The sequence below is a fragment of the Diabrotica virgifera genome, chromosome 2 (assembly GCF_917563875.1).
Source record: "Diabrotica virgifera virgifera chromosome 2, PGI_DIABVI_V3a".
Classification (NCBI taxonomy): Eukaryota; Metazoa; Arthropoda; class Insecta; order Coleoptera; family Chrysomelidae; genus Diabrotica; species Diabrotica virgifera.
In genome coordinates, this window is record NC_065444.1 from 65778363 (window position 1) to 65850451 (window position 72089).

General features: G+C 33.8%; 2 protein-coding genes across 2 annotated transcripts in view; both read right to left on the reverse strand.

Moving 5' to 3' along the window:
* Positions 1–3468: 3468 nt before the first annotated feature.
* Positions 3469–33882, reverse strand: LOC114340296 (G-protein coupled receptor 143). Its single transcript, XM_028291031.2, has 6 exons — positions 33542–33882; positions 24976–25087; positions 10473–10567; positions 10150–10328; positions 6249–6576; positions 3469–3728 (listed from the first exon to the last, which is right to left on the reverse strand). The coding sequence occupies exons 1-6, from the start codon at positions 33689–33691 to the stop codon at positions 3507–3509; spliced, it is 1086 nt and encodes a 361-aa protein (XP_028146832.1). The 5' UTR covers positions 33692–33882; the 3' UTR covers positions 3469–3506.
* A 22649-nt stretch (positions 33883–56531) lies between these two features.
* Positions 56532–72089, reverse strand: part of LOC114340295 (sugar transporter SWEET1) — a 36740-nt gene continuing 21182 nt past the window's right edge. The window contains exons 3-4 of the mRNA XM_050642631.1: positions 62762–62881; positions 56532–56851 (exon numbers count right to left, since the gene is read on the reverse strand). Coding sequence (XP_050498588.1) covers positions 56726–56851; positions 62762–62881 — 246 coding nt within the window. The 3' untranslated portion in view covers positions 56532–56725. The remainder of the gene's footprint in view (positions 56852–62761; positions 62882–72089) is intronic.

Consider the following 72089-nt stretch of genomic DNA (forward strand, 5'->3'; position numbering starts at 1 on the left):
AGTCACCATTGGCGTGCATACAGGATGTATCTAAAATGTTTATACCCGTATGCACACCAATGGTGTGTATAAAATTCTTAGTTGTAAGTATGTCAAAAAATGCGCAACAATTACCTCTTAAAACCTACCAAATTTCATTTGCATATCTCAACCAGTTTTAGAGGAATAAATAAATCGTTAGTTTGTCAGAAAAGATTCAACATCCCGTATCTCGGAAACAAAGCATTTGCGGACATATGTTTATAAAGCAAACGGTGATTATTTTTCATGCAGAATTACCCCTTAAAGTTTGTCGGACTTATTTAGAAACACCCTGTACTGATGAATAACATTGCTAGTTGTTAAAGTACCTAACTTTTCTATTATCCAACGTAAGCGAATGAATGAAAAAGCAAAATGTTAAGAAATCCTAACGCTACAGTTAAGTTTTAATTTCAATATTTTATACGCTAGAATATTCCACAGGGTGTTCCAAACTTTGAGGAAAAAACACACTATCATTGTTACACCCAGTATACAATAAAACTCACCTGTTTAGCAATAATATTATTACATCGATATTCTTGAAGAATAAAGCTATAATATACTAAAAAAATCACTCAAATCGGACAAAAAATTTAGGAAATACGAGACATCAAAAATGTCCCATTTTAAAGTTGGTGCGTTAATTTTGATGCTTAGTGTATAATAATATAGAAGAACTACATGCCTAGCAAGTCCATGGCTTGATGTACTATTCTCTTCCATTCTCGCCTATCGTTAGCTTTCCTTTTCCAGTTGTTTATGTTAGGCTTTCTCATGTTTTCTTTGACCTCATTGCTCCATCCTGACTTCGGTCTTCCCGTTCTGCTTTTGTTTTGTTTTGCTTGTCTTTCTGCCAACGCACTAGATATCATCACTTTGGATCTCTCCCTGAACTCATTCACTGGCAGTGCCGCACCAGCACGTGGTAGCGCTTGTGCAAAACATTTAATGGCGCCCAAAATGAACAATTATTTACTAAAAGGGAAGTTCCCTAGGTTGGCTGTATACCATATAGTTAAAAAACTCTAACAAGAAGTAAAACCACTTCTATGTAAATTGGTATATTTATTAAAACTTAAAAAATCCCAATGGATTGAATAAAATATGTCCAATTCAGAACGTTTTCAGACCTATCGGTCCATCATCAGTGAATGTGCATACTTGCTAAATAGCCCCAGAACCAAACAATGGTTGAATTTAAAATTCAATTTACATTATTTAAAAATAATATGAAACAGGCTAAACGCCGATGTTAAAGGATATCGCCTATGGGAACATGGTGAAACCCTACCAAAACCTCAATCAACCATCTTAGGCCAACTTTGACTATAAAGTCTATGAACAATTATTTATTGCAACCAAAAAAAAATAGCTAAAAATTCTTACACATGCAACAGGAAAATAAAGTAAGTTAAAATAATTAAGTAAAAATATATCTTTGGCGTAACAGCATAAAAAAACTAAAGATATAGGTAGGTAGGAAACATGAAATACTTAGCTATTTTATAAAAAATTAACTTTTCGCGTTTTCAGTTTGAAAAATCTGTTTATAATATGGTGAATATCAAGTTGACGACTCTATAAAGATGGAAGATAAATTTATCAGCCGCCCTTGACTGATGATCGATCTCAAATATTTTTTAAGTTTCAGTTTCAGTTTATAAAATGATCACTCAGCAGTGGCATCAGATATGGGCAGAGTGAACTGAATGCGAAGAGCTATTGCTAAATTTGTGTAAACTGCAGTAAATTCGTTTAAAAATATATTTTAAAATTTTACAAACATTATTTAATTCTTTTAATAAAGACTGAAGCTGTATAATTTCTTCAATTAAATCGTCTCCCCTATTATCTTATTTTTTTACAAATTTATACACAAAAATTTTAATTTTGAGTTTTCTGTACTGTCGTTTAAACTATATAAAAATTTGAAAGAATTAACACGATTTTCCAATATGGAAAATCTATCTTTCATTGACTGAAATTAATGATTGGTTGAGAACACAATAAAAAAAATAAACTTTGTATGACATTTTAGGATACAAAATCGGTTCGTCTTTGTGTTTATAATCGAACTGTTTGCTTTTTTTCCGACGCCGAACTGTGTGTCTGGTTGAGAACTGGACTCCACATCTAGTTTCTCTGCAGGTTCATTTGCTGTAGTAATAACATCATTAAATTTGCTATCTATCCCACATTGGCGCTAAATTTTGAGCCTACGTCCTTAACTCTTGTAAAGCATTTAAGGTAGGCTGCATATTCATTGTTTTTTATTGTAAAACTTTGCTAACGAAGTTAACTTTCATCAGAACTTCACACCATACCTACATGTGGACTAAGCTTATGAATGTAAATGTTGATATTTTATCTCCTATCCTAAATATCTAGGTTGATATTTTAAATTAAGATCAAATTTATCCGGATGTGTTATATCACATAAAGCATCTTACATTTCTATCAAATTTTTGTGCAATGGCTTTAAAGCATAAATGCTGCTGGACCGGATTTTCCTTGTTTATGCAGATTGTATAAATCAATACGTAATATACCTGCCTTTGAAGTTGAGATATGCAAGGTCGTTAAATGTGTAAGTGTTGTTTTGACCTGCGTAAAATTTTTGTAACAACTCTAGTGACGCTCCTTAATTGCTGGCGCCTGTGTGCGCCGCACACATTGCACACGTGGACGGCGCGGTCCTGTTCACTGGAAGTTACCCAGTCCTCTAATTCTTTGAGCTCTTGTTACTGCTAGTATATTAGGTTCTTGATAAAGCGCTGATTGCTCCTTCTTTGTTCTTCACATCCATTGTCCATTTACGTTCTTCCCCCCAAACTAATAGCATTTCTTGCTGTTTTTTTTTATGTGATCTCTGTCTCAGATGCATGTTACGATTGACCTTATTACGGTTTTGTAGGTTCTTAATTTTGCTCCTCGGGATATATTTTTGCTTCTCAACAGCCTGTTAAGAGCATATACGGCACGGTTACCTGAAATAATTCTACTACATATTTCTTCTTGGATATTAGAGTCACTTATGTGAAAATACTTGCAAGTATTCAAACCTTTCCACTTCTTCGGATTTGTATTGGATTTCTTTTGTTGTTTTCATCGTTATGTATTGACCCTGAGTAAATTGTTTGTTTGAGCATTCCATATATTTAGTTTTTTCTTCGTTGATATGTAATCGTTTGGTAACCATTTTCTCCTAGAGCCCCTTGGCTGTTTCAATCAGTTCCGCTTTGCATCTAGCCAATATTAACAGGTTGTCGGCAAATGCTAAGCACTGGTGCTTCTTATGATATATAAGACCTGTCCTATTAATATTTGCTTCAGAGATCAATATAACAACGTTATAAGTAAGGAAGTCGCAGATGACTCTCCCTAGAAACCTTGCACTTTAAGAAGAATAAGTATCTATGAATAATTAAAAAAAAATCACACAACTATAAAACAAAAACTAACTTTAATAAATAAAAAACATTTTAAGATATACTTTTGTACAAATTAACACTATTTGTAGGAGTATTTTTTAACAGCGGGTAAATCTCCTCCTTATCTTCAGATGATTTTGAGCTACTGCTATTTTTGACATCTTCCTCTTCTTCTTCGATCTGGCGCCAGGGCAAGATTACCCGCTCAGTACCACTACTCCATCTCCTATAGACGATACAGTTGAACAAGGCTTGTAGGGGGTTCACCAATGCCTAAAACAAGATTTATATAATATAGAGATAAAAATGACTTTAGTCAAGTATTAAGTAGATGTCTATACACTGGAAGCGCCAATCTCGGGTCAAAGGTCTTTGTGAATAGCATTATCGCTTATCTCTTATCCATTAAAATTCTTGGTGTATATGTAGAAACGATAATGGCATAATAGTTCTTTATTGAATCCGTAACGTTCATAACCTTAGAGAAAGTTGGAAGACTGTATACAGGTAGTTAGAAAATTCACATTTAGCTATTATTATTCTTCTTGTTAATTACAGGGATTGGACATTTTTTGTATTTTCCCGCATTAATTTAAGGTCTAAAATCAGTGCCGGATTTACCACTAGGCCGACTAGGCCGCGGCCTAGGGCCGCAAGCAAAAGGGGGCCGCAGCGTGTTGTAAAAAAACTTTTGGTAAAAAATTGAATTTTTGTTTTCCAAAATTAATTAATAATTACCGCTACTGTAAATCGACTACCTAAATTACTTTTGTATATAAACAATACAATCTAATTAATATAACCAACGTTCATATCAAAAATAAATAATAATTCTTGCCAGGGTATAGAAGGCTACAGATTGCAGGTGGATTGTGGAAAGTTCTAGGAATGTATCTGAAAATCATTCGTGAAAAACAATTAACAACAATATTTCCGAATATGGACACGGCTTTACGCGTTCTACTATGCATGATGACATCTAATGCATCTGGAGAAAGATCATTCAGCATGTTGAAAAGAATCAAAAACTACTTGAGGAATTCGACCTCTGACGAAGATTTTAGATTGTCTATTTTGGCTAGTTTTGTTTCAAATGCTGTTTTTTCAAGCCTTAGACTTTAACAGTTTGATTAAAGATTTTACACCCAAAAAAGCTATAAAAGTGAGTGTTTAGAGTTTAGTTATGAGATTTATTATGAGTATAGAGTTGAGTGAGTGTCAACGCTAATCACTATGGCGCTACAGCCCAAGTTGGGCTGTAGCGCCAATTTTATTATATTTAATTTTAAGTTTGAATCAAGTTTTAATTATTTATTAAAAAATTTACAAAAAAGATAAGCAAAAGCCGTGTTCGAACTAGGGAACTCTCGATCTGCAGTCTAATGCCACTGACCCACCATAAATTTGTAGATATCGATTTATTAACGTACTTTAAACTATCATTGCATTAGTCACATTTTTAAAATAAGTAGTTTGAAATAAAAAAAATCGATTTATCCATACGGGGTGATTGATTAGTGGGGTAAAGCGCCGTCGATCCGTTATAGTACTAGATAGCAATAAAAGTTAATAACAAAAATTGTAGACAACTTTGATTAGAGATTGATAATCAGTAATCGTAAATTGTCAGTTTTAGACAATTCAGTCATGGCTTGCCTAAAATTTGGATATATTTAGACCCGTAATTAATAATTTGCTCTGAAAAATGAAAATATCTCGAAAACTAATAAATTTAGACATAGGGAATGTTATATAAAAATGTAAATGTACGGTAATGGTACTTTTCGATAGTAATATAAAATACAGGGTCTTTCATTTAAAATTACTGAGAAAATAATGTACTTGCGTTTTGACTCACCCTGTATTCAATATAAAGAAAATCGATCATTTATGAAAATTTTGACAATAAATAAAAAAATATGGCATCAATAAACCATTCCCGTTGTGCTTATTATTATTTATAAAGGGAGCTAACTCGTTACGATTTTCATATAAAATTGGTTATAACTTTGTAAATACCCTGAATAACATACTAAACCTTTATATTTTTCTAATGGAGAAGTTAAGAAGATTTCGAATATAAAATAAAATACAAGGTGTTCCATTTAAAAAAACATAACTTTGATCTGTCACTATGTTATCGAACACCCTGTAACATTCTAACTAATTTTGTAATATGAAGTTCAAAGTTGGGTACAATTTTTGTTATTAACTTTTATCGCTATCCATTACTATAACGGATCTACGGAGCTTTACCCCACTAATCAATCACCCTGTATAATAGCAGTTCTTTATTGCATTGTTAACTAGTTCTAAGCTATTCTGAAAATTTCAGGTACCTGGGTAGCCTACAACTATTTTTAAAATGGATTACAAAATTTGCGGAGACCGTGACAACAACCAAGCCAAGTAAATAAAAACGTTTTAAAAAGATTGGAAATATATAACCAACGCTGCAGAGACATATAGAGATCTATAAGAAATAAACCAAACAGGAATAATCCACTTGGAAAAAAGGATACTTCACTTGGAACAAGGATAGGGTGATTTATCCTACGATAGGGCGTAAGACAAGGCTGTCTTACGCGGCACGTTGAAGAATCATTTGGTGTGAAAAGTATTGGTTAGTTTATGGTATAACGGAAAGGTACGATAACGGGGGAGTGCACCGTCTATGTCACGTCGTAAGATAAATCAGCTTATATGCCCCGACAGTGCCCTAATCCACTAGGATTGATCGGATGTGATAATGATGGTGATGTATAACCAGCGATTATTATTAAATATACTAACCATTATGTACCATATTGATATAACAATTCTAATAGGCAAATGAAACCATAACGCCCATAGCAAAATACCATTCACCAAGTTAGGTAACCAACAAACATAGAATACAATATTTATCACAGAAAACTTTATTTTTATGGCTCTGATAATGTCTCTTTCTTTGGCTGTAAATTGACCGAAGGAGCTGGTGATTATCCTCTCCATGTCGTTCGTTGATGATTTATATAGACATGGATTTGCGATCATCACTGTTAGTATCGGGACGTAAGTCGCAATGTAGTTGGGAAGAATTCTCAGGATGGTTGTTCCCATAGTCGATGGCATATGACAGCTGAAAAAAAAGAGATAACCATATAATCACAAATAAGAAAGAGTTGTACGTATTCGTATAGCTTTAATAATTTCTATAATATAACGGGCATTTGCACTCTAAGAATTACCTTGGAACAATCTAACGAATGGCAACGAAATTTAAATATAATGTTTACTGACTTCAGCAAGGCATTCGATGGTATAAACAGAGAGCAAATATGGAAGATTCTGAAACTATGTGGACTAACGATGAAATAAATCAACCTGGTCAGATTAGTCTAGAAGGGATAAAGAAGCAGACTGGAACATGCAGGAGAAATGATATGTAGAAGATATGGCTATACAAAGCGGAGTTAAACAAGAATGAGTACTATCCCCGACATTATTCCTAGTCATAACGGATTGGATCATTGACAGCTAGTTCAAGCTCGCAGACGACATTTGACTTCTAAGCGAACACAGCAACTATATGCAAAAGAAGACCAACAAGCTTGCAAAATAATTCAATGTAATGAGCTTTAAAATAAATATAGAAAAAACGAAACTCTTGAAAAACAACAGCTAAGAAACTTAAATTAAAATAAATGAAAGACAAATAGAAGAAGTAGATTTACATTTCTTTACATACCTAAAAAGAGGCTGTGGTAGATCAGATATGAAGGCATAACACGCATATAACTCCTAAAGAAAATCTGGAACACACGTGATATAATATCAGAACTAACCAAAATCAAAACATTTAACAGTTGTATTAGGAGTGTAGTATTCTAGACGCAGAAGCTTAGAGACAAAGAAATAACCACCAAAAAAATACAAACATTTGTAAATAAATCGTTCAGAAAAATCTATACTGGCCCAATAAAAATATAAAAATTAAAGGCACCCGTGGGAGCGCCGACAGAAGTGAAAACTTCTTATAGTATATAAATTACGAGCTCAATGCTTTTACCCCATCCTAAAAGAAGTGCTATAGCTATATCATATACGATATACGCGATGCGTATGCCCTATGCTATTTATGTATACATACACATAATTTATATATGTACAAAATTTATTTCAGCGTAGTGATGACGGTCGCAAATTCAATACTTTTTCCCCATCCAAGAAGTGCACAACGTCCCTAAAGAAATTTTCAATTCAAAAATTTATTTCGTCGAAGCGATAACGGTCGCTAATTTACTCCTTTTCCCCATCCAAAAAGTGCACAACGTCCCTCAAACAGTTTTCACTTCAAATATTTATTTCGTCGAAGCGATGATGGTCGCTAATTTAATACTTTATTCGAATACATCTAGCTAATTACATCGAAAAAGTACACAACGTCCCTAAATAAGTTTCACTTCAAATATTTATTTCTTCGAAGCGATTACGGCCCCAATTCAATACTATTTCTCCATACAAAAAGTGCACAACGTCCCTATAAAAGTTTTCACTTAAAAAATTTATTTCGTCGAAGCGATGACGCTCGCTAATTTATTAATTTTTCCCCATCCAAAAAGTGCACAACGTCCCTCAAGAAGTTTCCACTTCAAAAATTGATTTCATCGAAGCGATGACGGTCGCTAATTTAATACTTTTTTACATCGAAAAAGTGCACAACGTCCATAAATAAGTTTCACTTCAAATATTTATTTCATCGAAGCGATGACGGTCCCTAATTCAATACTTTTCCCCATCCAAAAGTGCACAACGTTCCTAAAGAAGTTTTCACTTCAAAAATGTATTTCGTCGAAGCGATGACGGTCGCTAATTTAATAATTTTTCCCCATCCAAAAAGTGCACAACGTCCCTAAAGAAGTTTTCACTTCAAAAATTTATTTCGTCGAAGCGATAAAGGTCGCTAATTTATATTTTTCCCCATCCAAAAAGTACACAACGTCCTTCAAGAAGTTTCCACTTCAAAAATTGATTTCATCGAAGCGATGACGGTCGTTAATTTAATGTTTTTTTCCATCGAAAATGTGCACAACGTCCCTAAAGAAGTTTCACTTCAAATATTTATTTCGTCGAAGCGATGACGGTCCATAATTCAATACTTTTCCCCTATCCAAAAAGTGCACAACGTCCCTCAAGAAGTTTTCACTTCACGAATTTATTTCATCGAAGCGATGACGGTCGCGATGACGGTCGATAATTTAATACTTTTTTCCATCCAAAAAGAGCACAACGACCCAAGTTTTAACTTCAAATGTTTATTTCGTCGAAGCGATGACGGTCGCTTATTTATTACTTTCTCCCCATCCCAATTTAATAACTTTTCCCCATCCAAAATGTGCACAACGTCCCTAAAGAAGTTTTCACTTCAAAAATTTATTTCGCCGAAGCGATGACGGTCGCTAATTCAATACTTCTTCCCCATCTAAAAAGTGCACAACGTCCCCAAAAGCAGTTTTCACTTTAAAAATTTATTTTGCCAAACGGTGACCGTCGTGATGACGTTCGCTAATTCAATACTTTTCCCTATCTAAAAAGTGCACAACGTCCCTAAAGAAATTTTCGCTTCAAAAATTTATTTCGTCGAAACGATGACGGTCGCTAATTTAATACTTTTTCCCTATCCAAAAAGTGCACAACGACCCTCAAGAAGTTTTCACTTCAAAAATGTATTTCTTCAAAGCGATGACGGTCGCAATGACGGTTGCCAATTTAATACTTTTTCCCATCCAAAAAGTGCACAACGTCCCTAAAGAAGTTTTCACTTCAATACATACACGTACAAAATTTATTTCGCCGAAGAGATGACGGTCGCGAAATAAATCCTTTTTCCCTATCGAAAAATAGGTTTTACATTTATTTTAAATTTAAATACTTCTATACAATTTATGTATAGATACACATAATATAGATACATACATTTATTTTGTCGAAGAGATGACGGTCGCTATGACGGTTGCGAAATAAATATTTTTCCCCATCCTAAAATAGGTTTTACATTTATTTTAAATTTAAATACTTCTATACAATTTATATATACATACAAATAATATATAGCATAAGCGATGACGGTCGCGATGACGGTCGAAATGACGGTCGCGAATTCAATGCTTTTTCCCCTATCCAAAATCGCAAAACGTCCCTAAAGAAGTTTTCACTTCAAAAAATAAGAAACTTGAACTATGAAGAAGAACAAAACAAGAGAAAATAACAGTAACTATTAACAAAAGCAAATGCTTGAGACACACACTAAGGAAATACCAAAATAATATATCCAGACAGGCACTCGAATACCAAACAAACAGAACAAGAAGAGGAGGAAGACCGGATAATAATAAGTGGAAAAGAACTGCGTAACAGAAGATCATGAAGAAGGCCTGAGATGGAGAGAGGTAAAACAGAGAGCGAGAAATAGAGAGGAATGAAAACGACTTGTAGAGGAAGTTTCGAAGGAATAATATAGAAGAGGATATAGATGCACTGATTATTAGCTATATCATAAAAACTGTACAATCAGTAGTTTTTAAACAGAGTATAAACCGATTTCGTTGGTGACCAAATTTGAAAAAGAGGTAAAAAGCAATAGAAGATTGATCACAAATTATAAGAATGTCCGTTTTTTTGCCCTGAATGATATGATACAAAAATACATTACTTGGCATCTGGTGTGTACAGCAGGACCAATCCAACAATTGTAGTAAAGGCAGGAATTAGCCAAGCAGTCAGATGGTACAACTTCGTATGGCTATCTTTTTGTGTTAGGATCAACCGCATGTCTATGGCGTAGCATAATGTCCATACCCACGTTGCCGTATAGAAATACTGAGTGAGTGCCTAAAATAAGTAATATTTGTTCAAAATAAAAGTTACTTCTAGTTTAAATCTATTAGATGTAGTTCAATCTCTTTCACTGACATGAAATATGAAAAAAAGGCGAGAGTATGACAGATACGATATTGTAAGAAGAAGAATACTTACCGACGATACTGCGCAAAATACCACGCTGGAATCATCATGTGAAGAGGGCATAATATTTTTATAATTCAGCCATATCATAGATCGTGTAAAAACACCTGAAACAAGAGTCAATCCATGAAATAACATTAATTTGACATGTTAAAATTAATAAATTTGAAATTTAACATTGTTAAAGTTCTTTTAAGCCTCTTCCTCACTGGTAAATTTTTCGTGCGTATTGAACTATTGGTTCGTCGCAAATTTTTACCAGTGAGGACGCGGAGCTCGAACAGCGAAATTGTAAAACATACCGACGACCAATGGAGCATATTATGTGTGTTGTGTGCGTCGAAAATTTTTGAGTCCGATTTATGCAACGAACACGTCCATATTAGCACAATTTACCCCGAGCACGCAAATATTTGCGACGAACAGCTGGTTCGACGCAAATTTTTACCAGTGAGGACGCGACATTAATACCTTACAATGTAAATGTTGATATTTTAACTTCTATAATGACTTCATTTCTGCACTAAGGTTTTAGAATAGTCCTCTATAGATTTAAGTAAATATTATAGAGGGTAGTGCAATTAGAACGAAAATATGCATTGTTTCAGAAAAATTCAAACAAGCTTATATTTTTCTAAAACTTTTTTTGTTAGTTTATATACTTGTTAAAGTAAAAAGTTCTACTCGCAGATTTGGCCGCTAATTGTTTATTAATTGTTTAAACAATAACAATTGTTTTGTATAAATAATTTTAAAAATATCGTTAAATTCATCATTTTACTTTGATCAAATATGTATCTATTTTGTTTTTGATTATGCTGAATCCGAATATGGCATTGCAATTTGAAAATTCGTATACAGAAGCTCTTGTACAGTATGTCTGCGTAGCTAGGAACCACATGGAAAACTTTTTTATTATCAATTTTACGAAAAAAAGTTATTCTTCATAAAATGCTCTGGATAGTCAAAAATCTAAAACTCAACCATCAGATATCAAATTTTATCAATTTTATACGAGTTATGTCAAAAATATGAATTTCGTTAAAGAGTAAAGTACCTTTATATTCCAGAATATCAAAAAATGATTTTATGAAAAGTTGTTTGAAATTAAAAACTATGTTGAAATATACAATTACATCATTCTAATCGAAAAAAAATTTTAAATTTTTTCTGAAATTACAGATACTCTTCATCATTTTCTTACAATTATGATAACTATTTTATTATCACTTTAACGAAAAAAAGTTATTCTTCATAAAATGCTCTCCCTGGTCTAAAATCTAAGACAAAACCATCAGATATCAAACTTTTTTAATTTTATACGAGGTATGTAAAAAATATGAATTTTTCTTAAGAGTTAAGTGCCTTTATTATTTACAATATTTTAATTAGAATGATATAATTGAACATTAAATCAAATTTTTTAATTCCAAACAACTTGTCTTAATAACAATTTTCGATATTGTGAAATGTAAAGGTACTTTACTCTTTAGTGAAATTCAAATTTTTTGACATACCTCGTAAAAAATTATTTAATTTGATATTTGATGATTGCATCTTAGATTATATACGATGCAGAGTATTTTATAAAGAATAACTTTTTTTCGTAAAACTGATAATAAAAAAGTTATCAATAGGTTCCAAGTTACGCAGACATACTGTATAAGAATTAAAAAAAAAAAATTTTTGCTGCACGTTTATTATTGTTGAAACTTATTATTAAATGTATTTTAGGTAAGTTTTACAGAAAAAAGTTTTGATCACTTTGTATAAACATTTTTTTAGCTGGTAATTTTCGGTTTTTGTATTACATTTTTGTTATCTTTCTTAATTTTCTCAAAAAGAAATAGTTTATTTAATTTCTAAAGTAAAATAATTAAGTGCATTTTAAAGACTACATCCTAAACTTTAAAACGACGCTTATAAAACTGTAATAGATCTGTTCAAACTTGAGTAATACCGTCTTAAAGTGGTGGTAACTCTATAAAACTACGAAGATTTCAAAAATTACATTTTTTGAGACGTCGTATCATTTGAATTAAATTTTTGAGATTTTCTTTTAATGGAACATCATTTATCAAGATGCTTTAAAGGTAAGTTGTGCAAAATTGAGAGTTTTATAAGAAAAATTGTATTAGTTACACATTTTTAAATCATTTTTAAACAAAATTCATGTAAGGCTCAATTTCCGCCCACACCGTACTTATGCCCATACATTTTATTTCTTTCTATTATAACCATAAGATAGCTTAATTATTCTTCTTTTATGCTCAATTTATAAAATTTGATTTGATCCATTAGTTAAAGAATTACATTAAAATAAATCAACCGTGCATTTCGCCGTACGCTAGTTTACAGTGCGCCAATGTTTGTGAGAAGGGTGACTTTGGCGTTATAAATAAACAATTATAGAAGATACAGATTAAATTTTAGAAAATTCTTTATATAGGGTTTTTTTGTAAAATTTTCTGAATTTTTCAATGGTTAAGTCAGTTTTTTCTAAAATTTATATTTTCGGAGTTATTTAAAAAAAACATCTAATTTCGTAGTTCATTTGTTTAATAAAAAATGAAGCACCCACTTCTCGAGTAGAACTTTTTGATATGTTGTTTATTAAACATTTCTTAATGAAATTACCAAAAGTTCTATCTTGTTTGATTTTTTCCAAAGTGAAAATCTATATGCACTCCCCTAATATATTAATTAATTGCTTAAAAAAATATTATAAACAAAAACGCGTATGTCGGATTTAAGGTCGTCTTCCACGTTATCCAACCATCTCATTCTGGGCCTTCCTCTTTTGCGTCTTCGTATCGGCTTCCTGCTTCCATTGTAATATTTTCTTTGCTGTTTTTTATCTTCTTGTCTCTGGAGATGTCCCAGCCATGACAGTATCTAACTTTTCACAAATCTTACAATATCATACCCTTCATTCAATTTATTTACCTCGTCGTTTCTCATGATTCTTCATGTGTCGTCTTCCTCTTGCACTGGGCCATATACTTATTTCATTATCTTTCTCTCGAACCCTGAGTTGGGCTTCATCTTTTTTTGTCATTACCTGGTTTCACAACCATAGGTTACTACGGATCTAACCAATGTTCTGTAGCTAGTCATTTTGCTTCTTTGTCTAATAATTTCGATGTCATCAATCTTTTTTTAGAATTTCGCTACTTACAGAACTAATCCGATTGATTTCTATGCCCAGATATGTGAAGGCATCCACACGTTCAATAGTATATAGTTGTCTCTTACGATATTATTTTCCTTGTCAAGTGTTCTTTTGACAGTCACGTACTTCGTTTTTTTAGGGCGCACCTATCGGAATATTATGGTAGGGGAGCCCAAGCGGGAATAGTTGCAGTTACTCGAGAGCGTCAGAAAATCACATGGGGAGAAACCTTGTACCATGTTAATGTACTCCTACCATAATTGGCTCTTAATACAGAGGAGTTCGAAGGGACTCCGAAAAAAAGTCTATCCTTAGAAAAACTCGAAATCGTCAGATTAAGATAAGGTATGTTAAGGACATACAGAACAGTGTATATTCTAAAATTCTGACGATTTGAGCGAAGAGTAAGGAAATGGGCGAGTCACAGTTTCACAAAAAAGTGAATATTTCTCGAAATGGACGTCAGATCGAAAAACTAAAAAATACGTGTTCAATATTTTTCAAAAATCTATCGCATGATACCAAACACGGTCGGGGTAAATTTAAAATGTTATATAGACAAACCCGCGATATTTCGCGGAAATAAACATTAGATCGAAAAACTGAAAAATACACGTATTCAATATTTTTGATCTATCGAATGACACCAAACACTACCCCCACGGGGTTGGGGTGGGTGTTACCTCAAAATCTTAAAGAGCAGCCCCATTTTTTATTGAAGATTTGGATTCCTTACGTAAAGATAACTAACTGTTATTGGAGACATTTTTTCGAATTACGGATAGATGACGCTAAAATCGAAAAAAAAACGATTGTTGGAAATGGAAAAATTAAATTGAAAAATGGAAAGTTCCCACTAAAATGGAAATCTTTTTTTTTGGTTTTAGGACCTAATCTTCACAACCCAATAGGTCCTTATAACTCTAGAGTAACTGCAAATTTAGCATACTTGCCTCCTCTACTATAACTTAAAAATGACTCTTTGTTCGATGGCCTATAAGAAATCTAACCCATTCTCGTGATTTGTGAAAGTTTATCTTTTTTCTAATTTTAGGTAGCAAATATGCGCTCTTTTCTGATTCCAACAGAGAATAGACCTATTTCGAGGATTTATTTCCCCTCTTTACGCGAGCTCCTAGTTTTTTTCACTCCCTATTTGAAAAAAGTCAGGCTTTAATACTAATATTATTCTGTCCTCAAAGCCTTTCAACTTCTCTTCAACTCTAGCATTCGCCAACTTCCTTAACAAACGTGGCGTTATGAAAAAAAAAGAAGAAGGATAAAAGAAGGCTGTGAGTGTACGGTGATGTGTCAATCCCCAAATAACGATAGAAGCGCTACAATAAAAAATGAACGGATGATTATACAGATTTTCATGAAAAAAAAATTGAAGGTACTCGTGGGAGTGCCGACAGAAGTGAAAAGTTCTTAGTATATAAATTACGAGGTGAATGCTTTTTCCCCATCCAAAAAGAAGTGCTATACCTATCATCATATACGCGATGCGTATGCTCTATGCTATTTATGTATACATACACATAATTTATATACGTACAAAATTTATTTCAGCGAAGTGATGACGGTCGCAAATTCAATACTTTTTCCCCATCCAAGAATTGCACAACGTCCCTAAAGAAGTTTTCAATTCAAAAATTTATTTCGTCGAAGCGATGACGGTCGCTAATTTAATACTTTTTTTCTATCCAAAAAGTGTACAACATCCCTCAAGAAGTTTTCACTTCAAATATTTATTTCGTCGAAGCGATGATGGTCGCGATCACGGTTGCTAATTTAATAATTTCTCCCATTCAAAAAGTGCACAACGTTCCTAAAGAAGTTTTCACTTCAAAAGCTTATTTCTTCGAAGCGATGACGGTCCCTAATTCAATACTTTTTCCCAATCTAAGAAGAGCCCAACGTCCCTAAAGAAATTTTCACTTTAAAAATTTATTTCGTCGAAGTTATGACAGTCGCTAATTTAATATTTTTCCCCATCCAAAAAGTGCACAACATCCCTCAAGAAGTTTTCATTTCAAATATTTATTTCGTCGAAGCGATGACGGTCGCTAATTTAATACTTTTTGCCATCCAAAAAGTGTACAACGTCTCTAAAGAAGTTTTCAATCCAAATATTTATTTCGTCGAAGCGATGACGGTCGCTTATTCAATACTTTTCACCCATCCAAAAAGTGCGCAACGTCCCTAAAGAAATTTTTACTTCAAAAGTTTATTTCATCGAAGCGATGACGGTCGCTAATTTAATACTTTTTACCATCGATAAAGTGCACAACGTCCCTAAAGAAGTTTCACTTCAAATATTTATTTCGTCGAAGAGATGACAGTCGCTAATTTATTACTTTTTCTCAGCCAAAATGCACAACGTCCCTAAAAAAGTTTTCACCTCAAAAATTGATTTGGTCGAAGCGATGACGGTCGCTAATTTAATAATTTTTCCCCATCCAAAAAGTGCACAAGGTCACTCAAGAAGTTTTCACTTCCAAAATTTATTTCATCGAGACGATGACGGTCGCGAAGACGGTCGCTAATTTAATACTTTTTTCCGTCCAAAAAGAGCACAACGTCCCTAAAGAAGTTTTCACTTCAAATATTTATTTCGTCGAAGCGATGACGGTCGCCAATTTATTACTTTTTCCCATCCAAAAAGTGCACAACGTCCCTAAAGAAGTTTTCACCTCAAAAATTTATTTCGCCGAAGCGATGACGGTCGCTAATTCAATACTTTTCCCCATCTAAAAAGTGCACAACGTCCCCAAAAGAAGTTTTCACTTTAAAAATTTATTTTGCCGAAGCGATGACGGTCGCTAATTCAATACTTTTTCCCCATCTAAAAAGTGCACAACGACCCTCAAGAAGTTTTCACTTCAAAAATTTATTTCCTCGAAGCGATAGCGGTCGCGATGACGGTCGCCAATTTAATACTTTTTTCCATCCAAGAAGTACACAACGTCCCTAAAGAAGTTTTCACTACAATACTTACACGTACAAAATTTATTTCGCCGAAGAGATGACGGTCGCGATGATGGTCGCGAAATAAATCCTTTTTACCCATCCAAAAATAGGTTTTACATTTATTTTAAATTTAAATACAGTACAACCTGCCATCTCCGGACCTGTCATATCCGGACCTCCCCATATCCGGACGGTTCTGCGCCGTCCGGATCTACCGAAATCTACTGAGAAAGGCAGTCCTACTGTTGGACAACGCACTAAAAGACTAACTAAAAGATGGCGAAATAGTGTATTATAGAATCTATAAAACGTGTCTATCGATGAAAGTTATTGACGGCGTTGATTACTGGAATGTATGAAGGAGAAAACGTTTCAGAGACTGCAAAAGAAGTAGTGGTCTTGATATCCGGATTTTTTCATATCCGGATCGGTCTGTCGCCACATTGATCCGGATATGGCAGGTTTGACTGTACTTCTATACAATTTATGTACAGATACACATAATATAGATACGTACAAAATTTATTTTGCCGAAGAGATGACGGTCGCGATGACGGTCGCGAAATAAATCCTTTTTCCCCATCCTAAAATAGGTTTTACATTTGTTTTAAATTTAAATACTTCTATACAATTTATATATACATACAACTAATATATAGCATAAGCGATGACGGTCGCAATGACGGTCGCGAATTCAATGCTTTTTCCCCTATCCAAAAATCTCACAACGTCCCTAAAGAAGTTTTCACTTCAAAAACAACTATTTTCTTAAACAATATCACGCCAATGGTTCATGTTACTCATTGCTTAAATATCCAGACCAAATTCTTCCAGCGCAAATACATCTTTCAGCCATGGTATTCATAAACTAAGGTATATAAATACCCACATCTCCAAAGTATAATAATGGCAATCTTGCATATTTAACATATCTTCCAAATTTCATATAATTAACAATTGCTGTTTATCAATCCTCCAACTTTTTAACAAATCATCTAAACATTCACTAATTAGATAACAGATATGAAAATAAACAATTTTGTGTTCAAAATTAAAAATTGCTAATAAGTGCAGAGTAAAAATAAATTTATATAACTGAACCTATATTTATTCTAGATCGAATAAACTAAAGATCAGGCTGAAAAGAAGTAGCAATACCATGGTAGGCTAGTTTTTTTAAGGTTTCTTTGAGTGATGCCATCTAATTGGGATAAGTAAAAATTTTGTTTGTTTGCAATTTCATATAAACTTCCTAGGTGCAAACTGTTAAGTTGGTAGATTGCCATGATAGGTTGCAGGGTTGGTATGTCGAGTTGAAACCTTGACTCTAACTTATAACTTTATTTATGATTCACAACATCCATCAACATAAGGTTACTAAGATGTTGTTTCGCGGGGTAGTCCTTCAGGACACCCTTCTCGCATGACTGCTAACTAGCATAGTAACGATCTTAATCTTAATATGAATAATAACAATACTATAATGCTAATATTAATCCCTCTGTGGGCTATTTATATCTTCTTACAATTCAAACTTTGAAAAGTAAACGATACGTGAGTCTCTGCGAGGTTACACAAAGCAAACTCCGTCAATCAACCTTCGTTTTGTTTGCGTATGTAGAAACAACATTTTTGTAACAACCTTATTACTTAAATTATATACATTTTTTAGATACATATTATATTATACAGTAAGGGTTTTTCCCTTACTGTACAAAACTAACTAAACATAGCAGAATAACGATTTATTATCTAGGTACATTGAAACCATTTAAGTTCAATTATTCTGCAACAAATCCTCAAATTGGTTTCCCTTTGATATTGATTGTGGATAATCCTACCCCTAATTATCCACAGGGGTAGGATTTCAAAATCTAACTGAATAACTTGTGTGACGTTGGAAGCTAGTATGGAGATACTAGATGCAGGAATGCTGATGATTCTTCGATTACTTCTAAATATTGGAGTAAATTTAACATATTTAAAAGAATAAAAAGGCAAAGCTGTTATTGAACATTTGATGATTATTGAACACTTTGTGGGTTTTAGTAACCTACATATATTTGGTCTTTTCTTTGTTTACAAAAAGTCTTAGCTCATTTGCCGCATTCGTAAATTTTGTGAAACATCTGCTGGAACGAAATTATGTCTGTTTTGGCTTTATGTATTTCTTGTATGAGCAGAACTATAACTTCATATTGTTAAAGGTTTCTTACCTTCCACGTCCAAATTTTCATATCATTGTCCTTATTTCATTTGTGAGTTCGTTGTAGGTTTTACAACAGTTCGGGTTCTCTCTTTCTACGTCTCTTAACATGACATTTTTAAGGAGTTGGATAGTTAGCCCAACTCCAACCTCCCTTTTCGGGGAACCATTTCCTCCGTTCTCGTCAGTTTCGACCCAGATTTCAACGCGGATTTTCAGTTTTGTTGCTTGGTTTCACAGGGGGCATCAGCTTGAAGGTGAGAATCGGATTTGAGTAGAAAAGGCTAAGTGGGATAAAGTGGAACGAACTTCATGTTTTCGCATTCTATTCCTTTATCTCCCTCTTGAATTATAAACCTGTTTATAAATACACATTTTCTATAAGTTATACCTATAAAAAATATCAAAGCGAAATGCTACAGATATCACGATTTGGAAAATGTTTTAGACATATTATGTACACATTTTAATGTCAAAATAATGTTATACGAAAAACAGAAATATTGCACCCATGTACTCCAATTTGTAGGGAATTTTGATAGTTGTATCCTAAGGTACGCATTTAAATGTTTGTGAGTATTTTCTAAAGCTCCTATTGTTTCGTGGTGATATGCTGTTGAGTTTAGTTTCTCTATTTGCAATAATGAGCATGTTTCCTTAAATGTTCTTGCCATAAACTCTGAGCCTTGGTCTGTGACTATTTTTCTGGGTACTCCATACCTCAGAATAAAATTTTCTACCAATGCCTTGGCTACTGTTTCGGCTTCTTTGTTCTTTATTACATATCCTTCTATGTATTTACTTAGCTCACATTGCAGTGTCAATATATATCTATTCCCACTGTCATCCATCTCAAATGGTCCTACTAGATCTATAAATATTGTGTCGAATGCGCAGGTGGCAGACGATGTGATAGTTAGAGGTTGTTTGGTTATGATAGAATGCTTATGTCTTTGACAATCGTCGCATCTCTTCACAAATTCCTCGATATCTTTTCGTAAACTATTCCAAAAATAATATTTCCTTATATTTTTGTACATTCTATTTATTCCGGCATGCCCTCCTGTTGGTAACATGTGAAAATCATTAATTATAATTCTTCTTAATTTTTCATCTGCTATATTCTGTTTGTCTTGTACTATACATATTTTGATATCTCTTTCTTTAAATATTTTAGGATCCTTTCTTATCTCTTCAATAATTGGCTGATTCTTATTATTCTTTACTAGTACTAGTTCCTTTATATTCTTTTGTGCGCACATTTGAATCAAGGCTCTCAACGATGCTCGTAGCGCAGACGTTGATCGAGGTTCTTGATATGTTGAGTTTCTCAACGACGCTCGTAGTGCAGACGTTGATCGAAAATCTCGAATCAGATAAATAATATCGTCTTCTTCATTGTACAATATACTACTATTTGTATTTTCTTCAGCCGAATCTAGCTTCATTGTTTTGCAATCGTCCTTGTCTATCAGTTTTACCTCTACCGCACTTTTCGGGAATTTCAACAATTCGACTACGTCTGGTTGATCAGTCCATTCGTTCTTCGAATCGGTGATTTCCTCCTGCTTTTTCGTTTGTGCTCTCGTCATCACTAATATACTTTTCTCTGAGTCCTTATTTAGTTGCTTTAGTTCTTCTGATGTAACTTCTATTCGTGATAAGGCGTCAGCTGTTACATTTTCAGCTCCTTTCACGTATTTAATTGTAAAGTCGTATTCTTCTAACTTCAATCTAAATTTGGTTAATCTGCTGGAAGGGTTTGTCATACCAAATAGGTACACCAATGGTCGGTGGTCTGTCAAAATAATAAATTCTTTCTGTAGAAGGTAATGTCTCCATTTAGCAATGCTCCATACTATTGCCAGTAATTCTTTTTCTATCGTAGGATAATTCATTTCCGCTTTATTAAGTGTTCTACTGGCATATGCTACCGGTTTGTCATTCCCGTTTGACAAAGTTGCTCCTAGTGCGATGCCAGATGCATCTGTCCGTAGAATAAACGTGTTCTCCTCCGATAAATCTGGGAATTCCATTACGGGGGGGTTTGATAATGACGTCTTGAGGCTTTCAAAAGCTTTTTGTCATTCTGTTGTCCACTCAAATTTTACATTTTTCCTTGATAGTCTATTTAGAGGTGCGGCTATTTCTGCAAAATGATTGATATGTTTTCTGTAATAATTTGCAAAGGCTACGAATCTTTTTGCTTCTTTTGCATTTTGTGGTATTGGATATTGTTCCAATGCGGTGATCTTTTCCGGATCTGGTGCTACACCTTTATTCGAAATCTTGTGTCCTAAATATAATAGTTCTTTTTTCATAAACTCGCATTTAATTGGATTTAATTTCAGATTTACTTTCCTTAGTCTCTCTAATACCTTCACTAAATTCTGATTATGCTGTTGTAGACTGTTGCCAAAGACTATCAAATCATCAAGATATATAAACATGTTTTCATAATTTAAACCTGACATTGCCATAGTCATGGCTCGTGAGAAACATCCTGGGCTTGTCTTTAACCCCATCGGAAGTCGTGTCATTTGATATTGACCTCTATCGGTTGCGAATGCTGTGTACGGTCTGGACTTAGAATCGAGTTCTATTTGGTAATATCCTTGGTATAAATCTAAATGTGAAAAATATGTTGCTCCTGATAAAGCGTCTAGGATTTCTTCTATGCATGGTAATGGAAATCTGTCATTCTCAATTTTGTTGTTTAGTTGTCTGTAATCTATCACAACTCTCCATTTCTTGTTTCCATTTTCATCGTTTTTCTTTGGCACTATAAGTAGTGGAGATGAGAATTCTGATATTGCATTTTCAATAATCCCGTCTTTTAACATTTTGTCTACTTGTCTATTTATTTCCGTTTTTTGTCCGTGTGGTAATCTATACGGTTTTGTATAAGCAGGTGATACTCCTTTTTGCAATTTTATTTTTGCTTTGTATACGTCCGTCGTTGTGCATGGATCGTTTTCTAAGAAAAACACATCGGAATATTTTACACATATTTTTTCTATTGCTCTTTTTTCCTCTAGCGATAAATTTTTTGTGTTTATTATATTCAAAAGTCTTTCGGCACGACTCACCGATTGTTTTGATTCTCCCATGTGGAAAACGTCGAACTTGTCTAATCTTTCGACCTTCGGTCTAAAATTCTTAACAATTATTTCTCTATCATTGATATTTAATATCCTTATTGGTATTTTTCCGTCGACTGGTTTTGAGACTGTTCCTGCCGAGAAAATTCCTTCCGCTATCTCCTGTGGTATAGTTACAAAATCTCCGTAGTGTGTCCCGATCTCGAAAAAAAATAATTTTTCACATCTCCTAGGTATTATTATCGTATAAATTTCTCCCATAGATAGCATTTTAAAATCTCTTCTCATTCCTTCTACATGTAACGATAATTTTAAGGATTCGTAATCTATTGTAGCAAAATATTGGTATAAAAAATCGCTACCAATAACCCCATCGACTTTATTTGTGAAACTCTTCATAACTGCAAATTCCTGTGTCAACGTTATCTTCTCTGAGTTATCTAATATTTCAAGGTCACACAATAAGGTTCCCCTTGTATATATAGTTTTTCCGGTAACACCTCGCAAGCTAATACGTCGGGTTTTGTTTATGTCGGTGTAGTTTTTATCTAAACATTCTTCAAATAAAACGCTGACTGTTGCGCCAGTGTCAATTAATAGTTTTTTGCGTTTTCCTCTGTAATAAACATTAATATAATTTAATCCACTTGCTGTGGAATTATCTGCCTCCATTTGATGGGCCACGAAAAAAATCTACTTCTTGTATTGTGCTTGTGTGTGGTTGCTCTTGGCGGGGCTGCTCCTCTGTTGCGAAATATGCTCCTGGTGAATTTCTGTTGCTGGGGTTTCTACCTTGCGACCAATTATTATTTCTCCCTCGATGACCATGTCCTGCTCCTCTGTTTCTTTGAGACCTACCTCTGTTATGATATTGTCTTACTTCGTTTCCATTTGTATTTCTATTATTATATGTCTTGTTACCTTCTTTTCTCCTGTCAAAACTATTTTTGTGTCCGTTTGTTGTATTTCTTCTTCCGCCTCTATATGTTTTATTCATGTGGTACATTCCTGCAGTTTCCGTTCGAGTTAGCGATTCTTCGTTCTTTGCGCTTGTTATCGCTTCCGCTAAAGTGCTAAAGTTCTTGGCTTTCAAAATTGTCTTTATCTTGTCATTTTTTAAACCGTTAGTAAACACGCTTATTGCAATTTTTTCGTTTACTTTGGCCAGCACTTCTTCTGCATCTCTGTTTCCCTCTGCTTGTGCTATTGTTAATTTAGCCATGAGCTCCTCTAAACTTCTTCCAAATTTTTCTATTGACCTATTCTCTTGTTTCGCTGAGTTGATCTCCGCTGACAGAACAGGGATAGATTGTTTTACTAGAAACTTTTCTTTAATATCGGTTATTAGTGCCGCGTTTGAGTTGTAAGTGGTCTTCAGTCGTAATTTTGCTGCTTGCGTTAGTTTCACCTTCAACAGGTACTTTGTTAGTTGCGGTTTTCCTTCATCATCTAAAAATTCATCGTACAGTTCAATTGCGTCTATGAATGCTCTAATTGATTCTTCGGTGTTTCCTATGTGAGGGATCAGGTTCCCTGCTGTTTTCAGTTCGAATTTCTCTCCCATCTTGTCGTTGTTATGTTCAACTTGTCTTTTCCGTAGTTCTGTTTGGACTTTTCCGATCTTTTCTCCAATTTTTGCAATAATATCTGCAATGAATTTGTCTTCTGCTGCCTTACAGCTGTCACCTTTGTATATTTTATGCACCGTCCTAAACTGTTCCGTGATAGTCCTGAGTTTTTCCACCCATTTATCTGTGATTAGCTTATTTTTCCTTCGTTCTATAGTGTCTTTTGTGAGATTCCTATTTAATATAGTTATATCTTCCAGAATACGTTGAAATCTTTCCTCGAACATAAATTCGGCTTGGCCTGCCTACGTTACTCAATAGTATATGGCCTAGTGTCTCGAAGTCTCAATTACTTCGTAAAGCTTATCATTGCCGTTAAGTTTATCAAATATAACAAAATGTAACATATAAAATAATATAATAAAACATAAATGTAAGTAAAATAAAAGGATCAATAATATTGGATAACCGTCAATATTTAAAGTGTCAGTAAATAAGTAAGTGAGTAATTATATAATAAAAAAAAAATCAAAATTTCAATATGAAAATAAAAAAAAATAGTCATCAAACTTACTTCATAAGCAGTTAAACTGTATTGTATTAAAAAGAAAAATTACTCACGAATATGGGTTCATGTGTCTATGCATTTGGTCCTGGATTCTGGGCGTCTAACCTCAGCATCTCCATTGATTTAGATACTTCCTGTCGGATGTGGCGTCGAAGCTGCTTCTTCCATCGTCGATACAGTAGCCATCCGACGATGATTATGGCCAGGCTGAACGATACAATTCCCAAAACTCCCGGGATTGATAGCTTCTCGTTTTCGCCGGTTTCAGCTGTCACACCTCCGCTGTTGCCTGCTTGGTTTATGAAGATCTGTTCCTCTTTTTCTTTATTCTGGTTGTTTCCCATCTTACGTGTAGAGCTGCATACCTCAATCTATATGCGAACCAGAAAACTCCATTCTTTAACTTAAGGCAGGGTCGCCATGTGATGTTGGGGGTTGCTGGACGAAGACACTCCCGAACAAACAAACTTAAACTTTCTACATATCTTTATTCTTACAAGGTTAAAGGTACAGTTACAACTACGTCGACCGACATTATAGTTAGGATAGGTCAAGGTGACCCATATCTCGGTAACTATATCCCCTGACCACGCGCCAGCAGAGTTCAGCGAACACACTGATACAACAATGAATGTCTCAGGTACTCGACCTTCCCACTTATATCTTATTATATTAAAAACAATGCCCATATGTATTACCATATATGGTTATGCTATACGTATTTCAATAATGACGTGTGCTGTGTTTGCAGTCTTGCGAATGAGTTGAATACTTTGAACTTTGCTACTATCGTAATAAATTATACAAATTGCAACTATAATATTGACCTTATTCTTATAACAAATAAATTAGGAAAATTCCGTGAGGGTTGTCGTGTACCATCACAGCAAATAGGTAATACTGATATGAATATTCATTTTGCTTACTTGCCTAAAGATGCCAAAAGATCAGCAACTGCTAGCCATACTATTATTTTTCGCCCTCTTTTAGCAGAAAATGAATACCACCTATGATTGTTCGAAAATTCTTCCCGAGGCAAAATCTGAAAAAATATAAATATTTTAAACTAAAATATCTGGATTATTAAGGCAAATCACAATAAAAAAAAATCAAACCGAAATAATTAAAAAGGAATCTAGCTTGGTAAACTGTCTTATATATTAAATGGTAATAAAATGAGTACTCTCAATATCTAAAAACAAGGCTCTTCAATCAGTGTGTCTACCTGTTCTCACATCAAACTCTTAAATATGGACGCTTACCAAGGAGATCTTAGTGCAAACCAACGATATGTGGAAAGACAAATGCCGAACATTAGATAGAAAAAGAAATACCTGAACTCATAATAAAATCAAAGTAAAAAATATTTCAACTTAAGTATCAAAACATATAATAGAAAGATAGGTAAACCTTGAGACAGAAGAACGACAATTGGTACAAAATAATTATACATCGGCGACTGATCTTCTAATCTTAAAGTTCTGGAAAGATTAGGAAGTGCCGAAAGGTCTTAATATGAATGAAAGAAATGTCCAAATTTGTACCTTCACATCACATGGTAGAAGACGGGCAGCATCAAATTAATAACATCACTCTGATAACCAACAAAGCACAACTTTTCCTATGAATATGTCGAATGATATGTGGTAAAATATGGGTATCAAGCACAAACAAATGTACTGGCTATATAATACTATTAGGCCTGGATCCCGCGTACCAAAAAAAGTTAATTAATAGCAAGCTGAAAATTTGTTCATAGCTTAACGGTGTCTAGTCGGACAAACTTTGATGTACGGGAACACTGGAACAGTGGAAGTTTTAATTGTGGAACAGTTTAAAAATTTGGAACGTCAGGTTACAAAAACGTTCCATGTATGTTGTCGGACAGAACATCCAATTGATTTGTTGCCCTTTCATTAAACTCTCATGCAAAAATCAGACTGCTATTTATCACCAATATAATTCCTGTCATTTGACATGTTCTTCGTGTTCCACTCATTAAAATTCCCAGTTGGCGATAAACACCAGTCTGATTTTTGCATGAGAGTTTAATGAAATGGTAACAAATCAATTAGAAGTTCTGTCTGACAAAATACATGGAACGTTTTCGTAGTATGACATTCCAAATTTTTAACCTGTCCCACAATTAAAACTTCTCCTGTTCCAGTGTTCCCATACATCAAAGTTTGTCCGACTAGACACCGTTAAGCTATTATCAAATTTTCAGCTTGCTATTGATCAACTTTTTTTGGTAAACGGGATTCAGGTCTATATAATTAGACCTATGATTATATGTATATGGCTCACTAATATGGTGGTCTAAACGCCAACAAAAGACCACCACAGAGAAGCTGGATGCTTCAACGACAAGGAGCTGAATAAGCTTATTCATAACAGGAGGGATATCGACTACCCCAACCGCCTTCATGGAGGTGATCCTTGACTCTTGACTCCCTCCATTAAATATATGGATGGATAAGGAGACTAAGGTAAGAGCATACTGAAGGCGGATAAGACGTCAGGAAGCAGGGAAACCAAATCTGTAGAGCTAATCAAAAATCACCCAGAGCAATGTAACCTAAATATAATTTTGAAACACCGTTTACCGTCCTCTTTACAAGAAGGGACGAATGGGATTCGAATAAAACGAATCTCATAATGGCAGATCAATGATGGTATACAGACTAAAATCTATGAAGGCGTTGGAGTTGGGGTATACGGAGGATGGAGGAAAACCAAGGCTAAGTAAGTCTTAATGAAACGTAATCTCACTATCTTCCAAAAGAAAATTTATGCTATAGAGAATTGCAGGGACGCAGGGACAGATCGATCAAAATTTTATTTGATAGTCAGAAGGCATTTAAGGCATTGAGTCGAAGTGGATTGGATCCAAGTTAGATTGGAACTGAATTGGAACAAAGTAAGTTTACTCTGTGTACCTGGATATATTGGTATTGAAGAGAACGAAAAAGCGGATCCATATGCTAGGTGAGGGGTAAAAGAAACATTCATAGACCCAGAACCTATGGTTGGCATCGGAACAGCCAAAAGAACAATATCGGACTGGGTGAAGCAGATAAAACGTAACTACTGGTACGAATAAATGGGTCTCAATCATTCGAAGGCTTTTATACGTGAACCTTCGGAGACGAGACCCAGGGATGTACTAGATATAAATAGGAATGATCTGAATATCATCGTCATAAATATGACAAAAACAAAGACAATGACAAACACAGACAACTCAAGACGTATAAACTATAAATTAATGGCAGTGATATAGAACAACTCTATGAATATACTATCTATTTAGACCAAATTCTGAAAATTGACAAAGAAAACCAAAGTGAAATTACTAGAAGACTAAGACTGACATGGCCAGGATTTGGAAAACTTAGTTGGATACTTAAGAACCGCAAAAATCTCAATACTTGCTGCTAGACACTGCTACACAAAAAGACCAACGTTGCAACGACACAAGCAATATTGGGGACCTTACAAAGGTAGACAACCAAGAGGAAGACCACAGATGAAATGGATAGATGACATAAAAACAATAGCTGGAACAAATTGTAAGTATGTTGCGCACGGTAGAGACCGATGAAAGGAGTTGGGAGAGACTTATGTCCAAAAATGGACGACAGAAGGCTAAGAAGAAGAGAATCATCGTGGGTCTCCTGACAGAACACTATCGCCTAAAGAAACACATGGCCAAAATCGGATTAACAGGAAGTGCGAATTACAGATACTGTCAGGCTGATGATGGGAGGACGAAACACGTTCTGTGCAACTGCCTAGTTTGGATATGATAAGGGATACATTGTATAGGACTTTGTTTATATGAATAAGCTGCAAATCGTGGAAGATTCATCTTTAGTTTTATATGTGTGTTGTGTTGTATGTGTTTAATTGTATTTAACTGAGGAATCTCTATCAAAAATAAAAGTGATAGCCGGGATGGCCGGTAGTATATATGATATCAGTTTATCAAACTCTGCATTCCTAATAATAGTTGCACTAAAATGTTCAAAAATATTATCTAGCACTTACAAGAAAATTTTCCGTTTACAGAAAAATCATACAAAAAAGTCAAACATTGACATTGTTAAAAGGGTACCTGATAAAGAGCTTCAAGTATTCCTAAAGTCGATGACATTATACAAACACCATTGTACGCGTTTGTATCAAACTCTTCCATGATGGCGATAGCCATATCGGTGCCATTACCGTGATGGCAACAAAACGTCTGAATGGTCGGATCCGCCATTGTTTACATACACTTTGCACTATATGAACGAACAGATCAACTAATGTAGACATGAAATGTTTTCGAGAAGCCACAAAAAGCCACTTCATTAGGTCGCATAGGCAACATCACTTTGATGATCACCAAAGCAAAGCTTTCTCTTTGGGCATGTCAAAGTATAGTGGAAAAACATGAGGTATGAAACCCAAATTAACAAATGTACTTGCTATACAGGGTGTTTCATTAATAATTGTCCATATAGTAACTGGAGAAACCTTAGCACTAAATATGAAGATTTAACCTAAAACACTTAAATAAAATGTGGTTCCTTACTGAGTTACAGGGTGTTTTATCTAAAAATTTAAAAACTATTTTTGCTCAGCATTTTAAAACTATACGACGTATCATTTTCATAATTGGCAGAAAGTGCGACTACTAGACATCCTACTAAATAATGATAAACAAACGTTTCTAGCTACTACCAGAGGCGTACGACAGGGGATGGTGAATGGTTGACCCTTCTCAAATTCTACGCCACTGGAGGAATTACTATTTTAGTGCCATTTTTATATTCTCTAATACTTTCTACGTAAATAATATACTCTTCATTGGTAACGATAAAGTCATGAGTTTTCGAGATATTTGAAGTTAAATATGAAACGGCACAGTTATTTTGATTAATTTATGATATGATTCATAATGATTAAAATTTAAAAATTATTTGTACCCAGTACTTTAAGACTATTTGGCGCATCCTTATCATACTTGGCGGAAAGTGTAGGTACTGTACACCCTACTAAATTAAGATAAATAAACGTTTCTAGCTACTACCAGAGGCGTACGACAGGGGATAGTGGCTGATTGACCCTTCCCAAATTCTGCACCACTGACAAAATTGCAATTTTAGTGTAATTTTTTGATTTTGCAATAATTTTTATTTAAATAATATACCCTTCATTCGTAACGATAAAATGATTAGTTTTCGAGATATTTGAAATTAAAAATGAAGCGACACAATACATTAATCAAAATAACCGTGTCGTTTCATTTTAAACTTCAAAGATCTCGAAAAGTAATGACTTTATCGTTGCGAATGAAGAGTATATTATTTTCATAGAAAGTATTGGAGAATCCAAAAATTGAATTAAAATAGCAATTTCGCCAGTGGCGTAGAATTTGGAAAGGGTCAACCATTCACTTTCCCCCGTCGTACGCCTCTGGTAATAGCAGAAACGTTTCTTTAACATAATTTAGTAGTTTGTACAGTACCTATACTTCCTGCCAAGTATGAAAAGGATACGTCGAATAGTTTTAAAATTCTGAGCAAAAATAGATTTTAACTTTTTAGATAAAACACCCTGTAACTCAGTAAGGAATCACATTTTATTTAAGTGTTTTAGGTTAAATCTTCGTATTTTGTGCTAAGGTTTCCCCAGTTACTATATGGACAATTATTAATGAAACACCCTGTATACTACTATAGACAGGCCTGTGATTACATATGGGCACTAATATGGTGGTCTAAAAACCAACAAAAGAGCACCAAAGAGAAGCTGAATAAGCTTTAGCATGCTTAATCATAACCGGAGTGATGTCGACTTCCCTAACCGCCTTCATGGAGGTAATAATTGATCTCCCTTCATTACAAATATGGATGAAGAAGAAGACGAAGGTAGGAACATACAAAAGACAGACAAGACACCAAGTACCAGGGCAAAAGGATACTGGGACCAAATCTGAAGAGATAATTACCCAGAGTTGGATATAATACCTGACGCAATGCAACTTAAATATTAATTCGAAAATCCGTTTACCACTCTCCTTTCAAGAAGGGACGATCAATGACAGATCAATGGTGTTATACATATGTCTCTAAAACATATAAAGGAATTGGAGCTGGGATATACGGAGGGAAACTAAGGTTACGCCTTAGTGAAAGCCTAGGTAATCACACTACTATCCTCCAAGCGGAAATTTATGCTATAGAAAACTGCAGGGCTAGATCAGATCTATAAAATTTATATCTGATAGCCAGACGGCATTAAAGGCACTTGGATCGAAGCGGTTTGAGTCGAATGTAAATATTGGAGCCATCTTCAGAAATTGATTCGGATCAGAAAAAGTAGTAACAAAGTTAGTTTACTCTGGGAACCTGGACATACTGGTATTGAAAGGAATGAAAAAGCGGACCTACTTGCTAGGATACATAAATAGGGAACACGCATAGGCCCAGAACCTTTTGTTGACATAGCAAGAAGTACAGTCAAAAGAAAAATATTGGACTGGGTGGAGCATATAAAACGTAACTAGGAACAAATGGGTCTCAATCATTTGAATGCTTTGACATGAATACATGAACCTTCGAAAAAGAGATTCAGGGATCTACTAGATTTGAATAGGAATGATCTGGAAATCATCTGGGGTCTCCTGACAGCACACTGTAGCCTCAAGGGCACATGACCAAAATCTGGTCGACAGAAAGTGCGAATTGCAGACACAGTCAGGCATATGATGATATGGCGTAACACGGTTTGTGCAACTGCCTAGGTTGGAGAGAGTAAGGGATAAGATGACATGTATAGTACTTTGTTTTATATGAGTAAGATCGAAATCGTGGGAGATTCATCTTTAGTTGTGGCTATGTGTTGTATCTGTTTAATTATATTTAAGTAAGGAATGTTTCAAAAATAAAAGTTGATTGTTTGGCGTATTCTCTATAGAAAGTACCTCAACTATCTATATTTGGTTCTCTTTAGTAAAAGCAAAAGGATATTCAACTTCCAATCACCTGTTAACTACAAAAATCTTAACAGAAAAATGTAACGAATACAAGTTTCCAATTTTTATAGCATTTGTAGACTACGAAAAAGCTTTCGACACCATAGAACACACGGTCGTAATAAACGCAATGCAACATTGTAAAATAGACAGCAGATATATTAACTTAATAAAATAAACTATGAACCAAGCTACAGCTACATACTACCTAAATGAAAATGAATACAGGAATCCTGTACATTAAACAGGGGAGTCAAACAGGGAGACACTCTATCACCCAAACTGTTTACCTTAGTTTTGAAGGACGTTTTTAAAAACCTAAATTGGAAATATAAGGGAATTAACATCAATGGCCGCTACCTCAGTAATATATGATTTGCGGATGACATAATCCTGATAGCTACTGACCTACAAAAACTGCAAACCATGCTTTCAGAACTATATACACACCGAATCTTCTAAAATAGAGCTGAAAATTAATTTAAACAAAACAAAAATGACACTCCGAAGAAACCGTGACAATAATAAACGACAAAGTTATAGAAAAAGTTGAAGAATATATACTGGGTTGGGATAAAGTATGGAACCAAGCAAATATCTTTGAAACGAAAAGAACAATATTTATAAAACTTTGCATGCAGGTACAGTGACACAAAAGGCATATGTTGCTATATTTTTTGTTACTACGCCACTTCCGGTTTCACCGGAAATACCCTTAACTTATTTAATTTAAATAGGACACCTTGTATATTTTTGCGGATTTTAAAAGAACTTGTTATTTTTAATTCATACATACCAAATTTGGTAGAAAAAATTTGTTAAAAAGTGTCTAGATATTTTTTTGTATTAATACAACGTAGTAGGAAATAAACGAGTAACATCTATACTGTAGACTAAAATTGTTGTTTACATGCACTGCATGACTTATTTCATTTGAATTTAGTATAGTAGGTAAAACGGTTACTGAACTAATTGACAGAAATAAGTTGTATTAAAAATAGTTCATTTAAGTGAAATAGATCGTATTGTAATATTAATTATATCGGTTATGGTGAATTTTCATTTTTTGGAAGTGAATTTTCCAAATCGATGGATTGGAGTAGAGGATTCATAGAATGGCCCGCTCGTTCTCCGGACCTCAACCCGTTAGATTTTTCTTCTTTAGGGTTATCTAAAATCACGTGTTTACGTTAGGCGACCAACATGCTTGCAGGATTTGAGACAAAGAATAATTGATGAATGTGAATACGCGGAGAAATCTTGCAAAAGTGACTCACGAATTTATTTATCGGCTTGCACTTTGTCAGGAGGTGAACAGCAAACATTTTCAATATCATTGGTCTAACGTAAATAAATTAACCTATTTTTTAACTGTAAAGAGATTTATTTCTTGTTTTAATAGTTTTTTCTTCCAAACTTGTTATGTATGAATTAAAAATAACAAGTTCTTTTAAAATCTGAAAAAATATACAGGATGTCCCATTTAAAGTAAATAAGTTAAGGGTATTTCTGGTGAAACCGGAAGTTGAGTAGTAACAAAAAAATATGGTATCAGTTGCCTTTTGCGTCACTGTACTTGCATGCAAAGTTTCATAAATATTGTTCTTTTCGTTTCAAATATATTTGCTTGGTTCCATACTTTATCACAACTCTGTATACTTGGGACAAAAAATAATACTAAATAGGGAAATTCAAACGGAAGAAATAAAAATAAGAAGAAAGTTAGCATGGGCAGCATTCGGAAAACTGAACTATATACTCAGAAATCAGCAAATTGAACTACATCTTAGATCTAAAGTTTTTGATGCATGCATTATTCCGATATTACCATTTGGGGCACAAACATGTACAATCACAAAAAAGAATATGAACATTGAACATACTCAGAGTCACTCAACGCGCGATGGAAAGAGCAATGCTTGGCATATCACTTAAGGACAGGAAAACAAACACATGGATAAGACAGAAAACCAAAGTCACCAATGTGGTACAAAAATCTTTAAAATTGAAATGGGAATACGCTGGACATGTAGCTAGGAGCGATCTAAACAAATGTCACAAAACAATTCTAAACTAGAGACCATACCAACACAAAAGACCTAGAGGCAGACCTCCTATGAGATGGACAGATGATCCGAAACGGACTGCCGGGAAAAATTGGCTACAAAAGTAGCGTATGACAAAAAACAATGGAAAGGAAGACTTGAAGAGGCTTATGTTCAGATGTGGACGTGAATGGCTAGACGAAGAAGAAGAAGTAAAAGAACTATAGTAATTTTTTTTTATAAGTATAGCCAGGTTTTGTGGCCAGCAGTATATATGATATCAGTGTATTAAACTCTCTGCATTCCTAATCGTATTTGCACTAAAATGTTCAAAAATGTTATCTAGCACTTACAAGAAAGTTTTCCGTTATCCGTTTACAGAAAAATCATACAGAAAAGTTAACCATGGACATTGTTAAAAGGGTACCTGATAAAGAGCTCCAAGTATTCCTAAAGTCGATGACATTATACAAACACCATTGTACGCGTTTGTATCAAATTCTTCCATGATGGCAATAGCCATATCGGTGCCATTACCGTGATGGCAACAAAACGTCTGAATGGTCGGATCCGCCATTGTTTACATACACTTTGCACTATGAACTAACACATCAACTAAGGTAGACGTGAAATGTTTTCGAGAAGCCACAAAAACGTGCATGAATCGAAAATCGTTGTCTGCACGACAGACGTATCGCGTGTCTTCATTAGCCTGTAGGTAGCTTTGATAACTGTAGGATCAACTACTTTTTCAGTACGTTTTAATGTTTGTTGTGGGTTATTTTATCTTTATCTTTGTGAAGGAGATTACTATTAATTGTACAGGGTGAATCTTATATCGAAAAAATTATTTGAATGTCATACTCCACGAGTTTCTTATTGCGAATTCATTGCTTAGTTGACAGTGCCGGTTTAACCTAACTTCGGGCCCTGGGCGCTGGAGGTTAGGGGCCCCCTTCATTGCTATTCGTTGTCAGTTTTTTAACAAGAAAACACATGCATTAACTATAAAAATTTCTTGTAAAATCCATAAAATATTTTTTTTAAACAAGCAAGAAGAATAGCAAATGTAAAAAATAATCCAAAAAATACATTTAAAACATAAATAAAAAACAGAAAGTTCCACAAAACAACACATGACAAACAAAAAAACATATTCTAAAAAATACATAGAGACAAAAATTAGATCACTTTTTTTCTTGACTTGGCATTCGCAAACTGCTATATAATATTATCACAATTCAGTTTCTCCAGTTCTTCATTCTCTATATAGGGTGAGGCAGATAAAGGGCCTATTAGAAATATCTCGAGAACTAAAGACAACTGAATTATGAAAATTGGAATAAGGGGGTTTTGAAGACTGATCTATTGAATGAAAATATTTTCATCTATTTGGTACTTCCGGTTATACCGGAAGTTGCTTATAACTTCGTTTTTTTTAATGGGACACCCTGTATATTATTACATTTTTGGATTCTCCTCGATTTCTTCTTTCTTCAAATATAAAGTTTTGTAAGATTATACAGGGTCGGTTAAAAGATAATTACGTTTTCTTATTAATTTCGTAGCAATATTCACACCCTGTAGGATTGTAGTAGTTTGACATAATAAACTCTATTTATGTTCAAATGATTTTTAGTATAGACTACTATTGTTAACAATTATTAGTGTAGCTAAATTTTTAATTTTAGTATACAGGGTGGGTCGAAACTCGGAATGAGTATTTTCTGAGTTTTCTTAAATGGAACACCCTATATTTTAGTATTGTAATGAAATGATATTTCATGGTACTTTTTACTTCTTAAGCACTCCCTATACCTAACTGCTTTAGTTTGTGCTTAATTGTTAATCGCACCAACAATCTTAACTTCGATGGTATTTTGATACCTCAACCACTATTGGCAATTTTAAGTATCAGTATAGATTAATATGTATTCATTTCCAAAAAATTATTTGTGACTGAATATCTTCACGGCCAACCTAATACAATTTCACCTATTTTGTGTTGCAATTAATGTTTGGTTTGAATCACCAATAACTCAAAAATTAAAGAAGTTAGGTATAGCGTATGCTTAAGAAATTAAAAAGTACCATAAAATAACATTTCATTACAATACTAAAATACAGGGTGTTCCATTTAAGAAAACTCAGAAAATACTTGTCTTATTCCGAGTTTCGACCAACCCTGTATATTAAAATGAAAAATTTAACTATACCAATAACTCTTAACAATAGTAGACTATATTAAAAATCATTTGAACATCAATACAGTTTATTATGCCAAACTACTACAATCCTACAGGGTGTGAATGTTGCTACGAAATTAATAAGAAAACGTAATTATCTTTTAACCTACCCTGTATAATATTACAAAACCTTATATTTTAAGAAAGAAGAAATCGAGGAGAATCCGAAAATGTAAAAATATACAGGGTGTCCCATTTAAAAAAAACGAAGTTACAATCAACTTCCGGTATAACCGGAAGTAGCAAAGAGAAGAAAATATTTTCATTAAATAGTTCATACTTCGAAACCCTTGTATTCCAATTTTCATGATTCTCTTAGCTTTAGTTCTCGAGATATTTTTAATAGGCCCTTTATCTGCCTCACCCTGTATACAATAGTGATGATGCGTCTAGGTTTTGTTGATCCAAATTTGACCTTAAATATGTTTTTATTCTTTTTAAAGCCCAAAAAGACCGCTCGCCTGACGCATTAGAAATTGGTATCGTCAAATAAATTTGCAGTAAAGTTAAAATATTGGAAAAAGTTGCTTTTACATCCTGGTATAATCAAATTTTTCATAAATTGTATGATGTTTATTCAAATTTTGGCATAACGTGAATTTTCATTATGCAAGTTCTCTTTGGTTTCATCAACATGGTTTTTATGTTTCTCGCATAAAAGTATTAATTGACGTTTTGACTTCTTCTTTATCTCTAGATTACAAAAACATCTAAAAGTTGATGTTACATTCTTGTAGCATTCAATTCGCGATTCTGAAAACCTTGACTAATTTTCTAGACTCTAGATTTTCTGCGACAGCGATTTTTTTGTTGCTGCGACTACAAATCGCAAGTGGAGTGCCAGCCTTAGAGGCCACTGTATAATGCCAAATTGCAATTTTTGTAATCGTTTTACTTTTTACTTTTGTATGTTTGAAAGAGTGTGTCCCAATTGTTTGGGTATTGGCATTTTCGAGAATAATCTATTCTTTATCTATAAATTAGATTTATGTATATCTATTTTTGTCTTTCGTTTAAAGTAACGTTTACACGTATCCAGTAACTAGTGCCAGTCTCACTGGAATGCGAGTGCTTGACTAAGACAGCGCTGGATAGGTTCGTTTACACGTATCCAGTAACTGGCACCAATCTCACTGGCACTCTTATTAAAAATCCTAATACTGCCAATAAAACCACAGGTACGACAGCGCCAGCGACTGGAACGCTGTGTTTACACGTGTCTACAACCACTGGCACGGGGTTAAAGGGGACGCGGACGAGGGCCACTGGCATGAAAAATAGACCAGCTTTCTATTCGAGACAACGCTGGACTGGAGCAAAAAAGCGTTTACATGATGCCACTACAATGCCCGCACTATCGTTCCAGTGCGACTGGCGCCAGTTACTGGATACATGTAAACCTGCCTTTTCTATTTTAAAAGGACTTATTTTGTTCCTATTTTAAAAGAACTTATTTTAAAGCCGAAAAGTGAGATAAATTATTATTTTGGATACGTTTGTACGATTATTTTGGATACAAATCGAGTCTTGGCCATTGATTAATAACCTACACAGTTTTTACCCACTACCTGGGTAATTTTTAATCAATGACATGGCGAAATCTGACAACTTTCTGTAGTTTTTGGAAAAGGGCCCCGCCACAAACACTGACACGGGCCCCTGTGGGGCTAGGCTACGACACTGTGTATAGGCGTGAAAAGATGTAACAGAGCAAGATGTGTAATAGAACAAAGGCGTTTGCAATTGGCGTATCTGCGTATGAGATTTTTTTTCGGAGAATATGTAAAATATTTAGCGACTTTATTTTGTTATAATTAAATGAAACGGGTCCCTGGGCGCCCGCCCCAAGCGCCCAGTGGATAAACCGGCACTGTTGAAAGGATTTGAGGTGATCTGAAGATATCCCTCAAATGTATTACTGAAGAACTATAACGTTTGATCACAAAAATCGTTAATATTTGTATAAAATTGCATAAATAAATAAAAAGTGGCATATCTCGTCAATATAAAAAAAGGTTCCAAGAATGACCAAGAAATGAGACTTAACTGGTCAAATGAGGTTTGAAGCAGAAGAGATCCTAAAACTACCAATAAGAAAACTGTTGGCCTTCGTTGAGGCCACAGGACTTATTAGAGTTTAAGGAGAAGAACAGGGTTTGGTACAAAGGTATTATGACCAAGTGCCAGAGACTGACGAGTCTCGCCTGAATTAAGAAGAAGAAAAGAAGAAAGACCAAGAAAAATAATTACCGTGGCATCTCGGATTCAAGGCTGGTCTTGTAAAGTGGTTTGCTTAAAGCAGATCATAAAAATGAAAAAAGTAAAAATCAAGAAGTAGGTACACAAAATTCTTACCGATCTGCAAAAGGTCTACGATACGGTACCAATAACAAAACTTTGGGGTATACTCAGAGACACCAATATAAATCACATGCTTACAAATGCATAAAAGTTATATCATCAGCATCAGTCAGCCCTGATTTGTCTATTGTTGGATATTCCATCCTCCAAATATTTCCATCTTCTTCTGCTCTGCGCCTCTGCTGACCAATTGGTCACAACTCTTTTGAGGTCGTCGGTACATCGCCTTGGGGGTCTCCCAGGACTTCACTTATCCACCCGTGGTCTCTACTCAAGCAATTTTTTGTCTACCGGTCGTCGTCGTCTTTCATTCTTGCAGCATGTCCCGCCTATTTTTCATTGTGTTTCAAATTTTTCTTCTCAATTTTTCCGCTGATGTGATTGTGAGAGTTAAGGGTTCTGCTCCGTATGTAATGACAGGTAGAACGCACTGGTTAAAAGCTTTTCTTTTTAAATGGATTGGGACATTTGTTTTAAATACATCTCTCATTTTTCCGAAGGCAGTATGGTTGTCTCGCGTTAACTTTATTTCGTGATTCAAATACGCATATCTTTCCACAAGTTTTCCACAAGTTCCATGGGCGATTTCTCGATTTATATTAGCTCATTGGGAACGAGATTGGTCATCATTTTAGTTTTTTCATGGTTTATCTTTAAAACGACTCTCTGTGGTGGTACTTGTTGCAGTTGTTGGAGCATGACTCTAGATTCTCCTATAAGACGTCTGTTATAAGAACAATGTAATCGGTATATCGGAGATGATTTAGTATCTTTCCATCAATGTTAATACCCTTTAAGTCTCGTATAATGGCTCCGGTTCACAAAGTTTCCTGGCGCATTCACGAATTGAATGCAAAAAGAATTATTAAGATCCGTCTTGTCCTTTTTTTTTTCTGAGTTAAGGCCGATTTTAGTGCTTTATCGCTTCGTCTAATCCCACATAACAATTTCATGTTCTTAGTAGATTCATAGGATATACTTTTCAGAAAAAGTATATACTGAGAATATGCGTAATTACCATTGCGAATGTGCAGAGCAGATACTGAGTATATACTACATTACAGTACTTAAACGTTCTATGTATATACTTAGAATGTACTACCGCACTTCTTTTCAGTATATACCAAGAACATACTTTGGGACCGTGCAAGTTCGGCAAAGCGACCCATATTTCTACGCTCTGCAACTTTATTCGCACTTTTAATTATGTTGGCCAATTATATTAGTCCTGGTTACTGGATAATTGTCAAGGCCATAGTCCAAAAAAATAATAAGAAGAAAAAATAAGATTCAGGTTATGTTATCAAAACGTAAACAATCGTATGTAATAAATAAAATTAGTTATTAAAATGCACTACTACAACCAAAATACAATTAATTAAATTTTACAAATACAATACAAATACAATAAAATTTTTATTTTATTTTTACAATTAATTAAATTTACCTTTATATAATAATTGCATATCATATCAATATTGTGGAGCAATATATAATTTTTCTGCTTCAATGACAGAAGGTATGAAATGTACGTCAATTTGACAATTTCAATTGACAATATGAATTATTTAAGATAGTTGTAATATTTCTCCGCGACTCGCGCACGGTCGTTTCTCGTTTCCCTTCCAAGTACTTGCACACCGCAATTGTCCATAGTATTTGGTACTATAAACCTTCTATTTATATACTTAGAATGTACTATCGCAAATATTTTTAGTATATGGGAAGAATATTCCAAGGAAGTGCCATATACCTTCTAGTTATATACTTAGAATGTACTATCGCACATATTTTTAGTATATGGGAAGAATATTCCAAGGATGTGCTATATTTCTCAGAAGTATGTTTTCAACATCACCCAGTCTCATCCTAGGTTCTACTAATATATTATATTTACATATTCTAATTGCGTATTTATGAGAATATAGTTATTACATTCTACAATATTACGTAAAAAGTAAGTATAAAATATATAAACTTTAGTTAGTTATATAGGTACGTACCTATGTATGTATAATAAATATTATATGACTAAGTAGGTATATACAGGGTGTCCAGAAACTCTACCGACAAATGAAGACAGGAGATTCCTCAGATAATTTTAAGACAATTTAACCCAATTCACCTAGTCCGAAAATGCTTTCTAAGGGAGTTACAGCTCTTTGAAGATGGCGTCATGTAATTAGTTTTTCTTAAATACCTCCAGAACGCTTCTATTTAGAAAAACGAAAATTGTTATGCGTATTTACTTTCCAGAAATGAATCGATTCCATTCATTGCAAATTTCTAGTGCCGATCATAGGCGTCCGTTTTGGGTAGGGCAACGGTTATTTTATCGCCTAACTTTTTTGTTTTAAATTTGTAAACTTTTTTGACTCTGAATTATTAAATCGTGAGGTATTCTAGTACTAAAAGGTACTCTTACTTTAAGTCGATAGGATACACCGTTTTCTAGAAAAATCGAATTGAAAACTATTCGTTCTTTAAATTTCAAAAAAAAGATAAAAAAAAAAAGTATTTAGAAAGATGAAAACTAGTTTTCATCCATGGATTTATTTATATTCCAAAGATTAATCGATTTCATTAATGGCGAATTTCTAGTACCGGTCATAGGCGTCCGTTTTGGGTAGGTCAACAGTCATTTTATAGCATAACTTTATTGTCTTTAATTTTTAAGTATTATTGACACTAGATTATTCAATTATGAGATATTCGAGTACTAAAAGTTACTCTTGCTTTAAGTTGGCAAAATACATCGTTTTTTTTTAATTTTTTTTCAATTTTTTTTTTCAAATTCCCAAAACTAAAAACTTTTAAATCGATTTTTCTAGAAAACGATGTGTCCTACCGACTTAAAGTAAGAATACCTTTTAGTACTAGAATACCTCACAATTTAATAATCCAGTATCAAAAATGCTTAAAAGTTGAAGACAAAAAAGTTATGCGATAAAATATCCGTTGCCCTACCCAAAACAGACGCCTATGGCCGGTATTATAAATTCGAAATGGATGAAATCGATTCATTTCTGGAAAGTAAATATGTATACAAATTTTCGTTTTTCTAAATAGAAGCGTTCTGGACAGTGCCGGTTTAACCTAACTTCGGGCCCTGGGCGCTGGAGGTTTAGGGGCCCCCTTCATTGCTATGCGTTGTCAGTTTTTTAACAAGAAAACACATGCATTAACTGTAAAGGTTTGTTGTAAAATTCATAAAGTAATTTTTTTAAACAAGCAAGAAGAATAGCAAACGTAAAAAATAATCCACAAAATACTTTTAAAAGCATAAATACAAAACAAAAAGTACATAAAGACAAAAATTAGATCATTTTTTTCTTGACTTGGCATTCGCAAACTGCCATGTAATATTATCACAATTCAGTTTCTCCAGTTCTTCATTCTCTATATACAATAGTGATAATGCCTCTAGGTTTTTTTGACCCAAATTTGACCTTAAATATGTTTTTATTCTTTTTAAAGCCGAAAAAGACCGCTCACCTGACGCGTCAAATAAATTTGCAGTAAAGTTAAGATATTGGGAAAAGTTGCCTTTACATCTTGGATGACATCAAATTTTTCATAAATTATATGTTTATTCAAATTTTGGCATACCCTTACAAAATGGGTAATTTTATTATGTAAGTTCTCTTTGGTTTCTTCAACATTGTTTCTCGCATAAAGTATTAATTGACGTCTTGACTTCTTCTTTATCTAGAGTAAAGAAACTTCTAAAAGCTGATGTCACACTCTTGTAGCATTCAATTCGCGATTCTGAAAACAGCGACTAATTTTCTAGACTCTAAATTTACTGCGACAGCGATTTTTTGTCGCCGCGACTACAAATTGCAAATGGAGTGCTAGCCTTAGAGGCCACTGTATAATGCCAAATTGCAATTTTTTAATCGCTTTACTTTTGAATGTTTGAAAGAGTGTGTACCTATTGTTTCTGTATTGGCATAAGGACTTATATTTTGTTCCTATTTTAAAAGAATTTATTCTAAAGCCGAAAAGTGAGATATTCCTATTATTATTTAATCCCCACAATTCAAAATGAAATTATTAGAAACTAAAAAAACTCCGTTTATGCGATTATTTTGGATACAACTCGAGACAAAGCTAAATCTGACAACTTCCTGTAGTTTTTGAAAAAGGGCCCCGCCACAAACACTGACACGGGGCCACTGTGGGGCTAGGCTACGCCACTGTGTATAGGCGTGAAGAGATTTAACAATAGAACAAGGCTTTTGCAGTGTATTGGCGTATCTGCGTATGAGATTTTTTTCGGAGAATATGTAGATTACTTGAACCTAGCGCTAACGGACATAGACGAGGGAATACTTATAAACGGAGAAAGATTGAACAACATAAGATATGCTGATGATACTGTCATTTTTGCAGACAGTCTTGAAGGTCTGCAGACACTTTGGGCTTGATTTTAACATAAAAAAAACCAAATACATGGTTATAAGCAAAAATAGGATACCACCTAGTCAATTACTAGTTAACTAACAACCTATAACACAAATCACCAACTTTTGTTATTTGGGTGCAAACTTAAATGAACAGTGGGACCAATCGACGGAAATTAAGATAAGGATCGAGAAGGCAAGATCAGCTTTCGTCAAAATGAAAAAAAATCTTTAACAGCCACGATATAAAATTGGAAATAAAAGTTCGTTTACTAAAATGGTACGTATTATCCGTTTTTTTATATGGTGTAAAGTCATGGACCTTAACTGAAGCATCACTGAAGAGACTCAAAGCATTTGAGATGTGGTGCTATAGACGTATGTTGGAGATTTCCTGGATATACAGAGTTACCAACGAAGAAGTTCTACATAGAATAGGTAAAGAGCGCGAACTAGTCGTAACCATAAAACGTCGCAAACTGGAATACCTGGACCGTATAATGCGCAATGAACAACGATATGACCTACTTCGGACCATACTTCAAGGTAAAGTGCATGGGAAAAGAGGTCCACGACGAAGAAGAATATCCTGGCTGCATAACCTGCGAAAATGGTTTAACTTAACCACTACCGGACTTTTAAGGGGCAGCAGTCAACAAAGTCAGAATAGCCATGTTAGTGTCACAACATCCGTAACGGATAGGCACCATAAAAAGAAGATGTAGATTATTTAGCGTCTTTATTTTTTTATAATTAAAAGGAACGGGCCCCTTCGGGCCCCGGGCCCCTGGGCGCCCGCCCCAAGCGCCCAGTGGGTAAACCGGCACTGGTTCTGGAGGTATTTAAGAAAAACTAATTATATGGCGCCATCTTCAAAGAGCTCTAGCTCCCTTAGGAAGCATTTTCGGACTAGGTGAATTGGGTTAAATTGTCTTAAAATTATCTGAGGAATTTCCTGTCTTCGTTTGTCGGTAGAGTTTCTGGACACCCTGTATAAAATATAAGTGATATATTTAGTTATGTGCACATCAAAATAAAAATGCTGCTTATATATTATACAGTGAGCACGTAAAGGTTGGAATAAATTCATTTTCTCGATAACGGATGATTTTGGAAAAAAATACCGAAACAGGTCAATTTTTATTTTTAAATTACGACTTTTTGGCATATATATCATACTAGTGACGTCACCCATCTATGCGTGATGACGTCATCGATGATTTTTTTAAATGAGAATAGGGGCGTGTGATAGCTCATTTGAAAGGCAATTTAATTTTCTATTCAGTAATATAAACATTAACATAATTATTTATACAGGGCGTCCAAAAAATTTTTTTTTGAATTAAATTTATTGACATAAAAGAAGAATGTATGTTATTTATTTAATTAAAAATACATTTTAGTGCTCCCAGAAAACAGAAAAAAAGTGTTTATTTGAAAAATAATCATTGCTTTTCGCTTAAATTAAATGTCAAACTGTCAAGAGCCAAGTGGATGGCTACTTCAATATTGAATTTAACCAAAAGAACAATACTTATTTATCAAATTAACATTTTTTCCTGTTTTCTAATAGCAGTAAAATGTATTTTGAATTAAATAAATTACACACATTCTTCTTTTTGTCAATAAATTTAATTAAAAAAAAGTTTTTTGGACACCCTGTATAAATAATTATGTTAATGTTTATATTACTGTATAGATAATTAAATTACCTTTCAAATGAGCTATCACTCGACCCTTATTCTCATTTAAAAAATTCATCGATGACGTCATCACGCCCAGGCGGGTGACGTCACTAGTATGACATGTATGTCAAAAAGTTGTAATTTAAAAATAAAAGTTGACCGGTTTCGGGATTTTTTTCCAAAGTCGTCCATTCTCGAGAAAATGAATTTATTCCAACCTTTACGTGCTCACTGTATAATAGCCAAATATACACTGTGTCCGTAAAGTATGGAACAAATTCTTTTTTAGCTAAACAGAGCATTTTAAGAAATAATCCTGAAACACGTCGATTTTTGATTTTAATTTACCGTAATTTAAAATAATATTCTACTATACAGGGTGAATTACTTTCGAGTAATGACGTCACCGTCATTTTTTTTTAATGGAACACCCCCATTTTGTCTCAATTTTCTGATTACTCTAGCTGAGCTGATTCCAAAAATGTATCACATGTTGATTCAAAGTGCTACAGGGTGGACAAAAATACAATAGCTTTGTGTGTGTTCATAAAGTAACGCGTTAGTTAAATTAACAATATTATCAAAAATACTTATTGTATTTTTGATATTTTAATTAATTTTTGATTTTAATTAATTTTTTATATTGTTTAATTTAATATTTTAATTTAATATCAAAAATTAATTAAAATTTAATATTATGAGCACACAAAAAACTATTGTATTTTGTCCACCCTGTACCAATTGGAATCAACATGTGATACATTTTTGGAATCAGCTCAGCTAGAGTAATCCGAAAATTGAGACAAAATGGGGGTGTTCCATTAAAAAAAAATGACGGTGACGTCATTACTCGAAAGTAATTCACCCTGTATATTAGAATATTATTTTAAAATACGGTAAATTAAAATCAAAAATCGACCTGTTTCAGGATTATTTCTTAAAATGCTCTGTTTAGCTAAAAAAGAATTTGTTCCATACTTTACGGACACAGTGTATATAATATGTATGTAAATTACTAAAATTTATAGGTATCTATACAGGGTGTCCCAGACTAATTTACCCACGCTATATCTCTTAAACGAATAGAGATTTTCGAATGGAAAAAAAGTGATATATTCTACTTGTAATACACTTTAATATGGCGTACAAAAAAATCATCCCCTAAATATTCATCCTTTAGTTACAACCCCTAACTTTAATTTTTTTGTACCCTGTATATTTTTTATAGTTTGGGATATGGTCTTTTATCGTCTATTCAACATATTTTTTGAAAATAAGATCGGTTCGTAAATAACCAAGAAACTATCAGTTTATTTTGTTAATTGTGTGTCCTAGACTAATTTTTCCAGGCTATATTTCTTAAACGAATACAGATTTTCGAATGGGACAAAAACTGATCTATTCCATTTGTAAAGCGTAGAAAAAATTCATCCCCTAAATATTCATCCCTAACTTACAGGGTGCTATTAAAAAAATAAAGTTAGGGGTTGTAACTAAGGGATGAATATTTAGGGGATAATTTGTTTTCTACACCATATTAAAGTGTATTACATTAATGTAATAGATCAGTTTTTGCCCCATTCGAAAATATATATTCGTTTAAGAAGTATAGCCTGGATAAATTAGTCTGGGACACATAATTATTAGCAAAACTAAACTGATATTTTCTTCGTTATTTACAAGCCGATTTTATTTTCAAAAAATGTGTTAAACAGACGATGCAAGACCACATCCAAAACTATAAAAAAATATATAGGGTGCTATTAAAAAAATTAAAGTTAGGGGTTGTAACTAAGGGATGAATATTTAGGAAATGATTTTTTTCTACGCCATATTAAAGTGTATTATAAGTAGAATAGACCACTTTTTGTCACATTCGAAAATTTCTATTCATTTAAGAGATATAGCGTGGCTAAATTAGTCTGGGACACCCTGTATACATTATACATACTTTTACTTACTAGGTATTTAGGAAATATTGAAGTACCAGTATGAATTTATTATTTTCAAGCTGCTTTTTAAAAATGTTTTAGTCCTTGTAACTAGAAATATTTCGTCTTCGCTTCGTCCTAACAGCGTAGACATAAATGCCTAACTGTACTGGAAATTGGAAACTATTTTCATATTTTGCCCTTGTTACCTACCCCCTTCCCTTGTGCAGGTATAAAATACGTGCAAAATGCAAGGGTCAGAATGACAATGAATGACCGTTTCCGGATTGCCGAAAATTATAGGTAAAAATACTCATGATATAAACTCAAATCAAAATGGTATATTCATTTCAATTGAAAACGAAACGAGAATTTCTCATTTTTCTTCAATAGAATTAAGTTTTAAACTTTGCATATACTTACGCATATAGATACTAAGAATATTCGTTTAAGGTATATTCTAAGAATAAACTTTTACGAACATTCCTAGATACTACGTACACGAATGTGCTCAGTATATTCGGTGCAAGATTTTTTATATTATATACTTTGAAGCACATTAGTATGATATAGTTAGACCCAAACCCAGACATCCAAAGTGAAAGTTATCCTCCAACATCAAATTCTTCTATATGGTCCACATAATGTTCAGAAAAAAGTCACACCATTTTGAGCGTCGGGTTTTGGGGGGGGGGGGAGGGGGAAGAAATCTGCAAATTCGTAGTTTTTTACGTTTTTCGTCAATATTTCTAAAACTAAGCGGTTTAGCATGAACAACTCTCTACACAAAATTATTCTACATTAAATTTGAAATAAAAAAGGCCCTGTGCATAACCCTTCTAAAATGAACGGTTCCAAAGTTACGGAGGTAGTATAGTATAATTGGTCCAAAAAAAGGCCTAACCCAGACATCCAAAGTAAAAGTTTTCCTTCAACACCAAATTGTTCTATATGGTCCACATATTGTTCAGTAAAAAGTTACACCATTTTGAGCGTCCGGTTTGGGGGGGAGATTGGGCAGAAGTCGGCAAATTAGTAGTTTTTTAAGTTTTTCGTCAATATTTCTAAAACTATACTTTAGCGTAAGGAATGTTCTATATAAAAATATTCTACATAAAATTTAAAACAAAAAAGGTTCTATACATAATTGTTACAAAATCAACGGTTCCAGAGTTACGGAGGGTGAAATGTGGAGGTTTTCGATACTTTTTATATTTACCAATTTCTCCCCCTCTCCCCCCCCCCTCCCAAACCCTACGCTCAAAATGGTGTGACTTTTTTCTGAACATTATGTGGACCATATAGAACAATTTGGTGTTGGAGGATAACTTTCACTTTGGATGTCTGGATTTTTGGTATAGTTATATCATAAATATTACCCAAAAAATATAAAAAGTATCGAAAACCTCGAATTTTAGAATATTTTCAAGCTGCTTTTTAAAAATGTTTTAGTCCTTGTAACTAGAAATACTTCGTCTTCGCTTCGTCCTAACAGCGTAGACATAAATGCCTAACTGTACTGGAAATTGGAAACTATTTTCATATTTTGCCCTTGTTACCTACCCCCTTCCCTTGTGCAGGTATAAAATACGTGCAAAATGCAAGGGTCAGAATGACAATGAATGACCGTTTCCGGATTGCCGAAAATTATAGGTAAAAATACTCATGATATAAACTCAAATCAAAATGGTATATTCATTTCAATTGAAAACGAAACGAGAATTTCTCATTTTTCTTCAATAGAATTAAGTTTTAAACTTTGCATATACTTACGCATATAGATACTAAGAATATTCGATTAAGGTATATTCTAAGAATAAACTTTTAGGAACATTCCTAGATACTACGTACACGAATGTGCTCAGTATATTCGGTGCAAGATTTTTTATATTATATACATTTGAAGCACATTAGTATGGTATAGTTAGACCCAAACCCAGACATCCAAAGTGAAAGTTATCCTCCAACATCAAATTCTTCTATATGGTCCACATAATGTTCAGAAAAAAGTCACACCATTTTGAGCGTCGGGTTTTGGGGGGGGGGGGAGGGGGAAGAAATCTGCAAATTCGTAGTTTTTTACGTTTTTCGTCAATATTTCTAAAACTAAGCGGTTTAGCATGAACAACTCTCTACACAAAATTATTCTACATTAAATTTGAAATAAAAAAGGCCCTGTGCATAACCCTTCTAAAATGAACGGTTCCAAAGTTACGGAGGTAGTATAGTATAATTGGTCCAAAAAAAGGCCTAACCCAGACATCCAAAGTAAAAGTTTTCCTTCAACACCAAATTGTTCTATATGGTCCACATATTGTTCAGTAAAAAGTTACACCATTTTGAGCGTCCGGTTTGGGGGGGAGATTGGGCAGAAGTCGGCAAATTAGTAGTTTTTTAAGTTTTTCGTCAATATTTCTAAAACTATACTTTAGCGTAAGGAATGTTCTATATAAAAATATTCTACATAAAATTTAAAACAAAAAAGGTTCTATACATAATTGTTACAAAATCAACGGTTCCAGAGTTACGGAGGGTGAAATGTGGAGGTTTTCGATACTTTTTATATTTACCAATTTCTCCCCCTCTCCCCCCCCCCCCCAAACCCTACGCTCAAAATGGTGTGACTTTTTTCTGAACATTATGTGGACCATATAGAACAATTTGGTGTTGGAGGATAACTTTCACTTTGGATGTCTGGATTTTTGGTATAGTTATATCATAAATATTACCCAAAAAATATAAAAAGTATCGAAAACCTCGAATTTTCACCCTCCGTAACTCTGGAACCGTTGATTTTATAACAATTATGTATAGAACCTTTTTTGTTTTAAATTTTATGTAGAATATTTTTCTATAGAACATTCCTTACGCTAAAGCATAGTTTTAGAAATATTGACGAAAAACTTAAAAAAACTACTAATTTACCGGCTTCTCTCCCATCTCCCTCCCAAACCGGACGCTCAAAATGGTGTAACTTTTTACTGAACAATATGTGGATCATATAGAACATTTTGGTGTTGAAGGAAAACTTTTACTTTGGATGTTTGGGTTAGGCCTTTTTTTGGACCAGTTATACTATACTACCTCCGTAACTTTGGAACCATTCATTTTAGAAAGATTATGTATAGGACCTTTTTTATTTCAAATTTAATGTAGAACAATCTTGTATAGAAGATTGTTAATGCTAAACCGCATAGTTTTAGAAATATTGGCGAAAAACTTAAAAAACTACGAACTTACCGATTTTTCCCCCCTCTCGCCCCCAAACCCGACGCTCAAAATGGTGTGACTTTTTTCTGGACATTGTGTGGACCATATAGAACAATTTGGTGTTGAAGGATAAATTTCACTTTGGATGTCTGGGTTATGCCATCTTTTGGTTCAACTATACTATACTAATGCAAAGAACATGAAATTTAAAATGTTTTTTATGGTACATGCTAAGCTTGTACTACGCATATACTAAAAAGGATATACTTCGACGAATGTTGGTAGGATATGCTTAGAACATGATGCGAACATCATTGTTATGTGGGATATGAGTTTCCTAAAAATCAATTTTTCCTAAATCTATAGGTACAATCTCAGACCACCTTCCCGTGTACCTACTTTTGTTAATAAATTGTGAATTTGTATTGAAAGCCTTACAGCTTTTGAAATCACCCTATAAGTGTATCGATCATTCGATATCATTAATAGCGATAAATAAAAAAGGTAAATAAAAACTAGTGGTTAAGTTAATGAATATTACAATGACATTTGATACGGTTTTAGTATGAGGAAACTAAAACGAACGAATATAGACGTTGAATCTACATAGGTATCTAATATCTATCCTATATTTTTGTTGATACAAGCGTCTACACTCGTTGCTAAAGCTAATAGTCTAAGAGCTAGAGCCGAAAAATCATCGTCATAAGTAATATGGAGTTTGGCATGTGAAATGTGTCTATTGTATATATAATTATGACCTCTTTCAGGCTGACACCTCGGTGGATACAGGAAGTAGCAATAAATGATGAAAGGGGAAAGTTAGTGTAGTCTTTAAAGGTTTTCATTTCCTATTTTGTTAAACCTTCATCGATTTACATGAAAATTGGTGACTAATTAGAACATACCTCAGGAAATAAAAATGATTTGGTGCCAACTTGCACTTTTACCCTGAGGGTGGATACCACCCCTTCTCGGGGATGAAAACGATTTTATTAAAAATAACCCCACAAATCGATAGAGGGATAAATTATAAGTAAAATTTGTTATATCATGTTATTAAAATAAATCAATACTTTTTGAGTTATTAAAGATCAAAGATTTGTCTGTTTAAGAGCACATGCGTGAAGTTACGGATGACAAAAAGAAAATATTAATTAATTGTATGTTACTAAAATATTATTTTTATATTATTTCGATATTATAAATTTAGCAAAAGTGTATTCGAATATGTCAAATGTACCCATTATTGGACACCCCCAGTTTCTGGACATATTCAGTTTATAATGAAAAAAACATTCAAATAAATATCGAAATAATATAAAAATAATATTTTACTAACATACAATTAATTAATATGTTCTTTTTATCATCCGTAACTTCACGCATATGCTCTTAAATAGACAAATCTTTGATCTTTAATAACTCAAAAAGTATTGATTTATTTTAATAACATGATATAACAAATTTTACTTAAAATTTGTCCCTCTATCGATTTGTGGCGTTATTTTTAATAAAATAGTTTTCACCCGCGGGAAGGGGTGGTATTCACCACCAGAGTAAAAGTGCAAGTGGCACCAAATCAGTTTCGTTTCTTGAGGTATGCTCTAACTAGTCACCAATTTTCATGCAAATCGATGGAGGTTTAACAAAATAGGAGGTGAAAACCTTTAATGACTGCACTAACTTTCACCTTTCATCCCTTATTGCTACTTCCTGTATCCACCGAGGTGTCAGCCTGAAAGGGGTCATAATTGTCAATATACAATGGACACATTTCACAGGAAAAACTCCATATTACCTATGACGATGATTTTTCGGCTCTAGCTCTCCGTCTATAAATACCCAGTTTGTTCTCCTATTTTGATAAACAAAAGGCTGTAGCAGTTGACTGAGATAATTCGTTTAAATTAAAGAACAATGTATCTATATTGTAAGTGCAATGTTTATTTAACATGTTCTCTTTTTAGTTGCAGCCAGGGCCGGCGATAACGGGCCTGCAAGGGATGCATTGCAGGCGGGCGCCTCTGTTTGGGGGGCGCCAAAATGAGCTTTTTTTCTGCTGGTATTATGGAAAATACTAAAATAGAAAAATTCATTTTTTAATTAATGTGGTTTAAATTCGTCATAATACCCTAATCTGTGTTTGTTAGTTTAGCATATCACCTAATTAATATACAAAAATATGCAATGCCGCATAGAATTCTTACCATGTAATAATAATGTCAAAGATATCATATTTCTACCAAACAACTTTGCTCATGTTATGAGAATGCTTTGTTTATGTTCTTCAAATTTCTTGCAAGTTGTTAGTTTTGTATCAGCAGTAGTTATGGGAGGAAATGAATGGTTTCTAGTAAAATAAACAAGATTGTGATACTGTTTTCTTGCCGCCGCGCGCCGGCGCCTGTCTAATTATTTAAGTATTATGTATTTACCAATTAATAGGTATCAAGTTAAGTATTAATCCCATAAAAACATAATATTTAAAATGAACATTTTACATAAAATTTAGTTTAGAGCTCTTTAGATTTGGTATTATTTCATGTGATTATAATACAGAATAGTTTGTCAGTTGTACTCTGCAGTTAAAGAATCTAGCATTCAACTAATATAAAATTATATTTGTTAAGTACTACTCAGTACTATTATTAATTTACGGTTAAGTTATTTTTATTTAGTTAAATAAAAATGGATTCAAAAAAATTATCTGGAGCACAAATCGAAAAATAAAAGCTGAAAAAGAAGAAATGCCACAAAAAACAATCTTAGTTCTCTTAGCCAATTTCTTAAAAAAGTTAAAGTGAAGTTATTTTGTCAGATGAGGGGTCCAATAAAACTGTAACCGAACTTTATTTACCGGGGACATTTGCGGATAGCGGGACACCGACTTAAGTCGGTGCCTCGCTACCCGGAACACACATTTTTAGAACACAAGTCCAAAATCAAGTCATTAATAGGGAGAAAAGCTCTTCTAGCTACCCCTAAAATCAGGTGGTTTAACCACATAAAGTAATACAGAGAATGTGTTCCATTACCCAGTGCATCCAAGGTAACATTCAGTACAAAGCCTCCTAAGGGTAAAAACATGCCGAAGGTACATGGATGAGCACGGTGTAGGTCGCGATCGCGGTCGCTACATCGATATCAAAACAAACCTTAATTTTCTTATGAGATCGCACATACCAAGGATGTGTCACCCGTTCACCCTCGCGACCTTGCATCGCGGTTTACAGCGATGTCAAAACAGGATACGGAAAGTATCTTCGGTAAGGGTAAAAACATGCCAAAGATACATGGATGAGCGCGATGTAGGTCGCGATCGTGGTCGAGGTTTACATCCCTGACGGGCAAAACATACCGAAGATACTTTCCGTATCCTGTTTTGGCATCGACATCGCTGTAAACCGCGATGCAAGGTCGCGAGTGTGAACGGATGACACATCCTTGGTATGTGCGATCTCATAAGAAAATTAAGGTTTGTTTTGATATCGATGTAGCGACCGCGATCGCGACCTACACCGCGCTCATCCATGTATCTTAGGCATGTTTTTACCCTTATTCGTTATGTACTGCGATGGAGAGGGGTGGTGGTACAGCTTGGCGGTCAGATAGATACGGGGTCAGGTTAAGCAGTGTGACCAGTTTGATCTTCGGACATGTGGATCTCACTGTTCCAATTGAACACACATAATGGTTCCGAGGCTGGGGTTGTACGAGTATCTGTGTGTATGTGTGTGGGGTGGGGGGCGCCTGTGCTAGTTTTGCAGGCGGGCACCTTATACCCTAGCGCCGGCACTGGTTGCAGCTACATATTTTCTTTTGTGTAAAAATAAAACTATAATTATTTATAGCCCAGTAAATGACAGTCTTTTAATGTAATTTTCCTAGTCACGACGGATTTGATTGAATTTGGATTTAGGTTCCTCTTCCCTTCTAGTTCGTTATTGAATTTAAGCCCAGGGTTGCTTATGCTTGGGAGGTGAAAGCCACCGAGCGATCTGGGTATACGAGGGATCAAATCATCCTGTCCTTTCTCACAGTGTTTCGTTTCATTGCGCATTAGAGGTTGATTAATGTTATGCAGCATGACAACTGATTATACTTTTAATTGTAACTTGTGAGGTGCGAGTCCAGACAATTCTAAAACTCTGAGAGACAGTTGGCATTGTGTTGTGCGCGCTGTTGTTTGTTGTGTTCGATATTCACGAACCAATCCCATTCTAATCGTATTCACTTCATTTTATATCACTCTAGACAACAATTCTGACATACCATAGACCAGTGGTGCTCAAAGGGTCGATCGCCAAAGATTTTTAAGGCGATCGCAATTCGCAATTCACGGAAAAATACAAATACCGAAAAAATATTGATTAATCAAATAAACAGAAAGGATAAACAACTGACGGAGCTGCAAGCATATAGCGAGTTTAAAAGACGCTTCGCTGATTTTAAAAAAACTGACAGATATTGCAACATTTGTATCTAATCCATTGTTTTGTGAAGACGTAGAAAAAATTGCAACAGAAATATCCATTACTTTCAACATGGAGATCATTTTTGTCCAAACTGAGGTACTGAAAATAATTTCGGATAAATATCCCAGAGCGACCGATACGAAATGTAAGTCTTATCGTCTGACAAATATCCGTCTTTGAAGCAAGTAGCTCTAGAACTCACAGCATTTTTTGGATCAACGTACTTTGTGTGAGCCTGCATTTTCCCAAATGAAGGTAGTGAAATCAGAGTAGCGTAGGTATCGGCTAACTTACGAACATCTCTCATTATGCTTGCGTTTGGCCCTCGGTAATTATACTAACCATCATATAAAAAACTTGGATGGTGGGATCTTGGATTAACATCCAAATAAAATTAAGATGAAAACATGACTTTTATAATAACAACTCCCTGTAGTTAAGTTACAACTTTTTATCAAATAGAAATGTGCAATAGTTTTTTATTTTCAATTTTTTTACTAGCAGTCGATCGCTGGACGCTTGCAGTTTATGTGGTAGATCCCACTCAGTCTTAGTCTGAGCACCACTGCCATAGACTATTATCATTTTCTGTATCTTGCTGCTCATCAGTGCGCTCAGAAAGTGACGTCGCACATATTTGCTTGACTTCTACGATCTAAGTCAGGTCGTCTTCCCCTTGGCAAGGTAAATTTAAAAAAGAGTAGCTATGTGATTTTTATTACCTTAATATTTATGCAAATGTTTGCTAGTACTGGATTGTGGTTGGTATTTGCATCGGCACGGTGACATGTTTTCGCACTTGTGATTGATTTACGAAGTCATGAGAAGAGTCAACAAAAGACTGGAAATATTGGAAACCATCATAAGACACGAAAGCTGCAGTACCTGGGGCATGTTATGCGTAATGAGAGATACAACATACTTCAGTTGATTATACAGGGGAAAATCCAGGGCAAGATAAGTGTAGGAAGGAGACGAATCTCGTGGTTGCGTAACTTTGAGGGAATGGTACGGATGCACATCAACCGAACTATTCAGAACAGCAGCATCTAAGATCAGAATAGCCATGATGATTGCCAACCTCCGTCGCGGAGATGGCACGTGAAGAAGAAGATTGATTTACGAAATCTCTGTTTAAGAGGAAACAGTAGCGATCAACAGGTAGCGAAAACGCGTTCCAAGATTGCGGCTGTAATTTTGAATATTTTTTCGAGATATTTGGCACACGTATTCATAATATAATAAAGAATGGCGGTACAGAGTCCAATTTGAAAAATATGTTAATATGTGGAAATTACTCTGTAATTAAATACAATATTAAAAAAACGAGCCTGTACCGCCATTAAGAAGAACAAAAAAATACACTTTCTTCAAATAAACTTTTTTATCCGATGCCTAGATTTTGTGTCATTTTGGAACTACTAATGAAATAAAAAATTTTAGTAGTTCCAAAATGACACAAAATCTAGGCACCGGATAAAAAAGTTTATTTGAAGGAAGTGTATTTTTTTGTTCTTCTTAGTGGCGGTACAGTCTCGTTTTTTTAATATTGTATTTAATTACAGAGTAATTTCCACATATTAACATATTTTTCAAATTGGGCTCTGTACCGCCATTCTTTATTATATTATGAATACGTGTGCCAAATATCTCGAAAAAATATTCAAAATTACAGCCGCAATCTTGGAACGCGTTTTCGCTACCTGTTGATCGCTACTGTATCACCTTAATTAAAATATAGGGAGTCTATTCTTTTCGTATTATTCTGTATTTTTTGTGCATTGTACCAGTGTGCAAGTCCGACTATACAACCTATGTGGAGCTAACTTCATCGTTCAGCCTATACTTGTCCACTGCTGCACATAGGCCTCCCACAGTTGACCCCACAAATCACTGTTCCGAGCCGCTTGCATTCAATTTTATCATATCCGCTTCGACCTCGATTTTTGACCCTTCGCTTCGTTATCGATCATTCGCTATCTGTACACTAAACAGATACGAAGCGAATACGTTCGATAACGAAGCGAAGGGTCAAAAATCGAGGTCCAGGTCATCTGTCCATCTTGTTGGTGGTCGTCCTCTACTCCGAAAGGTGTCCTGTCTGGGTTTCCACTCGAGAATACGTTTTGTCCATCTGCCGTCCTTCGTTCTCGCGACATGCCCTGCCCAGTTCCATTGTAAGGTCGATATTCTTTTGATTGCGTCGATTACTCCCGATCTACGGCGCAATTATGTGTTCGTTATTCGATCTCTTAGGGTTAATCCCAACATAGACCGTTCCACTGCCATCTGTGTTGTTCGAATGTTATTTACGGACGTCTTAGTGAGCGTTATCGTTTCCGCACCATAGGTTAGAACCAGCAGCACACATTGATCGAAGAGCTTTAGGCAGATAGAAAGAGCCGATTTAGAAACGTCTCTTAGCTTTCCATAACCCGTCCAAGTCAACCCTATTCGACGTATTAGTTCATTGGTCTGGTTATATCTACCTAAGCGAATTTCGTGCCCCTGATATTTGTATGCTGATGTTTGTTCTATACTTGTTCCAGCTATGTTGAGGTTCTCACTCAGAACGAGGTTAGTCATCACTTGTTTTTATGAGTAGTTTATCTTTAAACACACTTGTGTAGAGGCATGGTAGAGCCTTTAGCACATTTCGATGGCTAGGTGACTAAGTTGCTCTCCATTTATGTGTATGCCCTGTTCGTCTAGGTTTGCACGCTTACACACGTATTTCAATAATGTGAACAGTTTTGGCGAAATGGTGTCACCCTGGCGAACTGAACGATGAATGTTAAACTTGTGTGTATCTTCATGGAGTCCGAGGCATACCGAAGCATTAGCATAGATATTGTTGATGACAGTGGTGTAGCGGTGATCTATTCGGCATTCTTTTAAAGGTTCTAGCATTTTCTAGTGCAGGTAAATTAAACCAAGTATTAGTATCGGTCATATTGTGTTGTTGGTAATTAAATTAACACTCACGTTAACCATATTTTCGACGAATTAGCTTGATAGAAGACATAAGCTTGAATAAATGTCCCAAAGCTACCCTGTTTTCTGTACTTAAAACACCTTCAAATATGAATAAAACAATTAAAAACTTCAACAAATTTATTATTGTCTATTAAAATGGATCTATTAAAAATATCTATCACCTTTCAACTTGCCTTATCGTTTCATTAATAACAATCACTAATCTCTTAAGTTTCAAAGTTCAGTTGGCGACCTGGAATGTACAATAAACGTTAATAAAAAAATAATTTTAACAATTTACTCTAAAAAGGAAAAAAATTAATCTCTTTTGGCGGACTTTTTCTTGCTCTTAGCCTTATTTTTAGTCTGACCTGAGGGTCCGGGATACTTGAATATCAATACTAATTGTACTAGGCACAGCAGGAAACCGATGACGTTTTGAACCTGAAACATAAAATAGGTATATTTTAGAAGAATATTAACTTACTGTAATAAATCATACTAAAGTCGATTCTCTAATCTGAGACACAACTGTCTAGTGACGTTTATAATTTATTTTTTGGGAAGTTAGGTTGCTAGATGTGACTGGAAATTACTATAGTGGGTCCCAAATCCTTTTTTTTTTCGTGCGTCATTAATTTTGATGTCATGTAGGATTTTAAGAATGTCGCAAATCATTACATGACATTTTAGTTAAATCTGACAGTTGTCAGAATCAACATTTATACAAATATTTGCCAGAATATTAATATTTAAAATAGTTTAATGTAAAATTAAATAAATATAATATCAAATTTCACTATACAATGCCGAATATACCAATGACATAAAATATTTATATTTATGTCGCTGAAATTACTAACCTAGAAATTACAATTGTCATTTTACATGTAAAAATACTGTCACAATCGATTACTTTTGTGTCAAATTATCTTTATTCGCATCGTCGATTGGTTATTATCGATTTAGAGTATTGTAATTGCCAACCACTTATACATCTTTAAGTATAAGTCGTTTTAATATGCAAATACCCGTCAAGGAATGCATAATTTTCTAAGTTCAATGTATAATAATCACAAAGGTACGTTTTTTTCTGTCACTTCCAGCTGTAATGCGTTAGAGAGAATTCGATAATCTATGACGCACTGAAAAAAGGGTTTGGGACGATCTATACACAACCAAACGTACCTGCTCATAGCCAATATTATTAAGGGAAAAGGCGCAGAATATCGCCTGTCAAAATTTTCAATGTGTTTTAAATGTATTCATTTTTTCGAATCCGGAAAAAACTAATAAGTATTTTTGAAAAATTTAAACGCAGAATGAAAGATTACATTATTACCGAGGGCCGAAAGTCCCTTACAATAAATAAAAAGTTTCTTTTGAATGAAATATTTGCAATTAAAAATCACACTGAAAATTTCTCTTTTATTTTTACCCCTGTAACTTATGAAAATAAACATTATATAAGTTTTCAGGGTCTTTCAGCCCTCACTGATAATGTAATTTTTCATTTTGCGTTTAAATTTTTCAAAAATATTTATTGGTTTTCTCAGGATTCGAAAAAAATTAATATATTTAAAACACATTGAACATTTTGACAGGCTAGATTTTGTGCCTATGCCCTTAATAGTAAATAGATATAAATAACATAAACCTTACGCCAATCAATTATTGTTTATTTACACCATTATAATGTATTGATAACGAATTAGAAAATTATTTATTGTACAAAATAAAAATATTTTGTAGAAATAAACTCAATTTTATGAGTTTAGTATACACTCCCACTATTTCCAATAATTCTTATTTTTAATGAAAAATTAAGTTGATTTGAGCAGTTAATAGTGTGAGATAGAAATTTTTGTGTTGTATGTTTCCTATTCCGAATGTGTCAAAATGAATCTCTGCTGATCGAATTTAGTATAATAAAAATTTTTAGTTATGAAAATGTCTCTACACTAGTGTTGGACACGTTACGTGAAATAACGGGATTAACGACGAGCGTGAGTAACCTTCTCGGGCGTGAATGTGAGCGTGGCTTACGACAATTCGCGATTAGACGATTTCCCGCCCATTGCAATTGTTGCGGAACTTCTTCTTCTTCTTCAGCCTGTGTTCGTCCACTGCTGGACATAGGCCTCTTCCATTTGCTTCCATCGATTTCTACTCTTGGCAATTCTCATCCACTGTTTGCCCGCGACTTGTTTGATATCATCTGCCCACCTCTTCTGCGGTCTGCCTACTCCTCGCCTGTTCTCTCTTGGTCTCCAGTTTGTTAGTCTCTGTGTCCATTTTTGGGATTATCTCGGGCAACATGTCCGACCCATTGCCACTTGAGCCTTGCTATACGTTCTACGACATCAGTAATATTTGTTCTTTCACGAATGTCGATATTTCGAATTTTGTCTCAAACTAATCCCTAGCATGGCCCTCTCCATCGCTCTTTGAGTTGTACTGAGCTGCTCTAAGGTTTTCTTTATAAAGGCCATGGTCTCCAGTCCATATGTAGTTACAGGCAAGATACATTTGTCATAAACTCTACGTTTTAGACACATTGGTATATCTCTATTCTTCAAGATAAAGCTTAACTTGCCGAAAGCTACCCAAGACAATTGTATGCGTCTTTTTATTTCGGCTATTTGGTTTTCTTTGCCGATTTTAATGGTATTTCCAAGATATATATAGTGGTCTACATTTTCAAGACTGACGTTGTCAATAACAAGATTAGTTTGTACATTACTCATTATTTTTGTTTTCTGAAGATTCATTTTGAGACCTATTTTATTTGACTGCTGGTTTAGTTCCTTCATCATTTGCTCCAGTTCCTTGATATCTGTACTGAATAATACTATGTCGTCCTCAAACCTCAAATGACTCAAACGTACACCATCAATGTTTAGACCTTTTTCCTCCCAGTCGAGCTGTTTCAATACATTTTCCAATGCTAAGGTAAAAAGTTTTGGTGAAATAGTATCACCTTGTCTAATACCTTTACCAAGGCGTATTTTTTCGGTTTTTTGGTCTTCATTGATTTTGATGTGGAATGTGGCCTGTTCATAAGTGTTTTTAATGAGTGTAGTGTACCGTGAGTCTATTCGAGCATCCCTTAGGGCTGACAAAAAGGACCAGGTTTCAATACTATCGAAAGCCTTGTGAAAGTCAATAAATGCCATATGTAAGGGTACATTATATTCTGTGGTTTTTTCTACCAGTGTTCTGATGGTTTGTAAGTGATCGTTAGTACCAAACCCTTTTCGAAATCCCGCCTGTTCAACCGGTTGATATAAATCAAGTTTTTGTGTTATGCGGTTGGTTATTATTCTTGTTAGCAATTTGTATAAATGTGACAACAAACTTATAGGCCTGTAGTTTTCAATATTAGTAGTGTCTCCTTTCTTGTGTAAAAGTATTATTTCGGCGTTTTCCCACAGATTGGGTATTCTTTTCTCTATTAGACACCTATTCAGCAAGACTTACACAACCTCTACAACGGTGTTGCCACCCATTTTTAACATTTCAGACGGTATATGATCCTCGCCAGGAGCTTTTTTATTCTTCATTTGCTGTAAGGCATGTCTAATTTCCGAAGAAGTTATTTTAGGGAGAGTTTTCAAGCCGACGTTTAGAATTGTTCTATGGTCTGTTCCGGGGTTCTGTATAGTGGATGTATAAAGATTCTTGTAAAACGTTTGTATTTCCTTGATTATTTGAGTTTTTTCCGTCACCGTATTCCCCTGTTGGTTTTTGATTTTAGTTATCTTCGATTTTCGTTTAGTTAAATTTGATTTCAATACTCTCATGTTTCTATTGTTTTCGATGGTTTGCAATATTTGTTTTGTTTTATAAGCCCGCAAGTCTGGCCTTATGCTCTTTTTAACTTTATTGTTGATAGCCTAATATTCTGGTAATTCTTTAGATGTTCTTCTTCTTTCTTCCATTAAATCCAGTGTTGTTTGTTTAAGTTTCGTTTTTCTCGGATTTTTATTTTTACCACAGATCTTTTTTGTAATTGATATTATGTCATTCGTTAATTTTTGTGTTATTTCATTTATATCTTGTTGAATACTGGTAAAGATCCTAGTTGATTTTTTTAGTTCACTTTGATATTCCTCTTGATTCATTTCGAGTGCTTCTATGTTTGGTAATTTATCCTGTGTTAATAATTTTCTTCTATCGAATTTCGTATTTACTTCTATTCGCACCCTAACTAATCGATGGTCACTACCAGTGTCGACAGAATTTAGTACAGTAACATCTTTAGCAATGTTTTTGAAGTTAGAGAGTATAAAGTCAATTTCATTTTTTACTTTGCCGTCTAGGCTGTGCCACGTCCATTTTCTCTGCATCTTTTTCTTGTAGAATGTGTTTAAGCAGAATAGCTTTTCTTTGCTGAGGAAATTTGCGAGCATATCTCCCCTGTTATTTCTACTTCCCAGTCCAAAATTTCCAATATATTCGTTGTCGTTGTTATTTTCGTTCTTTCCTATTTTAGCGTTGAAAGCTCCCGTAATTATTACGTAATATGTTTTCTCTAGGTTTCTGGCTCTTGTAATGTCTTCATAAAGTTGTTCTACCTCTTCATCATCTGCAGAAGAAGTTGGCGCATAACAATGGATTATTTGAATGCTGTATCTACAATTTAGTCTTATTACCAGATAGATTAGAAATCGCTTGGAATTTAGTTACCAAGTTTTCAATTCTTTTATGTACCAAAAATTCTACGCCTCCTATACCTTGGTTATTTCCTGAATTGTATTGGTACAAAGTGTGCCCTGATTTTAGTAGAGTCGTTTCTTCGCCTTTAAGCCTTGTCTCGCATAAGCCTACTACGTCCCATTTTATGGTCTTAAGTTCTTCTTGCAACTCTTCTAGGTTATCTTCTGTCCTCATCGTTCTGATGTTATATGTTCCGATGTGCATTTTGTGTGTACTAAGCGAATTCTTGCCTCCCCCAGATTCCACGAGGCAGACCCTTTTCTGGATGTGGGACTTGGCATAACATACCATACCCACCTGGGGGCCATATCCGTTCGTTTTAGTATTCGCCATTTCTATGTAGTTGGAAGGATGAGTAGCCTTAAAACACCACGCTGGCTAGACGGGTTGGTGAGTTTTATATCAGCCGCCCACTCTGGGTCAGACGCTGTTCGTAGCCGTCCATTCTGGATCAGATGCTACGGTTTTGATTCTATATTACCCCTATAATCGAGGGTTGCCACTTCCGCCATCCACACCGTACCGAAGCTCCGCTTCTCCGCCATGTCTGCCGTTGTGGACTTCATCCGTAACCCTGGACAAGGGACCCTAAACAGGTACTAGTTTCCCGGGTCAGAAAACCCCCGGAATCTGCGAGAGGCAGGGATTGATTCATTTTCCCTGATAGGACTATCTTCAATAATTTAAAGAGTTCCTACTCGCTACCCATTGCGGGACTAACCGAGCAATATTGTGACGAAGGTTCCGTCTCGATAGCGCGTCACGTAAGCAGACATCTGGAAGGATGACTCATCAGACGAGCGAGGAAAAGATTTCTCGAGAAAGATCGCCCACGCATTACTAAAGTTGAGCGGTTCCGTTTTCTGGAACGTTCGAGAACATGGCTTGTATGTATTCAATATAAAAAAGGATGGAATTTTGAGGAGTAGTTAGTCTGTAAAAATAAATTCGTCTGTACTGTTATATAAATAAAAATCGTATATAAATACGAACCGCTTGTTTATTTGTAATTATAAGTTATTACAGTAAATAACCGCTACAATATTATGAGTCTGAAAATTAGATTAGTGAGATTTTCTGTGTTCTTTACTCTTTTGCATGGTGTCGAAGATTCGACTTTTATGGAATCCTTTGAAATATGGGTGTATCGGAGAATCCTACGAATAATTTGAGTGCACAGATTTCGTAACGAAGTTGTTTTGCACTGAAAAGTTGGGTAAAGTTACGAAAGTCGTCAGAACAATTAAAAATCGCAAACTTGAATATTTTGGCCATGTTATACGGCACGCAGAGAGATATTTAATATACTCCATTTAATAATACAAGGTTAGGTAGACAGAAGAAGATGGACCAGGGCGAAGAATAACGTCACGGCTTAGAAACCTGAGAGAATGGTTTGACATATCCTCTGCATCCCTTTTCCCGAGAGGCCGTAAAAAAATAAATATAGCCAATTTGATAGCCAACGTTCAATAATCGAGCACGGCACATGAAGAAGAAGTGAAAATTCGCTACTTTTGACATATTCTTTATTTGTCTTCCCAGAACACTTTTTATCTGCATGATGTTGTATAAAATAAATTTATTTTAATGTAAATACTATAATTATGACTGTTTTTTTAGTAAGATACTTACTATCATAAATGCATTTTGTAAAATGATGCCATATATTAACCAAAGTGCTGTAACAATGGTTCCCATAAAAGTCAATGGGAACGGTATGGAAGAAGCATCACGTTTGTCAATAATGGCTTTCTGTAAAAGATTAAAGAAAATAAATCAACAAGTACATGAAAACTTATGTCAGAGATAATAAATAAAATGCATAACAATATATACAAAAAAAAACCTATGATCACTAATATAGTTATTTTCCTAACAAGTGCAGAAAGTCATACTTTTCCGCACGCGATTGCAGTTTGCCGAACGAAGCGAAGCGGAGTTCGGCAAGCAGTCGAGTGCGGAAAAGAGACTTTCTGCAAGAGTTAGGAACAATATTTTTTCTACGAGCAATTAAAAATGACCAAATCTTAATCAATTAATTGAATTAATATAAAAATACATACACAAATTAAATCTTTGACAAGGTTGTCAAAACCAAACTTTCTATATAATTGGTTAGCATGACGACGATCTAATAACACCGAATTAAATTCAATGCGGTGCCTAAATACCTGTTATGTACAGGTTTTAATATTTTAAAGGCATAGCAACGATGTCAAACAAAGCAATTATTGTCAAGAAGCACGTCACACACTTTAAAATGTATCTTTACTTACGAATTAAAAAATAATTCAGTGATTTAGATGGCATCAAGTGACGAATAACTACCTCCATCTATCCTCGACGTTGTCAATTATCTTAATTTGTTACCGGAAAAATCAGCAAACAGGTACAGTACAAGAAAGAATACATTATTTTTATGAGTTGGTGTAAAGAAAAAAGTGTAAATAGCTTAAAAGAAGAAGTGTTTTTGGCTTATTTTATTAGTCTATCCAAAATTTGCAAACCAAATACTTTATGGTCCCGCTATTCCATGCTTAAGTCAGTATTAAAAATTGAAAAAAATGTCAATATAGGCGATTATTTTAAGTTAACAGCATATTTGAAGAAAAAAGCGTAGGATTCAGTTGTACGTTCAATATAAACATTGTAAATAATAAATAAATATAATTAAAATTACATATTTTGTATTTGATAATAATAAAATTGTTAAAAAGTTGACTTAATTCTTTGACAATGTTGTCAAAACCAAACTTTCAATATAATTAGTTAGCATGACGACGATCTTGGTTTCCATGACGGTGGATACGCGTGCGGAAAAGTAAAAACCGCGTGCGGAAAAGTAAACCGCGTGCGGAAAAGTAACACGCGTGCGGAAAAGTAAAACTTTCTAAACTAAAATGCGTGCGCGAAAGTAGACATTTTTGCACGCTCGTAGAAAAAACATTTTTTGTTCATGGAAAAGGTAACCTGACGAATAAAGTGTCTAGTTGGTTAAGATAGTGAAAAATGCCCCCAGCAATATTCTAAAAATAAAAAATATCATGTTATTCTATATCAAAAATTATTCGACCAAAAAAATTTTAGAACCCTAGCCTTGCCCATGACTATAAAAAAAATTAAAATTTTCGTTTTTTGGCGATATTTTCGGTTTGAATCATCGTACAAACTTTTTTTCTTTCATTTTGTAGATTTTTTATTGCTTATAGCGTATTTTTTCCAAAATTTTTGGCGCGAAATTTTTTTTTTACTCATGAAACTTTTACAATTTCGCCTAAAAAAAATTTAGGCAGAACAAAATGTTGAAAAAAGAAATATATCGATTATTTTCGGGTGTCAAATTACGTCCATGATTTTTCAAATTAAAAATCATTTTTGAATTCCTCGTTCAATTTGTAACAGAAAATATATCTTCCTTTTTTTTTGTTCATACGACGCGCCGTTTTCATGTAAAAAATAAAACATCTTAACGCTTACAAAGTATTCGACATACTTATGTATGTTTAAATACATTCATATAGTAAGTTGAATACTTTGTAAGCGTTAATATGTTTAATTTTTTGCATAAAAACGGCGAGTCGTATGAAAAAATAAGGAAAGATATATTTTTTGTCACAAATTAAACGTGTACGTAATTCAAAAATGATTTTTAATATAAAATATCTCAGTGCGTACTATTTTTTTTTTCGTTCATTAGACCATTACTCCTATGCGCGCCAATCGTGAATATAAAATGCTTAATTGTATGTTAAATCTGCGCAATAACTACCTCATTTAATCCCACGAAATTTCATTTGCATATCTCAACCGGTTTTAGAACAATAAATAAATCATCAGTTTGCTATCTTGGAAACGAAGCATTTGCGGGCACGTACGTTTATCAAGCAAACTGTCATTATTTTTTATGTAGAATTACCCTTTAGTTTGTCACACTTATTTAGAAACACCCTGTATAAATATTTCAAAAGCGTTAAAAAATTTTAATTTCGCGCCAAAAATTTTGTAAAAAATAACATGTTATAGTAAAAAAAGTACAAATTAAAAGAAAAAAGAAGTTTCTACTATGATTAGAACCTAAGATGTTGTCAAAAAACGAAAAAATACATTTCGATTATTTTTTTAGGTTGTGTTCAGGTCTAATATTTTTTTATGTAGAATTACCCTTTACAGTTTGTCACACTTATAGAAACACACTGTATAAAAATTTCAAAAACGTTAAAAATTTTTAATTTCGCGCCAAAATTTTTTAAAAAAATCAAATGTTATAGTCAAAAAAGTACAAATTAAAAGAAACAAGAAGTTTCTACTACGATTAGAACATTAGATATCGTCAAAAAACGAAAAAATTTCGTTTATTTTTTGAGGTTGTGTTCAGATCTAAAAAATGCTTTGATCTCTTTTGGGATGTACTTGAAGGACAATAAGGCAGAGAATGATTTTAAAATTGAATCGAGAATCAAAGCGGTTAAAGAAAATGCCAAAAAATGATTTTATCTACTCTATGTCATATTATGTATAAGTTTTTATTTTGTGAAAACTGTCATTATAGATAGCAGTGCGTGAAGTGTTTAAAGTGTGCGTGAAGTTAACAATGTATTTTAAATGGGACTTACTTTTTTCGCACTGTTTTTGACACACTTTCATATAATCAAATATCCTTAACTTTCGCGTTGTCATGGTGATGACATAATGAGCAATAAATTACGACAAAAGTTTTGACAGTTTTGTGGTTTGAAAGAAGTTAGGATTTTTAAATGTCAAAGTTCTAAAAATTGTAGAATAGAAATTAATTCCAGTGACGAAGAGTTACAGTTTTTTTATTTGTTCATCATAGATAAAATATTGTATGAAACTGTGCGTGAAGTACTTTTGGCGAACTTGCGCGATGTATAGCACTCGCTCCGTTGTCGCTCGTGCTCTAAACATCGCGTGCGTTCGCAAAAGCATACTTAACGAACTGTTTCATAAATAACTATTTTGTTATTTTGATCATGATGTCCACCTATAAAAATCTGAAGAAAAATCATGGAGATAATTTGACACTCAATAAAATATTTTTTTCGGCATTCTGTTCGGGCTAAATTTTTTTTATTAAAAGTTTCAAAAGCAAAAAAAATTAATTCCGTGCCAAAAATTTTGGAAAAAAATACTAAGTACGCTATAGGCAATAAAAACTCTACAAAATGAAAGAAAAAGGAAGTTTGTACGATGATTCAAACCGAAGATATCACCAAAAAACGAGAAACACCTTTAATAATAATAATAATAGCCTTTATTGCCCAACAGTTTCCCATTTACAGAGCAAATTTTACAATGATTTTTATAACAGCACATACGAATAAAGATACTAAAGTAAAGAAAAATAAAAGAATACTAAAATAAAGAAAGAAACAGAAACAATAAAATACATAAATTTATAACTTACTTTCACACATTCAAAATATGTGCCCGTGATTTATTTTTAAGTTCACATTCGCTGCACGTGAATATATCACAAACACCTACTAATTTATTAGCATTACGGCACATTAGATTTAATGGTGATTTGTACAAAATATTAGTTTGTGCTCTGTTACATAAAAATATATTATTTTGTTGTCTGGATGTTAATCTAGGAACCCATATATTAATTTGTGAAAGTAACTTAGCACAATCTACCTTATTGTTTAACAATTTATGAAGAAATATGACAGAAGCTTGATTTCTACGCTTTTCTAACGAGACAAAGTCAAACTGATTGAGTAAGTTCAAGTAATTACAACCTCTAGGAGGATAAACTCCTGTCAGTTTAAAGCTTAAATGTTTAAAAATTTCTTTTGAACTTTCTCAATAGTGGATGCATATTGAATGTATATTGGGTTCCAAATAATTCCATATTCTAATTTCGGTCTTATTAAACTATAATATAGTGAGGTTAGTACAAACAGGTTATGAAAATTTTTACAATTACGAGTAACAAATCCATACGTACGATATGCAGCATTGATAATTACATTGATGTGTTCGTTAAAAGTAAGCTGTGAATCAAAATAAATTCCTAAATCTTTAACAGTGTTACTTCTCTCCAGTACTGTATCGTCAATCGTATAACGATACACGACTGGATTATTTTTACGACTACATGTTAAAATTTTACATTTAGAAATATTTAAATAAAAGTGATTATTCAGACACCACTCCTGCAACAAGTTAACTTGCCCCTGCAACCTAATACAGTCATTTAAACAGGAAATGTACATATATAACTTCAGATCGTCTGCAAACATTAATTTGTTATCCTCAAGTACGTTACATAGATCATTTATAAAGATTATAAATAACAATGGTCCTAGATTAGACCCTTGGGGAACCCCACTTGTAGCAAGATAAGTGTCCGAACAAAAACCATTATAACAAACACACTGTTTACGTTGTGTTAAGTAGGATTGTAATAAATTATAATATGTATTATTGATACCCAGAATTTTAAGTTTCTGAAGTAGTATTGAATGGTTAATTTTATCGAAAGCCTTCGAGAAATCCGTGTATACCACGTCAACTTGTCCTCTATCGTTTAAATTTTCACATAGATACTGACTGAACACGGTTAGGTTGGTGACAGTTGATCGTGCGTTCATAAATCCATGTTGATGAACAGATATTATATTTTTAGCTGACAGATATATGCGGGAGTACACAACAGACTCAAAGATTTTAGCAAAATTATTTAAAATGGATATTGGTCTATAATTAGCGATGTTAGTACGATTTTCGGACTTGTATATAGGACAAACTTTAGCTGCTTTCCATACATCTGGAAAAACTGATGATTTTAGAATCAAGTTGAAAAGTGTACAAAGTGGCCTAGTTAGTACATGCAGGTAATCTTTCAATAGAAATGAAGGTATTTTGTCAGGTCCTGAAGTAAATTTATTCTTCAATTTTTTTCCAGCTGCTAAAATTTCAAGTTCACTAATAGGTTCACAACTGATATCTAAAAAAGTATTGGGATCAAAATTGAAATCTAAATTTCCCTCATGTATCTCAGGTAGAGAATACACACTTTCAAAAAATGTTCTGAATGCATTTACTATTGTCTGAGGAGTATTAAATATTTTATCATAATAAACCATTTGTCCAGGAATTCTAGAAGACTTTTTATTATTTACAAATTTCCAAAAAAAATTTGGTTCATCTTTTAGTTTCATTTGCACCGTTTGTAAATAAAGTGAATATGCTTCCTTAATTTTTTGTTTTACTAGTAGCCTAACTCTACTGAACTGTACGTAATAATCATTATTTTTGGTTTTTTTAAATTTTTTATGTAATTTAGCTTTTTCCTTAATAAGTTTTATGACCTCACTTGAATACCAACTACGATATTTATGCTTAAAATTTTTATAAACTGGCACATGGCTATCAATGATTTCATAAAACCTATCATAGAAATTTTGCAATGCTTGGTTGACGTTGCTGAAATTTTCCAGAAAAGCCCAGTCGGTGTAAAAGAATTCAATATACATTGACATATAGTCGGCTTTTTTAAAGTTATAAGTTTTAGCACTCATGCTTGCATCAAAATTGTTTTGTTTAGTAAAGATAGCTTTAAGTTCAATTGATAAAGAGGGGTGGTACGCATCTTCGTGTACCAGTGGAAGAGCATCACGAGATACAGAACAATCAATATTTGAAACTATTAAATCCAGTAATTTATTGTGATTATTTGGAATATTGTTGTATTGTTTCATGTTATAAAACGCTAATAAGTTGTTAATGGAATTTGTTTTACGATCATTAAGATTATTTTGCACATAATTTGGGCAGTTAAAATCACCAATTATCATAACCCTAACCGAATTCAAAATATTCCAATCCTCAAAAACTTCTAAAAAACTGTCAAACTCATCAAGCGATATAGATGGTGGAATGTAAATAACTGCCAAATAAAAAGATTTGAAAGATATATACAATTTGCACACCAAGAAGTCGATTTCGGGAAAATTTTCAGCAAACAGTGACGTATCAACTAACTCAGACTTAATACTAGTATCTACAGCAAAAAGTACACCACCCCCACAAGTTAACCCCACTTGATCAAATTTACGATCACTTCGATAAACTTCATAGTTACCCGGAAATAATTCACTAGAATTTACTTCCGGTTTCAACCAGGTTTCACTTAATGCTACAACACTATATTCGCAATCACTCACACTTGAAGAGAACATGTCTATTTTACTGTTAAGTCCTCTGACGTTTTGATACTAAACTTTGATTTCTTCGTTACAGATACTGTAGGGTTGACTTAGTTTAAAGATACTATTTTTGGAACATCGTTGATATATTTTATCCGACAGTTAGTATCACCAGAGTTTTTCCTATCGTATAGCTCTTGTTTAACTTTTTTATAATATTCTAATTGCCGTCTAGTACGATCCGCAGAAATCCCTATATTTGTGTAATTTTTCTCTGCTTTAAGTTTATTAGAGTTTATTAATATTTTCCTCGCAATATCTTCATTTTCAACTGTAATCTTAATTGGCCTATTTTTTGACTTATCGGCAGTACCCAGTCTAACGATACTCATATTAATGTTTGACAGCTCTGGAGACAATGAAGTTAGTATACTTGAAATAACTTCTTTATCGTAATTAGCTTGTTCTTGGGATGGTGTATTTTGTTCCGGTTCAGCAACATTAAAGAACATGACATTTTTCTTACGCTTTAGTCTATCGGTTACTTCCGATACCAAATCTTCAAAATCTACAGAAGTTTCGGTTTTAGCTTTTTCTGCATTTAAGTCTTTTATGTCTTTCTGGAGTTGAATAATAAGGGCCTTTAATTCATTGAGATCTTTACCAATACCTCTACAACCCACACATGTCCAATCACATCCTTTATTACCATTTAGAATGCGTACTTCATTTGAAGTAATATCAACACAGGAATGTTTATAGGTATCCTTACAAACACAGCATGTAACCATAAGATGGCCATCAAATGATAATTCACAACATTTACAAGCAATTTTTGAAGGCATCTTGGATATACAAATCCGTTAGGTAAATAGCAAGAGATACGCCACTGGTAAATTATCAAAGCAATTAAATTGCTAATTGATAAGAAATCGTGGAAATCGAAGTTGAATTGTTGAGGTTATATTTGAAATTCGCACAAAATACTCGATAACAGAAATATTAACTATGCGTTCAAAATGCTGCAGTGATAAATAAACTGTTTATAAATACCTTGATATACTCGAAACAAATTAAACTTGAGCACTTTATACTAAAACTAGTATTTAATTCGGACACAACTGAAACAGGTATAATATCATACAGTGCCGTAGTAACAAATCTGTTAATTTTTATCTTTAATTTTTTTTTACATTATGGGTGGGGCTAGAGGTCTAAAAATTTTTTTGATCGAATACTATTTGATGTAGAACAACATATTTTTATTTTTGGAACATCGCTAGGTGCATTTTTTACTATCTTAACCAGCTAGACACTTTCTTTTCTGCAACTAACAAAGGGCCTAGTCGGGTAAGATGATGAAAAGTGCCCCCAAGTCGATTCGAATTCCATATAGGTCAACGTTTAGCATATATAAGTAAAACTAACTTTCTGAAATTTTTAGCCCCCTAGGTAGTCATGTGACCCACCTAGAGCCTAATTAGGGTTTTTATGATTTTATTTTTTATCTCAGCCCCATCGAGAACTACCAAAAAACTTTAAATAAAAAAGTTGTAAGCTTTAAAAAGTTCTGTCCGAAAAAAATTTTGGCGGGAAATTTAAATTTTAGAACGATTTTAAAATTTTAAATGAGTATAAAAAAATAACTAAGACATTCGTTTTCACGAAAAAAATATGTAACGTGTATTTTTGCATAATATTTCATCCTAAATTTTTTCAAATTTTTAAAATTGGTGAAACGCACCTTTAAAAATAAAAAATGCATTTTTTCGGCTTTTTTTCGTTTTTTGATACAATTTTATACATGTTTTTCAAAAAAGGTAACACCGTCACTAGAATAGGTAAAAAACTGAAAAATAATTGGGATTTGCTTAATAAAAATTTTTTGTAATGCCATCCATTTTCAAGATACAGGGCGTTGAAGAAAACAAAATTTTACACATTTTTTACGATTTTGCCGAAACTACTGCCAACATTGTAATAAAATTTGGCGAGTTTTAAGAGGTAGTTGTTATGCATTTTTTGACATACAACTAAGAATTTTGTATTTATCATTGGCGCGCGTAGAGGTAATGGTCTGAACTTTTTAAAGAAAAAAGATAGTACGCCACTGACCTATTTCAAATTAACAATCGTTTTTGAATTATTCGTTCAATTTGTGACAAAAAATCTATCTTCCTATTTTTTCATACGACGCGCCAATTTTATTCAAAAAATAAAACATCTTAACCCTTACAAAGTATTCGAACTTCTATGAAATAAAATACTACTTTAGTAGTTACTACATCTACATAAACTCGTACATCCTTTATAAAAACTAATTCGAATACTTAGGAAGCGTGAAGATATTTTATTTTTTGCAGCAAAACGGCGCCTCGTATGAAAAAATGAGAAGATAGTTTTTTTATTGCAAATTGAACGAGGAATTCAAAAATGATTGTTAATTTGAAATATGTCAGTGGCGTACTATCTTTTTTTTTTGAAAAGTTCAGACCATTACCCCTAAGCGCGCCAATGATGAATATCAAATCCTTAATTGTATGTCAAAGCATGCACAATAACTACCTCTTAAAACCCGCCAAGTTTTATTAAAATGTTGCCAATAGTTTCGGCAAAATCGTAAAAAATGTGTAAAATTTTGTTTTCTTCAACCTGTATGTTGAGCCCTGTATGTTGAAAATGGATGGCGTTACTAAAATTTTTATTAAGCAAACCCCAATTATTTTTCAGTTTTTTACCTACTCCAGTAACGGTGTTACTTTTTTGAAAAATATGTATAAAAATGT

Excerpts from the sequence above, each read along its gene's own strand:
- LOC114340296 (XM_028291031.2), bottom strand. The coding sequence starts at position 33,691 with ATGGCGGATCCGACCATTCAGACGTTTTGTTGCCATCACGGTAATGGC. Across the intron at positions 10,568-24,975 it reads TGATCTTTTGGCATCTTTAG|GTGTTTTTACACGATCTATG; the intron begins GCAAGTAAGCAA and ends CTCTTGTTTCAG. Across the intron at positions 3,729-6,248 it reads TATCAATATGGTACATAATG|GCATTGGTGAACCCCCTACA; the intron begins GTTAGTATATTT and ends ATCTTGTTTTAG.